The sequence below is a fragment of the Pelobates fuscus genome, chromosome 9 (assembly GCF_036172605.1).
Source record: "Pelobates fuscus isolate aPelFus1 chromosome 9, aPelFus1.pri, whole genome shotgun sequence".
NCBI lineage: Eukaryota > Metazoa > Chordata > Amphibia > Anura > Pelobatidae > Pelobates > Pelobates fuscus.
This window is the reverse complement of record NC_086325.1, coordinates 141,240,871-141,304,544: the sequence shown is the minus strand read 5'-3', so window position 1 is coordinate 141,304,544 and position 63,674 is coordinate 141,240,871. Positions and strand designations below refer to the sequence as shown.

Below are 63,674 nucleotides of genomic sequence, written 5' to 3'. Positions count from 1 at the left end.
AGTCAGTGTTTACATTCAAAAGCCTGCAGGGACAGGCTATAGACACCAGAACCACTACATTAAGCTGTGTGTGTGTGTGCGCCTGCTAGTGAGCGAGCTTGTGTTTTTATGTCAATGAGCTTATGCAGTGGCGTACTAAGGGGGGGGCGGGGGGGGCGGCCCGCCCCGGGTGCCACTGACTAGGGGGGTGCTATGACTTCCAGTGTCATGTGTCACCCCCCATCATTACGCTGCGCACAGCCGCAGCACCTTTGCGGCCAAACACCGGCGGGACTTCCTTCTTTATGAGGAGGAGGGGGAGGAGCGCTGCGGGCCGCGGCGTCGCGCAACGTGATGACGACGTGCGCAACGCCGTCAGTCCGCCTTCACGGATCTTCAGCGGAAGGATCCATTTCCGGGCGGTGAGGCACCCAGTGGTCGGACTCGGCGGGCAAGCAAGGCATCATCAAAATGTAAGTATAAAGTAGTTATTTTATGTCTGGGGCTGAATTAATTAAAGGGGGGGTGGATTAATTAGAGGGGGGGTGGATTAATTAAAGGGGGGTGTATTAGAGGGGGGTGGATTAATTAGAGGGGGGTGGATTAATTAAAGGGGGGTGTATTAATTAGAGGGGGGTGTATTAATTAGAGGGGGGTGTATTAATTAGAGGGGGTGTATTAATTATGGGGGTGTATTAATTAGAGGGGGGTTTATTAATTAGAGGGGGTGTATTAATTAGAGGGGGGTGTATTAATTAGAGGGGGTGTATTAATTAGAGGGGGGTGTATTAATTAGAGGGGGTGTATTAATTAGAGGGGGTGTATTAATTAGAGGGGGGTGTATTAATTAGAGGGGGGTGTATTAATTAGAGGGGGGTGGATTAATTAGAGGGGGTGGATTAATTAGAGGGGGTGTATAATGTATTAATTAGAGGGGGTGTATTAATTAGAGGGGGGTGTATTAATTAGAGGGGGTGTATTAATTAGATGGGGGTGTATTAATTAGAGGGGGGTGTATTAATTAGAGGGGGTGTATTAATTAGAGGGGGGTGTATTAATTAGAGGGGGTGTATTAATTAGAGGGAGGTGTATTAATTAGAGGGGGGTGTATTAATTAGAGGGGGTGTATTAATTAGAGGGAGGTGTATTAATTAGAGGGGGGTGTATTAATTAGAGGGGGTGGATTAATTAGAGGGGGTGTATAATGTATTAGAGGGGGGTGGATTAATTAGAGGGGGTGTATTAATTAGAGGGGGGTGTATTAATTAGAGGGGGTGTATTAATTAGAGGGGGGTGTATTAATTAGAGGGGGTGTATTAATTAGATGGGGGTGTATTAATTAGAGTGAGGTGTATTAATTAGAGGGGGTGTATTAATTAGAGGGAGGTGTATTAATTAGAGGGGGTATATTAATTAGCGGGGGTGGATTAATTAGAGGGGGTGGATTAATTAGAGGGGGTGTATTAATTAGAGGGGGTGTATTAATTAGAGGGGGTGGATTAATTAGAGGGGGTGGATTAATTAGAGGGGGTGGATTAATTAGAGGGGGTGTATTAATTAGAGGGGGTGTATTAATTAGATGGGGGTGTATTAATTAGAGGGAGGTGTATTAATTAGAGGGGGTGTATTAATTAGAGGGAGGTGTATTAATTAGAGGGGGTATATTAATTAGCGGGGGTGGATTAATTAGAGGGGGTGGATTAATTAGAGGGGGTGTATTAATTAGAGGGGGGTGTATTAATTAGAGGGGGTGTATTAATTAGAGGGGGTGGATTAATTAGAGGGGGGTGGATTAATTAGAGGGGGTGGATTAATTAGAGGGGGGTGGATTAATTAGAGGGGGTGGATTAATTAAAGGGTGGGTGGATTAATTAAAGGGGGGTGGATTAATTAGAGGGGGGGTGGATTAATTAGAGGGGGTGGATTAATTAGAGGGGTGTGTATTAATTAGAGGGGGGTGTATTAATTAGAGGGGGTGTATTAATTAGATGGGGGTGTATTAATTAGAGGGGGTGTATTAATTAGAGGGGGTGTATTAATTAGAGGGGGTGTATTAATTAGAGGGGGTGGATTAATTAGAGGGGGTGGATTAGTTAGGGGGGTGGATTAATTAGAGGGGGTGGATTAGTTAGGGGGGTGGATTAATTAGAGGGGGGTGGATTAATTAGAGGGGGTGTATAATGTATTAATTAGAGGGGGGTGTATTAATTAGAGGGGGTGGATTAATTAGAGGGGGTGGATTAATTAGAGGGGGGTGGATTAATTAGAGAGGGGGTGGATTAATTAAAGGGAGGGTGGATTAATTAGAGGGGGTGGATTAATTAGAGGGAGGGTGGATTAATTAGAGGGAGGTGGATTAATTAGAGGGGGTGGATTAATTAGAGGGGTGGATTAATTAGAGGGGGTGGATTAATTAAAGAGGGGTTGTGGATTCATTAAAGAGGGGTTGTGGATAAATTAAAGAGGGGGTGGATTAATTAAAGGGGGTGCAGCACGGGGGAAGTTTATTTAGAGGGGGTATGTTTAATTAAAGGGGGGGTGCAGGTTTTTTTTTTATTAAGGGGGTTGCAGTATTTTATTTATTAAGGGAGGATGTGCACTGCAGATTTTTGTTTTTTATTAAGGGGGTGTGCAGGGTTTTTATTAAGGGGTGTGTGCATGTTTTTTTGTTAGGGGGGTTGTGAAAGTTTTTGTTTTTTATTAAGGGGGTGTGCAGGGTTTTTATTAAGGGTTTGCAGGATTTTTTTTAATTAAGGGGGGTTGTGCAGGTTTTATTTTTTTTTTTTAAGGGGGTGTGCAGCTTTTTTTTTTTTTAATTAAGGGGGATGTGCAGGGTTTTTTATGTGTAGGGAGTGTATGAAATTTATGTGATCGGGGTGCAGGGTTTTTATGTGTAGCGAGTGTATGAAATTTATGTGATCAGTGTGCAGGGTTTTTATATGAAGGGCGAAGGGCAGGGGTTTTCTAGAAGGGGCGAGACCAGGGGCTTTGTAGAAAGGGGCGGGGGAGGAGTTTTCTAGAAGTTTCTCACCAGCCCCTTTCTACAAAAGTGGCGCATTTATACAAAATCCCTGCCCTGGCCCCCTTCTACAAAACCTCTGCCCTAGCCGCTACATCTTTTGAACTCAAATCCCTTTCCTATGCTATTTCTAAGGATCCGCTCAATAAAGTGGTATGGGTGCCAGGTCCCTCTAGTTTTAACCCTGCAGCTGAAAACATATATTTCACTGAGGGTTAATCCAGCCTCTAGTGGCTGTCTCACTGACAGCCGCTAGAGGCGCTTCCGCAATTCTCACTGTAAAACTCACAGTGAGAAGACGCTGGACGTCCATAGGAAAGCATTGAGTAATGCTTTCCTATGGGCAGTTTGAATGCACATGCGGCTCTTGCCGCGCATGCGCATTCGGATCTAACGTCGGCAGGGGGAGGAGAGGTCACCAGCGCCGAGGGAGCCCGACGTTGGAGAAAGGTAAGTGGCTGAATGGGTTTTAAGGGGTGACCTCTTCTCCCCCGCCGACATCAGCTCCCGAGTGGAGCCGAATGCACATGCGCGGCAAGAGCTGTGCGCACATTCAAACAGTCCATAGGAAAGCAAACAATTGTGGGTGTTTTCTTAAATTTTTATTATGGGGGGGGGGGGGGGGGGGTGCCACACTCAGGGTCCGCCCCGGGTGCCAAATGCTCTAGGTACGCCCCTGAGCTTATGTATCTTAGTGAAATTGTTTGTCTATGAGGCTGTGTATCAATGAGCTTGTGTGTGTCAGTGAGATTGTCTGTGTCTGCATGTGAGTATGCTTACTGTATAATTAAATGTTTTACTCTGAAAGGACCAATATATTATATTAGAAAAAGCAATATATATATATTACTCTATTATCTGGGGTGGCAAGACATAGCCTTACATATTACATGCGACAATATATGGCGCAATGACTTATGGGGCTGGCATAGATTTTTTTTTCCAGGGCTGCTTTGTATCCCCAGTCCGGCCCTGACTGTGACTACACTGGGGGAAGCGGCACCAAGGTACTTCTGGTACCATAACCACTAGAACATCTCTATACAATAGAACAGATGCCAAATGTCTTAATATGTGGTAGGTTTAGTGTGTGGTTATCACTTATCCGTTAAAGAACATTTAGAGAGAATGGATCAGATACTTGTGATCATATCTTTGAACGCTTTCAGCTTCCTAATAGTCTGATGTTCTATCCATTGCACCACAGAGCCTATAGCAGCCAAGCAAACTTGGTGGAAGGGTGCCACAACATTGAACTACCCTCAATTAATGGGCACTCCAGCCATCACAACCTCTTCACAAAGAGGAAGTGATTATAATGCCAGGATTGTTCCTTTAAGACCATTTCTGCTTTAGTGAAATCTCGAATGAGATACCTTAGGGGCCCAAGTAAGTGTCAAACAGTTTTAAAACAGATTGACTCATAATAGTGGAATGGCACTATAAATATAATAGGCACTATAACCACTACGATAATAGTTGTTAAAGTGCACCTTTTTATTAGTGCCGACATAGATGTTTGATGTATTTTCTGTGTAAAGTTATGGGTGTAGCAGGTTTGTCAGAGATCTTACTACCCATTTTGCAGCCTAGAGCGATCTCACAGCAGAAGCTGCAAAGCACTGGAATTTGGAGCAATTTCAAAATCTTTAAAGGAACACTATAGCGTTAGGAATACAAATATGCATTCCTAACGCTATAGAGCCCTATTCGCCATTTAGGTGACTAGTGCCCCATTGCGTGGCGAATAAATGGTTAAAGGGAATTTGTTCTGGTGAGTAGAATCACCCGTCCATAGGAAAGCAGTACTCAATGCTTTTTTATGGGGATCTTTTTTGACACTGGACTCCGCGAGGACATCCTGCGTCTCCGAAACTGCTGTTTTCAGCTGCAGGGTTAAAACTAAGGGGACCTGGCACCCAGACCACTTCTTCACTGAGTTGGTCCTTTAAAGATCAGTCGTGTTTTCTATTTTATATTGTTTGCATGTTTCAATACATTGCATGGGTGACTGGCGACAGTTGGCACTGTCATTTTAAATTCAGTTTTCCAACTTGACAGATGCCAATTGAACGTGCGGATGTACCAAGAATGAGTTGAATGATATCAGTTTTCCAGAAAGAAATGCAGAGATTAAATGAGTGTCACCAATGCAAAATGCGACTCTGGTGGGACTCGAACCCACAACCTTTGAATGCCTTCAGCTATCTAGAAGTCCAATGCGCTATCCATTGCGCCACAGAGCCTGAGTACAAAAAAGCAACACGTGGTCTTATCAGGAAAAATCAGGAAAATTCAGGAAAAATTATGAAAGGATTTTTAAAAAAAATATATTTATTTTTATAACACTATAATTTTTTTGATATTATTAGTTGGAATTATCAATTCAATATGTCTGAAATAGAAAAACTCTGTAACTTAGCTATGCTTTCTCATGCTGGATGGGGGTAAACTCAATTTAAGAGAGACAAGGGGATGCTATTTTTTGCATTTTTTAATAATTCTTTATTTTTGTTGGACATAGTAATAACAGACAGTGTAACATATGGTCATGACATTTAGAGGAACTGCACACTTTTTAGTAATAGTAAGATAGATGAAGTATGGCGCAGAGATGCTAAAGCTCATATGATAAAAACAGACAAGGCATATGACTGCATCCTCAAATACGTGAGACAAGAGTCCACTGGGTGGTAAGATGAGAGACAGGTATCTTAGTGTCGCCAGAATGAATAAAATTAAAGTAAATAATGCAAACATAGGTATAAATCATGTGGAAGAGGACGAAGAAAAGCAATTAACGAAGAAGGAAAATTTAGTTAAGAGCTTGAAATTTGCGAAGGAGACAAGAGCCTGGACAACCAGTCATAATGATCCATTCAAAAGAGATGCACACAGAAGTGGAGAGTGTATATATCCCACCACTGGTGTATAAATGGAGCGCTTAAGGTTTTAAACTTACCCCTATGGGTTAACACAATTTCTGATTTTAAACAATATGTTTCAATATGTAAATCTGGAACAATAAAGCTAACATAGTGCAATATTGTAGTGACACCGAATTTAGAAGTGGTTATAGTGGTACGGATTACAATGGTCTCACTCACATGGGACAGAGCCTCTTTGGATGGGCTCAAGTCACTTGGGCGTGTGTGTACTCTGGTGACACCAAACCCTTGATTTCTTCCTTATTCACAGGTACCTCATAGGTAAAGGAGAGAAGAGGGTAGGGTAATAGGGGAAGCAGTGCAGCTTCTAGTGTAATTACTCACACATAACAAGAATGTATAAAGAAAGATTGGCTTTAAAGGGACACTATAGTCTCCTGAACAACTACAGCTTAATGTAGTTGTTCAGGTATGATCTATAGCTCCCTGCAGGCAATCTAATGTAAACACTGTATTTTCAGAGAAAATACAGTGTTTACATTGATTGATAGGATAGGAATACCTCCAGTGGCCGTCACTCAGACGGCCACCAGAGGGACTTCCTATCATGCAGGGCCCTAAAAAGGCCCTGTACACGTCAGACGTATTAAAATACGTCTGACGTGTGCAGGAGAGAGAAGGCACTCTGTGCGCACCTTCTCTCTCCAGCCTGTCAGCAGAGATGGGGGGCGGGCAAAGACCGCGAGCTGAGCTGTCAGTCAGCTCAGCTCGCAGGCGCGCACATCGTGCTCATGCGCGGTAGTGCGCTCAGGACTTCAGAGGGCGGCATGAATGCCGCCCTCTGAAGTATGTGCGCATGTGTGGCGAAGCCGTGCATGCGCACAAGGGAGCAATGACGCTTCCAAATGGAAGCGTCTGATTGCTCCCTGCTCACCCCCGCCTATTTCGTCATTTTGACGAAATAGGGGGCGCGGCTTCACGAGGCTCCTGGCGCTGGAACCAGGTGAGTAAAGTCCTCTGCTTGGAGAGTCCCTTTAAAGGGACACTATAGTGTCAGGAAAACCGCGTGGTTTTATAGTACCCTCAGGGTCCCCCTTCAACTACTCACCCTTTTCCCCCGCCGGGCTCCCTTACCTCTCCTCCCCCGCCGACGTCAGCATCCTTGTCTGACGTCACCCGCGCCGAATGTGCATGAACATATTATTAAAGGGAAACTCCAGTGCCAGAAAAACGATCCGTTTTTCTGGCACTGGAGGGTCCCTCTCCCTCCCACCCACCAATCCCCGGTTACTGAAGGGGTGAAAACCCCTTCAGTCACTTACCTGGGACAGCGGCGATGTCCCTCGCCGCTGTCTCCGCCCCGCCCCATGCCGCGCATGCGCATTACATCTCCCCATAGGAAAGCATTGAAAAATCATTTCAATGCTTTCCTATGGGTTTTTGAGCGACGCTGGAGGTCCTCACACAGCGTGAGGACGTCCAGCGACGCTCTAGCACAGGAAACCTGTGCTAGAACCCAGGAAGTGACCTCTAGTGGCTGTCTAATAGACAGCCACTAGAGGTGGAGTTAACCCTGCAATGTAAATATTGCAGTTTATGAAAAACTGCAATAATTACACTTGCAGGGTTAAGGGTAGTGGGAGTTGGCACCCAGACCACTCCAATGGGCAGAAGTGGTCTGGGTGCCTGGAGTGTCCCTTTAAATGTCCCTATCAGTTTCCCAGTATGAGAGATGCCATTTGAATATGTGGACATCAGTTTTCCAGAAAGGAATGTAGAGTGTGAATGAGAGTCACCAATGCAAAAATACGACTCTGGTGGGACTCGAACCCACAACCTTTGAATGCCTTCAGCTTTCTAGAAGTCCAATGCGCTATCCATTGCGCCACAGAGCCCATGGAGAAAACATATTTGGGTGGTCTTTTCACAAACATTTATTGACAAAAAAAGTATTCTTTTTTATTATCTTTTTAGTATATTTATTATCACTCTAACATGCATTTTGAAAGCCTTTATCAATTTCCCAACATGATGACTACTCTCAGACTCTCATGAATTGTTAGCTAAAGCAGATGTGGTGGGGAGGTGTTGCAACAGTGAATTGAAGGATAACACCATGGTACGCCAGCCATCATAACTACTTTAAAGTGATGAAGTGGTTATGATGCCCAGACAGTTTGTTTAAAGAAGGCTGTAGAAGTATTTCTCAGTATTATTTATAAATTTTCAATTCAAACGGTACCATAACTACATAATTACTTTCTTAAAACCTAATGACATTAAGCAAAGTTTTAAGTAATTATTCCTTCCATGAATGAAGGGCATTATTAGACCTTTTCTAAGGAATAGTCGATAATAGGAGATTAAACAATAAGATGCATCAGAAGGAAGAGTTAGAGGATCACTATAGTGTCAGGAAAACAAACAAAGCGGTTTTCCTGTCACTATAGTGCCCTGAGGGTGCCCCCACCCTCAGGGTCCCACCTCCGTGGCGCTGAAGGGGTTAAAACACATTCAGCAACTTACCTTTATCCAGTGCCGGGCTTCCTCGGTGCTGGTGACCTCTCCTCCCCCGCCGACTTCAGCTCCTGACTGGAGCGGAATGCGCATGTGCGGCAAGTTTTAGAAATGCAGCACACTGTTGAGTGTACTGCTCCAACTGGCTGTGCGGGATAGGAGCTAAATTCATCATCTCTTAAAGGTGCACTCAAAGCTACACTCTGTAGTGTTAATGGTGCCAGGAGTCCACTGGCAATCTTCCAATATTTTCAAACAGTTTGAATCTTACATGGGTCCTCCAGGTGTCCATGCTCTGGCCCTCCTTTACAGATATGGCTAAGGCAGCATTTCCTATTTTGCATTAGCAATTTCAATTTCATCCAACTCTGTATATAATTCACTGGATGATCAGCTGACACTTTACAGCCAACGAACACCATCCATACTTGTGCAACATTGATAATGCAACTGGGGAACTTCTGCTTTAGCGATATCTTTAATGAGGTGCCTGGGGTAATCAAGTAAGTGTCAAACTTTTTAAAAACAGTTTGAGTTGTACTAGTGGATTGGCACCAGCGATGTGATTCCTGACACTATAACCACTACAGTGACCTTTAGTGATTATAGTGTTTAAGTACCCTTAAAAGGACACTATAGTCACCAGAATAACTGCAGCTTAATGTAGTAGTTCCGGTGAGTATAGTATGTTCCTGCAGGCATTTTCATGTAAACACTGCCTTTTTAGAGATAAAACGGCCACTAGAGGCCCTTCACAATGTAAAAGGTCAGGTGACTTGCTCCCATAATTTCTCATATAAAGTTATAGAAGTACCAGGACTGCCAGATAACTTGCTACCTTGATGGATCTCACTGCAGAAGCTGCAAATCACGGAAGTTTGCATAAATTTCAAACTCTTTCAAGATCAGTTATGCTATTTTTTACTTCTATTGTTTGCATATTTCAATGCATTGCATTGGAAGGGTGACTACCAACTGTTGGAATTGTCAGCTAAATGGTTTTAATTAGCATTTAAAGGGAAACTATAATGCCAGGAAGGTCAGTATCTCCATTGAAATAAAACATGGAAATGCGTAAATCCTGGGCTGTTGTTGGTCCACAAGGACTGGGTTGGGAAACACTGGTTTAGACGACCAAAAGTCATCTAAGAACCCCAGTGGAGGACTTAACCCTGGCAAATAATTATTGCAGTTTATAAAAACTGCAATAATTACACGCTCATTGTTAAGGGTGATGGGAGTTGGCACCCAAACCACTTTAAAAAGCCTTTATCCTTTTTACAGTGTGACAGATGCCAGGTGTCATAATTTGTATGTTGTTGAATTTGAGCATATCAGTTTTCCAGAAAGAAATGTAAAGCATGAATCAAGGGTCTCCAAAGCAAAATGCGACTCTGGTGGGACTCGAACCCACAACCTTTGAATGCCTTCAGCTTTACTAGAAGTCCAATGCGCTATCCATTGCGCCACAGAGCCTGTGGATGCAATGGTTATGGGTGGTTATTACATAAACATTCATGTGAACTCAGTGCTGACCAAGCTCCTCCAGTGTTTGTATCTGAGGCTGGACAGGAAGTGAAAGGGGTCACTTCCCACCAGGCCACTGACAGCCTCTCATACAGGAAGTGCATTGCAGGAAGAGCAGGCGAAGCTTTGAGTGATGCACACTGTATAACAGCTCCTGCAGCTCTAATATAATCAATCTGACTAGTTTACAGAAGACATAGGAGGGCAAGTACTCTTTGATAGAGTTCAGGTGTTTATGGAATTCTTCTGCCATATGCAATTTTATGTCCTTAAAGGGACACTATAGTTACCCAGACCACTTCAGCTCAATGAAGTAGTCTGGGTGACAGGTCCCTCAGGTTTTAACCCTTCAGATGCAAACATAGCAGTTTCAGCAGTCTTCCGGACAGCCACTAGAGGCACATTTTATGCCTCCATCGTGCACAGCGTCCATAGGAAAGCATTGAGAAATGCTTTCCTATGGAGACTTTGAATGCGCGCGCGGCACTTACCGCGCATGCGCATTCTGCTCCTGTGACGTCGGCCGAGGGAGCCTGGCGCTGGATTAAGGTAAGTGGCTGAAGGGGGACCCTGAGGGTGGGGGCACCGCTATGTTTTCCTGACACTATAGTGATCCTTTAAGAAAAGACTGTAAGCTTTATTTACTGAGGGCTCTGTCCGATAAGCAGCACAAGTCACTTGTTTCCAACTTTGATTTGGAGGGAGGCATCTCTTCAGAAGGCATTATGCCTTTGTCGGGACGGCTCTTGAAGATCAGGGTCACAGTGTAATGTATACAAATTCATATAGACACTGACACATACACACAAACATTGATACATGCCCACACCATGACACAGATACACACACTGACGTGTGCGCACAGACACACACATACACATACACACTCACTGAAACTCAACTTATTCTTTTAAATCTCCAGTGCTGCTTCGTGCTCCTCTCCCTCTCTGCATGATGGTGGGAGGAAGTGACAGGCGGCTGACATGGGCTCCGATAAATTTGCATTCCCTATTTGAAGGAACACTATATGGTCAGGAATACAATAGATCTCAATGCAGAGGATGAGAAATTTGCAACAACTTCAAGCTCTTTGAAGATCGGTTTATATTTTCTATTAAATGTATTTTTTGGAATAGTCAATTCAATGGTTCGAACTAACATTTTATATGACAAATATTACAAATAGAAATGTAAAGCATGAATCAATGCAAAATATGCGACTCTGGTGGGACTCGAACCCACAACCTTTGAATACCTTCATCCTTCTAGAAGTCCAATGCGCTATCCATTGCGCCACAGAGCCAGTATAAGACAAGCCATCACATGGTAATTTGGTAACGAAGATATATATTTTTTTCTTTTTTTAGATTTTCTTTTTATTAATATTTCTCATGAAAAGATTCTAATTTACTCGTTTTTATCTTTATTAATTATCTTTTCTATTTTATTTATTATTATTATTTTGTAATTGTCAATTCAATATGCCAAGATGGAAAAACTCTCTAACTCAGCTATGCTACCAGTACGACAATTTTTGTCTCTTCTTCACATGAAACGCAAGAAATAGATTTGTTTTTTACTTCTTTATTTTTGTTGTGCACAGACGTAACAAGAAGCTTTGGTGCGCCACAACAGCAACATCAGGATAAGATGGTAAACATTTGTAATACAGGTTGTAGCATTCGTTAGTCAGGCACATTTTTAGGTTAATGAGATCAATATTTCAACAGTTTAGGTTCTCGTTTGGATTAAATGATTTAGCAAGATGCACATGTCAGGGAAGAGTATTCAGAGGAGTGACAAATAAGGAACACCTGTAATGTACAATCCTAATATAAACACGATGTACAGTTAAATATATGCTAAATGTGTGACAGTAGTGTGACCTGATAGACAGTGCACATTTTATATTATTAGAGAAAAAACATAGTTGCACGAAGAGCCTATACGTCTCAGCTTTTAGTATTGTAGTATCTGGCTAATCCTGCAGCTCTCACAGTTAACATGCTTAGTGGGTATGGCTAGACCCTGTTGCTAAAGTGTGTCATTGTTGTCACATCTAGCGTTAATTAGCTGAGTGTACTATAGCAAGATTTAACAAATTATGAAACCACTGGTAACGATTATTTACAAAAACACTAATCAATTGAAAAAAAAACAGCTGTGAACACGCTGTGTAAAATGACACGGGGGGGGGCTACTGTCCTCCCCCCAGCCCCCACCCCTGCGCGGTGGGTGGGGGCCATAAATCACAATGAGGGGGGGAACCTATTGTCCACCCCCCCCTGGCCCCTCCCCCTTTGTCATTTAGGGCCCCCACCCGTCGCCCATGGGTGGGGGCCGGGGGGAGGACAGTAGGTCCCCCCCCCCCTTATTGTTATTTAGGGGGCACTCACCCGCCGCGCAGGGGGGGCGGTGAGTAGGTTGTTGTTTTTTGTTTTTTTACTGTAAGCAGCCAGAGGCTGCTCACTGTTTAATAGACATGCCCCTACTCGCAGTTTAGCGAGTAGGGGCATAATTTACTAATACTAAGTATAATACTAGTATAATTTACTAATACTAAGTAATATTTACTTAGTATTAGTACATTTGGCTGAAAATTTAGGTCTTTCAGCCTTTTAGTAGATAGCTCCTTGATACCGTGGGAATTAGGGAGTTATCTACTAAGCGGCTGCAAGATGCAGCCACAGCAATGAATAGGATCGGAGTTTCATTCATTTGAATGAAATTCCGAAACGAACAATGTCCCGAATTGCGTTCTAACACGAATGGAGAAACTGTTAGAACGCAATTCGGCAGTTTTGCTGGCGTCCTGTCTAAGTGACAGGAAGCATCGCGGGAACAGGGAGGAAAGGTAAGGATTGTGGAAAAATTGCTGTGACCAGCGCACACTTTGCTCCTCCGCTGGTCACCGCGTAGGAAACCTCCATAAGAGAAATAGTCCCTACTTTTTCTTAAGTTTTAAAGAAAACTAGAGCAGACAAGAAGAAATGAAGAACAAATCCTGAGAGAGGAAGAGAAGAGGAATCAATTGGGGAAAGGTAAGTTCGGCATGACAGTGCCGCTTTAAGGTTGACTGGAGTGTCCCTTTAATTTTTCTATTGTTTTTTCAGTATGACAGATGCCACTCAATTTTTCAGAAAGATATGTAGAGCACGAATCCAATACAAAATGCGACTCTGGTGGGACTCGAACCCACAACCTTTGAATGCCTTCAGCTTTCTAGAAGTCCAATGCGCTATCCATTGCGCCACAGAGCCTGTGGAAGAAAATGACTCACAAACATTCATTAAAGGCTTTACAATTTTTATTATATTTTTTTTAATTGGGCAATTCAGGCTTTCTTCTTTTAGTTCAGCTCCTTTGCCTTCAAAGGGACACTCCAGAACCTGAAACACTTCAGCTTGCTGAAATGCTTCTCGCATGAAGAGTGTGTCCTCTTTTTCATTTAAAAAAAAGTGCAGATACCAATAGAAATTGTCACTTTTATAAATAACTGGACCTTGTTAAAGCCCCCTGGCTTTCAATCAGGCTACAAGTTCTGTTACTTCCTGGTTTAGTTAGCTCAATAGAGCTAAATTCAACAGGCAGGTATTTGCTCAGAGCACCAGCCTTGCAAAGACTTCTCATTGAGCTGCATTGGGAAGCCTGTGATTGGACAGTCACAGAAAGTATGGGCGGCGTTAGAAGGGGTGGGCTTGCAAAGGCAGCAGACAAGAGAACAGTAGTTTTCTGAAGTTGTTTTTAGATATACCCCCAATGAAAAAATACATAACTAAATGCATGAAATGTTTAATTGGGGTTTTATATATTAAACAATGATTTTTATTTGAGCTGTGGCATGCCCCTTTAAATCTGAAATTCACATTGATCTCTAAGTTTAGTAAATAACCGTCACAAGTCTCACCATAAAAACTTCAGCTAAACAAAATTGTTATGGTGCTAGGAGGCCCCCAGGCGCACTCTTACCTTAAGTGGTTAAACCGTTATCAAATGGATTAATCCCAAAGTGTGCATCCAGCTTCGATCTGCAGGTCCTGCTTCTAAATCTCAGTTTCAGGAAGTGCAGAGTGCCTCCGGGCAAGGGCTCGACTGATTTGGCTTTAAACAGTCAGCTGACGCACAAAGCCAATCAGTAGCTCCTCATTGATAACAAAACAAAACAAAAATAAATGTACCGTTTTATCAATGGAGAGCTACTGATTGGCTTAGAGAGTCAGCTGACTGCTTTAAGCCAATCAAGGAAAAGGCAATACTGCCTAGGGACACCTCTAGTGGCTGTCACTCAGACTGCCACTAGAGGTGTTCCTGGGTGAGTGCTGTACACTGTGCAGCACTGACGTTCATGGAGATGCTGAAAAATCCCCATAAAGCATTCTATAAGGAGATGCTGATTGGCGATGGCCTCCCAATGCTTTCCTATAGGAAAGCATGGGATTGGGTGAGAACATCAAGTTTTATCATCTCCACCAAGGGGGAGGAGTGGGGGTGGGGACGGCCATGATGAGATCCGTGGGGCGCTGGAAAAAAGTGAGTAAAATCATCTATTTAACTGGGGGTAAGGGAGGGAGAACTACTGTGTCAGGAATACACGTTTGTATTACTATAGTGTTTCTTTAAGGGGACAATAGAGACAAACGTTGAAAAATTTTGACAAGAACAATAGGTTGCTGAGGACCCTGCTCAAACGAGTTTACAAACTAGAGGATCAGTTCGAATTGTGGAATGGAAACAAGGCAAAGAGGTGAAGTGGTTATGATGCCCAGATTGTTCCTTTTAAGAAAACTGTAGGAGTGAAGAGCTCCAAAATGTCTGATGGCAGCCATGAGCACACTATTGGTTGTACTACTCCAACCGGCTAAATGGAATAGATGTTCATAGTCATAAAAGTGCACTGAAAACTGCACACTGAAATGAATATTGTGCCAGGAGTCCCCAGGCAATGTCCCACCGTTTTAAATCAGTTTTACACTTATCTGGGTCCTCCAGCTGTCCATGCTCTGGCCCTCCTTTGCAGATATTCGCTAAAGCACAATTTAGTTATTGGCATTAGCAATTTCCTCAGACAAAGAACACCACCCATATTTGTACAAAACTAATATTACAAAAGAGGAATTTCTGCTTTAGCGATATCTGTAATGAAGTGTTTGCAGAGACTGCGTGTTCGAAAACAGTTTTGCTCTTAATAGTGGAATGGCACTAGGGATTCCTGGCACCATAACCAGTAAAGCAGACTGTAGTGATTAAGGTGGTTTACCCTAGGAGCCTTGATATTTGTGCTGATATGAAAGGAAGAAGTTTAGAAAACCACGTAGGAATGCTAGTTCCGTCTTGCTTTCTAGGATACAAATCACTCATTCATGTTGAGGAATAACACAAAAAGATACTGTTCTGGTGTATGTATTATTCATATGCTAATTCCCAATCTGCAGCATTTGAATTCTACATAGCACCAGGTAGCTCCTCATCAATATGTAAGCGATATTATGTGTATGAAAAGAGGATAGATCTGGCAACCCTAAGCCCAGTGCCAAGTGGTACCAGTCCATATGCATTCTCTGCCCATAGTACAAACAGCTCGAAGAATAGAATAGGAGATGGGCATAGGCATAGATGGGCAACGACTATTTCACACATTTAACTCTCTTCTTCACCCTATTGTTGCTCCTCCACCTACTAACTTGACCGCCTCAGTATTTGCAACTCACTTCACTGACAAGATCTCTACAATCAGGTAAGAGATCTCTCATCTTCCCCTTACAATACTTCCCCTAACCTCACTCCCTCTGCTGTTCTATGTTCATTCGCACCGGCTACAGCGGAAGAGGTTTCTGCTCTGCTACAGTCCTCCCGTCCCACAACCTGCTCCCTAGATCCAATTCCCTCGCATCTCATCCGTACTCTGTCTTCTCTTTCTCTACCTCTGACTAAAATTCTTAAACTCTCTCCTCTGGCATATTTCCATCACCCTTCAAACAAGCAACTGTAACCCCAATTCTAAAGGAGCCCAACCTTGACCCTAACTCCCTGTCCAACTATTGTCCTATCTCGCTATTGCCTTTTGCATCCAAGATCCTTAAAAGAGTTGTGTATGCGAGACAGACTTCCTCGAGTTCAATTTTCTGCTAGACCTGAGCACTCTGTGCAAACGGCACTGACCAAAGTATCCAATGATCTACTTGCTGCAAAATCTCGTGGTCAATATTCTCCTTGACTTTTCTGCGGCTTTTGACACTGTTGATCATCAACAGCTTCTTCTCATCCTCCGCAATATCGGTCTACAAGATATTGCTCTCTCCTGGTGTTCCTCCTGCCCTTTCAGTGTTTCTTTCTCTGGTTCTGCTTCTTCTCCCCAACTCCTCTCTGTTAGTGTCCCCCAAGGTTCAGTCCTTGGTCCCCTACTGTTCTCCGTCTATACTGCCTCCCTTGGTAAACTCATTAGCTCCTTTGGCTTCCAATATCATTTCTATGCAGATGACACACAAAGCTACCTGTCCTCTCCTGATCTCTCCCCGCCCCTCTTGACTAGTGTCTCTGACTGCCTCTCTGCTATTTCTAACTAGATGGCTGCCCACTTCCTTAAACTCAACTTAACCAAACTGAAATTCTGGTCTTTCCTCTCTCAAGTGTTGCTACTCCTGTGTCTGTCTCCCTCCAAGTCAACGGTGCTAACATCAGCTCCACCACGCACGCTCGCTGCCTAGGTGTTCTCTTTGACTCCGACCTCTCCTTCACGCCTCATGTTCAGTCTACTGTCAAATCCTGCCATTTCCATCTCAAAAACATTGCGCGCATCCGACCCTATTTAACACCAGATGCGACTAAGGTGTTGGTCCATTCCACTGTCCTTTCTCGCCTTGACTACTGTAATCCGCTTCTCAGTGGTTTTACGTGCTCCCAACTTGCGCCGTTACAGTCCATAATGAATGCGGGGGCGAGGCTCATCTTCGTGTCCGCCTGCACCGCCCACGCCTCACCCTTCTGTCAGTCCCTACATTGATATAAGGCTCAATTTAAAATTCTGGTTCTTGCTTTCAAATCTCTACATAATGCTGCTCCAACCTATCTATCCTCCCTAATACATAAGTATGTCCCGTCTAGGCCCTTATTCTCTGCTGAAGACTTACGTCTATCTTCTGTCCTTACTCCCACCTCTGAAGCTCGCCTTTAAGACTTCTCGAGGGCTGCACCGTTCCTTTGGAACTCACTATTCTCCACCGTTAGATGCTCACCCAGTCTCCACTCCTTCAAAAAATCATTAAAATCCCACTTCTTCATAAAAGCATATCAATTAAACTGTTAATAGCTCCCGACTGATCCCTCTCTTGCATCTGTCACTAGTCTAATACTATCCTTACATTTTATGTCACTTTACCCCACTCCCTTTAGCATGTAACCTCATTGAGCAGGGCCCTCAACCCATCTGTTCCTGTGTGTCCAACTTGTCTGGTTACAACTACATGTTTGTTCGTCCACCCACTGTAAAGCGCTGCGGAATTTGTTGGAGCTATATAAATAATAATAATAGGCTGCAGTTGGTATGGTGTCAGTTGTACTGTTGCCAAGAGTCAAACTACTTTCAAATGGTTTGACTTACCTGGGTTCTTTGGGTGCCTGCGTCCAGCTCCTTTTCATAGATGCTACAAAAGCGATAGTTTCCCTTCTGCCTTAGCAGAATAATCTTGTTCAATTCATTCATTGTCCTGATAGGGACACATTTATACATCTTATGTGGAAGGGGATATTCCTCTTTAGCAATATCTGTGAAGAGAGGCCAAACCGTGGTCATCTGGGAGACAGAGGTAAGTTTTAAAAACAGTTTAAATCTTACTGTGAGACAAATCCAAGTGGTACTATAACCACTGCAGAAGGCGGTATTATAATGTATTCTCATTGCTACCATCTTCATCTTTTTGGCTGTCAGGAACCACATCATGTTACTCTGAATGTGATGGAGTACTAAACTGGGTTGATGGAAAATCCTGCACCAACTTTCAGAGATGATTTAGTGACGTGTTGTTTTAGCGCAAATCTTTTTCATCTGGTTTTCAGTCCCATACACGTTTACATATAGAGAATAATCTGTATATCGTAAACAATCTCAGGGACATTTACTACAATTTACATTTATAGAATTATTCACAAAAGTGAGAATTCAAAGTGAATTTAAAATTTAAGGCCAGAGTAGGTGAGTTAGATATTTTAATTTTTTTCTTACATTTCGGTTATTATGATCTTAAATTTTAAACTCACTGTGAATTCACCTCGAATTCTGAATTTAGTGAAGAACACTGACACTTTTTGAATATAACAGGGACAATCTCAATTACTGCTGCAGCAACATTTATTAACATTATTTATAGGAGAAAGAATATATAAAACATACTGCATGACAGCATCTCTCATAACATGTAAAACATGTCATATTTTATAAGGACAGTCCCTATTGTGAGGGGGGGGGGGTTGCCCTGAGACTAGGGACTGTCCCTCTGAAACAGGGACACTTGGGAGGTAATGTGACTGCACCTACTGAGCTCCCAGCATCCTTTGCGCCAAACCACCTGAGAGACCCTTTCCTTGGTTGGATTAGCAATCCCATGATGCAACGCTCCAAAAAAAAAAAGACTGCGTTCTTAGAGCTGAACTACAGCTCCCGGCATGCTCCGGGCGGGGTTTGCTAGTTCCATGTGACAGGGCGCACCCGGTAGAAGGCAGAGAGAGAGCGGCCGCCTGCCGGCTGGGAAGGACAGGTTGTCAGCGTGTGGTGACCGGAGGTAAGTCGTGGGAGCCTGCTGGGTGGGAGTCGGTGATTACTGTGTCTTTAAATCTGGTTTTATTCGGTCATACCTCCTCTGGCTATCAGAGGCAGGCAGGATGTGGTTATGGTAGCGCAGTCCTGGGGGCTGCTGGTCTGCAGGATGCTATCTGGGTCTCCCATTAATTCCTGCATGGCTTCCCAGTTCCATTGTCTGTCCTACTGCTAAACCTGGCACTCCACATGTTACTGCATGCACATGGTGCATCATGGGGAATGTAGTCCTGGCACATCTGGAGAGCCAAGGTTATCCCTGTCTTACAGACATATCATGGATCATCACACCAATAGAATGAATGAATGAACAGACAACAGAGGGGGGGGGGTATTATATTTTTTGTTTTTTTAAGTGTGTGTGTGTGTGTGTGTGTGTGTGTGTGTGTGTGTGTGTGTGTGTGTGTACACTATGCAGATCTTCATCAGCCCTTCACACCAGCTTTAGAGAAGCTAATAATCCTTCCAGACCCATCTTCTTTTATCAGATGACTTCTCATGCCAAGTTGATGGATATGTAATCTATATTCCATGTTTACATATCCATGAATATTCTTACTTTTTTCTCCAGTGTGAGGACCCCCACAGATGTCCCCTCTCAGCCCCCTTGTTCTTCTTTCAGCAATATGTGTGGTTATTTGAAGCACCTTTACAGTGCAAACATTGAAACTGTTGCATTTAGAATGTTGCATTTCAAATTACCACTATTATTACAGTGTTTCTGAAATGACGTTGCTTCTATAAGAACATACAGTATAGGTGTAATTACAGAGCGATTAATGCTGCACGGGTTATAATACTGCCTTTTGGATTACGTTAATGTAAGGTTAGAGGAAGATTTAGCTTAGTGGCTCTTTTAAGTTGTTATAGTGTTATAGTGTTTAACTGCATGCTCCATGTGGCTTTTTTTTTTTTAATAAAAGTTGTGATTTAGGTAGAGGCATTGTTGGCGGATTGTTGCACTTTCTATGCATGGGCCCTGGGTCCTGATGCTGTCTTTTTGGGAAGCATCTGATTGGACACAAGTAATCAGTAAGGATGTCTTAACAGGAGGCTGATCAGAGCTATAGCTAGGTTGTCTTCTGGCGCTGGGAAAAAAAAGGGTGAGTTTATGTTGTTTAACAAATTGGAGGAGGCAATAATCTTACAGAGTAGGGACTAATTAAAAAATAATATATATATATATATGTAGAAAAAATACCGGCACTCTAGGTCTTCCAAATGGAGATATTTATTTTCAGATCATCCAAGGTCAACGTTTCAGCCCTGGTTCAGGGCTTTCATCAGGACACATAAGACTTTTCTTTTGTCTTACTATATATATATGAGAGAGAGTGTGTGTGTGTGCATCTCTCTATTAAAAAAATAAATAAATAAATCCCTTTGATTGTAATGTTCCTTTTATGGATATTTAGGGTTAGAGTTAGCCGTATTTACCCCTTAACCTATTGCACAGTGTGCAGCTATAAAGCTTTGTTCGTGTTATTACCGCACCAGCAATCCACGTGATGCTGTAATGACATTCATTACAAAGATCTCTATAATGAGGCAGCAGTTTTTTGTTTGTTTTTTAACTCCAAACTTCCAGCTTAACATTTTTGAAATGCTTCTGCTTTTGAAATGAAAGGACTACGAAATGCACCCAGACCACTTCATCTCAGTGAAGTGGTCTGAATGCAGCAACCCTGTAGTTTTAACCCTTGGATGGAAAACACTGTAGTTTTGTAGAAATTGCAATGTTTACATAGCAGGGCTAAATACCTCTAGTGATTTGTCTTCCAAGCAGCCACTAAACAACAGAGTGAAACTCTATCATGAGACCAAATGGTGCTCATAGGAAAGCACTGGATGTAATACCTATGGCAAGTGTTTGATTGCGTGGATTGGATGATTGCTGAGGAAGCAATGACATCACAGGAGGCAGAGCAAGCAGCAACATAGGCTGAGTTTCGGTGATGGAAAAAGGGCAGTTAAAACCTTTTATTTTTTTGTAAACAAATTTTTATTGAGGAGGGGGGTTTCTAAAGCTAATTATGGGCTAGGGCTTTATGGCATTAGGAATACAGGTTTCGTTGGCATTGCAAAATGTAAGCTGTGCCGTTTCTCTGAAAACAGCACTTGTTTTATTTGCAAGGTTGCCCTGACAAAATTCGTTCTGTAAAATCACTTCATTAAAAGCACATTCCTAAAGCACTTGATACCTAATATAATAGAAATGGGCAGGTTGTAATTTGAAAACCTGCCTTACAAAGACTTCTCATTGAGCTGCATTCGGAAGTCGGTGATTGAATAGACAGAGAAAGTGTGGACTGAGGAAGAAAGGTACTTAACTGCAGTTTTAAAGGGACACTATAGGCACCCAAACCACTTCATCTTATTGAAGTGGTCTTGGTACAATGTGCCTGTCATTTTAGCTTTGCAGCTGCAAACATTGCAGTTTCAGACGGACACTAGAGGCGCTTTCTGGCCTTTCATAGAGTTTGACTCCATGAAATTATACTGGATGTCCTCACGCTCCACATGAGAATGTCCAGCGTCTTCTAAATCTCTATAGGAATGCATTGACACAATGCTATCTTATGGGGACGGGCTAATGTGCGAGCAGTAAGTGTAAAAGGCTTTTTAATCCTCTATTTACTGCCGAAGAGGGCAGAGGGACACTATAGTCTTAAGAATTTTGTTTAATGTACCTTTAACTGCAGGTCCCAGTTTGCGTAGACTGGGATAAAACAATGAAGCTAAAGTCAAATTTCTTACTATGGGTTAATTCAATATTTGCTCTCCAGTAACCTGTCCTCGTGTGTCCTTTTGCCACAGACGTTCTTCCTTTTTTTTACTCCCTGATTCCTTTATAACTGCTTCATTGGTGTAGACAAGAAGTTCCAGAGTCTGTCCCCAGTATTATTACTATTAAAATATTTGCTGAATCGTTCTCCAAAGCAGCAAGACACATTTGACTTGCGCAAAAAAACGGTAGCTGGGGCCCTGCTCGGCTTATCATCTAATACCTTAAACGAATATAAAGAAAAATGCATAGAATAAATAGGGTTTTCCCACCTAGTATCCGGCTTTAGCGAACTATTTTTAAAATTATGTTTAAGGCTAAAATATACAAACTGGAAAGGTTCTCCAAGTCAGCTTTGCTTCTAGTTTGACCACTCTGGTCTTGAAATGACTCTGCTATTTTTTTTTTCTGTTTTGTTTTGGGGGTTGTTCTCCCCCTGAACACAGCTCTGTTTATTTTTTATTAATTTATTTTCCCCTCAAATTGTGATTTAAAAAAAAAAAAAATTCTTCATATTATACATAAGGGAAAGTAATGAATGTTTTTTGTTTTTTTGCGCATAACTTGCAGGCTGACAATGGGTGGAGCTTTAGTTAAGCTCTGTGGCCTTTTTCATTGGCTGACCCCTTAGTTCTCTTCCCTCCAGTGTCACGTCACTTCCTGGAGCATTACAACATCCGTTCTCTTTGTTGACTTTCACAGATGCTGTAAACCTCCATAGGTCCTTACGATGCATGTCTGTAATTTGAGTTGGGGGCGGATAGTAACTATAGTGGTAGAGCCTCTTTAGATTTGAAATTCACTTTAATTCCTGATAATTCTCTCAAGTTGGGGAGTAACCTTGTTGGTGCAGTAAAACAACAGATCTCTGGCCAAGCAGTAACCCTGAAACTGGTACTTCCAGTCAGGGAATTGTCCTTTGGAAAGCAAGAGATGGCATTTCATGATGGAACACATTGAAACGCATCTGTCATTACTTTGATTATTGCATCTAAAACTGGTTCTGATAGAGGTGTGCGTTCATGTAGTCAATCAGCCATCAGCCATACATTGTACAGACAACGATATCTGGCCTCCTCTTGGCCATATCACATTTTTATACTACTTTCCACTCAATTTCAAACACAAGAATAAAAAAAGTCGGTCTGTGTAACATCCACCATGACCCAGGGAACCTGGCGTAAAGATGCCTTTTCCCGTTAGCCGTTACGAATTAAACTGAATGGGAAATAATTGCAAGGCAGCCAAAAATGAATCAGTATTTTAGCTCTGCAAATTATGCATGTGAACATAAAACAAGTTATACACAGGAATGATAAGACGTTTCCAGAAAACTCTGCTACAATCTTTAAGTAGCCTTGAAAAATGTGCTTTGTGTGCTTGCTGGTTTTTCTTTCTTTTTTTTTTTTTTTTTTTATTATTGTCTTCTTAATATTGTATCATTATTTTTTTTTTTTTTTTGGTTCTGCCCAGCTTTTTGACAGTGTACAACCGGCAAAATATATCTGCTTTAACAGATCTTTTATTCACTTCTGAAAACTATGACCTCTTGCCTCTATTCCCACACATGCACACACACCCTAGTTCACAATAGACTAGACGATTGGGAGAATGTCTAACCCTTTGTTTGTGAGTCACATAGCTGCATCAGTGGATTTTGTCACTTGTCACACACAGCTAACCACTTTGAACCTTCACCTACTTTTAGAGAACATGATAATTTTTACTCTGAATGGCAAATTCTAAATATATACCAAAAATATGATTCTGAACTCTTTCATCTAGTTTTCAAACACAAGATCATGATTGTTCTGAGTCCCAAATTCACAAAATAATGCCAATCATCAGATTATTTTTTTTTTTTTTAATTTCTTTATTTTATTATGTGAAAGTTTATAACATTCGCGTATGGGGTACCCCAAAGGCAATCCTCCAACGCATTAAAACAATTAAACATAGAGGTATATGTTAAAACAAACACATTTTTTTTCAATTTATATAATTAACTTAAAGAGAACAGAAAAGAAAAGACAAAGCAAACCAAAAAAAATAAAAAATAAAACACATCAATATAACTGCTTTAAGCAAGGGCATACTGGCAATATATTATAACATAGGCACTGTATAGCTTTAAACACCGAAAGTTTCCACATAGAACACAACGTTCAGTGAAAACCATCGTACACACGGTGTATCGATCAATCACGCTACATTTGTCCAATGCCAACCGCTATCAAAATAATTCACACCAAAGATTTCCATGGTATAGCTGCCACATTGATAAACATAATAAAAAAAAAAAAAGAAGAATTATAATAAAAATAAATTAAATTTTTTTTAGATTTTTTTTTTAATCAGCTACTATTACTGATAACTGTTTGATTCAAGCAAATACGTTGCTTAATTCTTTCTAGGCAAATGTTTTGGTTGAAAGCCAGATATGTAGAAAACTCTTTGAAGTAACAAAGGAAATATAGTTCATAGTGATGTCCCAAACAGTTCGCCGGGAACTATTCGCCGGCGAACATAGCTTGTTCGTGGCGAGCGAACATATGCGATGTTCGGTCCGCCCCCTATTCGTCATCATTGAGTAAACCATGACCCTGTACCTCACAGTCAGCAGACACATTCCAGCCAATCAGCAGCAGACCCTCCCTCCCACCTCCATGACGAATAGGGGCGGACCGAACATCGCATATGTTCGCCCGCCGCATTCGCCACGAACAAGCTATGTTCGCCGACTAACAGTTCCCGGCGAACTGTTCGGGACATCACTAATAGTTCATTATGGTTCCTATTTAGATTCCTATTTAGATTCAGACCCCCTTTTGCAAAGTAAAAACATATCTTTATTTACTTTTCTCCACCACCGTCCACCGCGAAATCATGGAGGAGTCTCTTCCACGATATATGTCCAATCTGATTTCGCTCCTAGAGGAGCATGGGGATGAGACGCGAGGCCAGCGCCACACACGTTCTGTCAGTTTTAATTTGGTTGTTGCTGCGGAAGCACCTCTAATGGCTGCCTGGAGATTTCATTGAGATTTTAACATTTGGGCACTATTTGTATTTACAATTCCCAGTTAAAGGGACACTATAGGTACCCAGACCACTTCAGCTTCATCATCCCTTTACCCTGCAATTGTAATCATTGCAGTTTGTGATAAACTGCAATAATTACCTTTCGAGGGTTAACTCCACTTCTAGGGACTTTTGGTCACCTAACTGACGCTGGATGTCCTCACACTATGCACGAGGGCAATCAGCGGCACCCCACGCTAGGTATCGACCGATTATCGGTTTTGCCAATGTTATCGGCCGTTATTCCAATTTTTAAAATTGTATTTTTGAATTATTGGTATCAGCAATACCGATAATGAATGGCTGGGTCGGCACGTACATAAGGCGGCACAAGTGGCCGCCTTAGGGCGCACTGGCCCGGGGGGGGGGGGGGGGGGGGAGGTGCTAGATGGGAGTGACCTGCAGGAGGTAGGCGCACAGGGCTCCCTCATGCCAGGCACTCTGTGTAGCGTGGCCGAGCGCAGCAGTGCACACCGCGGTACAGGAACTTATGTTTCGTGTACCTGGCCGGACTGAAAGGAAGTACTCACTGAGAGATACACTACACAAACACACACACACTGAATCCACTACACAAACAAGCACACAGCATCCAATGCACAAACACACACACACACACTGCATTTACTAATCAAATACTCTCACTGTATCCACTAAACACACATATAAATATGCTTGAAAACACAAAAACAAATCTGACAGGCATGTATATTTTGTTCATTTACCACTTAATAAAAAAAAAGGATTTGCCAAAAAAAATTAATACAGTAAAGCTATCGACCTGACAGTTCACAGATTATCGTTATCGGCTCTAAAAAAAAATCAATATCGGTCGATCCCTACTCCGCGCCCTGGTGGAAAACATTATACAATGCTTTCCTATGGAGGAAGTCTTATTGCCGCACATGCACTTTAGGTCCCCACCCCTCCCTCCGTCGGCTAACGGCGGAGGAGGAGCATAGGCGGAGCCTAATCCAGCGCCGAGGGACATGTCTCTCAGCCCTGGAATCAGGTAAGTGACAGAAAAGGTCTTTAACCCCTTCTGCACCACAGGCGGGAAGGGGGCGACGGAGGGGTGCACTTTAGGGAGCCAGAGGGCTAGGAAAAGTAGCACTATAGTTTCCTTCTAACTGAATATGTCCCAGATCTGCAAAACCTGTTAGAATTGTTTTGGGCCACTGTTTTATGTTTATTTTATTTGCTAATTTGATAACTGGCTTTTTTTGCTAACAATAAATATAGTGAGTTGAAGACCAAAAATATGTTGATGTGAATTAGAAACATTTTACAAATCAATTCTGTTATCATTTTGACTTTTTTTTACCTTTAAATTTGAAATTCTCAGTTACTTATTGGCAATTCACACTTTAGAAAAACAATCTCTCCACAATATATTAATTTTATCTTAGCGAAAAGGCAATATAAATAAATCGAACTCTCTCTTAGCGGTGTCAAATTCCACAGTTTCACGCTAATAAAACAAGGAGAAAGATTCTAGATACATAGATCTTTTATAATCTAATCTAAATTATGCAGCTACAATTATCTAATTCGGGTATCAATATTCCACTTTGCTGTGCACCTGTGACAGACTTGTATGGACATTTTGCAGCGTGATCATAAAACACACAGTGCCAGATTGTGCAAGGACTATTTGCTCATTAACCAGGAATTTTCCCCACTCAAAGTGTACGACCTTATAATAAGGATCTGTTATCCATTGAGAAAAAAATGTCTTTCACTCGTTTTTGGCAGTTGCTTAGTACCGTAAGTTCAGATCCATATTTATTTATTTATTTCGATATCCCGTGTTAATAAAAATATTTGAATGGCTTCCCATAGTCTAAGGGGTTAAATATAGTAGCTGGAGTTTGTTCGTTAATCAAAACATTGTAGTGAACTGAAAACGGAATAAAAGGGCTACTCCATGCACCATAACCACCACAGCCCCTTACAGTGGTTATGGTGCCAAGAGTATCATGGATCTGTTTCCCGTTAATGGGACAAACTGTTTTGCAATGGTTTGCTCTCTAATCGGGTCTCCTTTATGGCTGTTTGTGCATTCGGTTTCTACAGGGCTGGATGTCAATCCTGCCGTCCATTCATTGGCTGCGAGCGTCAGCTGACCACTCTCAGCCAATGATTGCAATTTGGTGCATACAAATATGGCTGGCTGGCTGGCTGGCTGACTGACGCTCCAGTGATGCAGCCGGGGGTGGAGTTATATCTCCAGCAGCAGAGGGGTTAATCTCTGTATGTGCTATGTTTTATAGGAAAACCTTGCACATGCAGATTCCAGGCACTATAACCACTTCAACTCACTAAAGCGGTTATGATGCTCGGCGTAAACCTTTAAGGCTAAACTAGATGAGCTGCAATGGAGAATTTTCCCAAATCGGCTGTTTTGGTTCACTACAACTTAATATTCAGTGAATAAACCTCAACTTTGTTGAATTGACAACGGAATTACAAAATTTGGCTTTCGTCTAAAATGCTCAGTTCGGTTCTCAGTCACTGCATAAGTGAACCCCTAATTCAGAGGTGCCCAGGTTGTGTATAGGGCACAATTAGATAAAACTATTCCCCCCACCCCCCTTTTTGTCCAAAAAAAAAAGGTTCAAAACGTACAGTACTTGTTTCATTCTTACACCATAAAAATTAAGATAAGAACATTCGTTCCAAACTCTTGGACACTGATGTCAATGGACAAATAAGCCTGTTCCCCCCTCCATTTATTCATTTTATTTCAAGTTCCCAGTTTAAAATTAATAAACTACCCTTTTGTTGTTGTTGTTTGCTTGCTTTAGATAGATTGCTGGTTACCTTGTGCTTGTTTCATAGAATTTAATGTTAAACCTCATTCCAGAAATATAAACTTACTCTGATCTTGTGTCTAAGGCTGGTGCAGGCATAATAAAGTTCAATTTGTCTTGTTACACAAATATTGCTTTTTGTGCAGGGCTGGAGCCCGATCTGTGATGGCTAGCCTTAGGCACTAAAGCTGTTGTCAGCTCATGATGCTCAGCCAGCCAAACAGTTGGCCATGAGTTATGGGAGTCCACAACAGCTGGTCTTTATCCTAAACCAGATTTGCACCAAAAAAAAAACAGTGCAGTGTCATGTGACGATATCACACTTGATTCAATTAAGTGTTTTTTTATTTTCATTGGCATATGATATGAATATATTGCTGATCATCCCCTACCTCAGAAGTGGCAATAGCTATTATTACCACTCATGTGATTTTGTGTGTGCCTTTTGTTTGCCAAGCTTGTTCTACAAGCAATACCTACTAAGGATTGTATGAGAATGACCATTAATTATACAATTTTGCGTGTTTTTCCCATCTTCCATTTCTGTATTTTGTTGTAGCTGCGACAATATATATTCATGTAAAATTGCATGCGTTGGGTGCAAGCTATCGTCGAACGGCTGCAACAAAACAAAAAAATGGAAACAAATTTCTTCTTGTGCTTCAGCTGAAAAGACAAACCGGGTTATTAACTAACTGGAGAATTTAAAGTGAATTTCAGATTCAAGGCCAAAGTAGTCGAACGACTTTTAATTTTTGCAATTTACCGAAGGTCGTTCGAGTTACGAGGGTCCACTGTATTTATTTTGTTTGTATTACTTTAAAGTAGCCATTTAAAATTCCCATTATTCTCTGGCCATCTATTGCAAAGAATTCCGCGAGTTGTAGGTCCTCAACATCTGGGATGGGCAGAGTTTGAGGTTCCTGGTTGAAAAGGACACTCGAACCATCACTAAAGTTCATTATAGTGGATAATGGTGTAAGGAGTCGTTCAGCTCCATGACTTTTTTTAAACCTTTTGCAAGTGGTTTGACAAACAAAAACCAACAAGGCTCTACCAGCAGACAGGATCTGGCTGTCAACGCCAGCACATAGAGAGAATGAGTAGCATCCAAATTTCTGCTAATAATGTTGAGGTAAATCTCATCCTTTATCTCAGAAGCATCTGTGTTTTTTTTTTAAACTTATTTTTATTGCATCTTAACCACTATAATTAGCTGTAGTTGCGATGGTGCTTTGAATGTAATATTTAAAGTACTGTTAAAATGAGTAAGCTGACATTAATTCTGACTGGTTAATATGCATGTGCCTCTTTATTTCCTAGAAAATGGAGATACAGACATGGATTGCCTTTCTAATTGAGTAGGGACGCCTGTTTGGGTTGTGGTGAACACGTGTGTGGGCGAGACTCTGAGGGAGGGGGATGTTTGATCAGGTAAAGGTTGAAGTCCCATTTCGTTATCTGACATTTGCTGTTCCCCTGCCAGAAGGATGCTACGGGCCGCGAGCTGTGCTTCCCTGCTGCTGGTCCTCCGGGCAGTTGTGGGCCTACCTTGGTTCCAGACCATCGGAGCTGTACTAATATTTTACCTTGGGTCCGGAGGATGGAAATTCATGAAGATATTTTGCAAGACCATACGCCGAGACTTGCAGTGAGTTTAAACATTTTCCTTAACTGTTCAGCTTCAACATTCTTTTCAAACTAAGCAGATTATAATTGTCTTGAATTACAAATAATATAATTTTTTTTGATGTTATTTAAAAGCAAGCTTTTATTAAGTATTGCATAGCGAATAAATATTATTTGAAACTCTAGGGTGGGAATGGCTATGCTTGGAACCACAGATTTCCTTTAACTGCATTTCCCATGATCCTTTGACAGCCTCGAAGTTGGCTGAACATCATGAGAAACGTAGTTCAAGCATTTTGAATGTCCGATTTAGTCATTGCTGCCAGAGGCATTTATTTGCTACATGATGAGTTGTGTTGCGTTGAAATAATATTAACTGTAGGTTAAAGAGGAACTGTCACCATCGGCGCACTTTGCAGAATTTGCAAAGACCCCAACGGTGGCATCAACGCTGGAGGTCCGCGGGGAGGTGAGTGAGGGGGCAGGGAAAGGTGAGCTCTGCTTACCTGAACCTGTCCCTCACGGTTGCCGCCATCTTCTTCCTGCAGGGCCTGTTCAAGTGGCAGGAGCAAAAGTCACTGCTGAAATGTCGCGCATGTGCGAGAGTACAGCATTGAGATCTAAATATGATCCTGCAAGATAAAGCCAGTTACCTGCAGCCGTCACTGGTGATGGCTGGGGGGAGATTGACACTTCTGCACGGCGAAGCTCCACCCAGTGTCCAGAAGTGTCAGGCGCAGGAAATGTATACCTAGACAAAGTAGTCCCTATTTCGTCTCAGTATATCTCTTGACTGTTTTGAAGTTTCAATGAAATGCCAATCATAATGAGTATTTTCTAAAGATTCTATCTTTATGAAATACTCTTTTTCTAATAGAATTAGTTTTTTTTTTTTTACAAAAGCAACGTTTATGATTTCAATCTATTTTAATTAAAATTTTAGCAACTGTGTTGATGCCGACGAAAACTGGATAAATGCCCTAAATGACTGACAAGAATATATTCAGTGGGGGGATAAAGATAGATTTGCAGCTGTTGTAGAACTTCAATACAGTTGATGCTTTGACAACATTAAAGCAGAGCATTGTGGGAGCTTTCGAACAGCTGGCCATCTCTCTTTGACCAATTCTAGTTTCGTTCGTTGTCAGGATTGTTCACAAAAGTTAGAATTGCCAGGAGTTCAAAGTGAATTACAAAATTTAGGCTAACCTCGGTAAATTATCAGTTCGACTTTTTTGGCCTTAAATTTGAAATTCACTTTTAAATCTCGGCTCTTTAGTAAATTAACCTGCCTTTGATGCATTGAACATTGAGGGTTGTGGGATTTTTGGGGTAGGTTGCTGCTTATGCGTGTGCTCACCGCACATGCATGTACAGTCTTTACTGCAGTAAAACCAAGCACGGTCTTGTTGTATAGAATATGAACTAATCTTGACAATTACAATCCTTTATATAGCACCAACATATTCTGCTACGCTGTACAAAAGGTAAACAAGACAAATGTTTAATTCTTACAAAACAGGAATGCTGGAACATGGCGAAGAAGGCCCTGGCCAAAAGAGCTTACAATCTAAAGATTCGCTTATATGTTTGCAAGCATAACGAACAGATGATTATATCTTTTTTTTTTTTTTTTTAAGATTTCAGGTTTTCAGTTCCTTTGACATACATCCCCAATGCAGGTTCTTAAGCGCTAACTTCACATGCACTTGCTCGGCAGTGTGTCTGAAAGGGTTAAAACATGCAGCAGTCTCACAAGTGACCTTATCATAGCCAGTCATTGTACCCTCTGGTTGTATGAATAGAATGCCTGCTTGGCTGTGCATTATTCCACCCCTTCTCTGCAACACGAGAGCCAGCCTCCCCGTTTTGAGCATCCGTAATTTGCTGGAGCGGCTCCAAGGCAGGGCTCGGATGAAAAAAACCTGTTCTGCTGTTTTCGGAAATCGGAGGTGGAGAGAATTGTTTGTACTCTGCAGGGAAGATGCAGGAAACCATTGTGATGCAGGGGAATTTGAAATTTTGCAGAAACCCAGTACATTGTTGGCTTGTCAGGAGAAATCTCTCCAGCTGTCCTCGACGGAAATCTCTTTTTATCAGTGAAATTCAACGAGGGCGGCCCAATTCTCTTTTAATGTAATCTCATTGCTAGGGTTGGTCTTACCCATCCGGTTTTTCTGGATACACATCACTTTTAGATACTGGCAGATCGAAGGGGAAAAGGACTGCCCTGCAGCCTTTAAAGCATGAGTGCCCAAACTATACATCCTCAGATTCTGTAGCTCCCATGATGCTTTGCCATCCTTTAGAACAGGGGTGCCCAAAAGGTAGATTCCCAGATGTTCTAAAACTACAGCTTCCATGATGCTTTATCATTCTGAAGCATTCTAAAGGCATGCAAAGCATCATGGGAGTTGTAGTTCTACAACATCGGGGGCCCTAACTTTTGGGCATCCCTGCTTTAGAATGTCAGAGCATCATGGACATTGTAGTTTTTAAAAGGTCTGGAGATCTGCCTTTCTGTCACCCCTACTTTGGAATTTATAAACCAAATGCGGTTTGTTTGTTTTTTCAGCGAAGGAGAGATCGAATATAAATTGTCATGATTTAGGTTTTCTGCTTGCAGCAATCAGAATGCTACATACCCAATGCAGCACTTGTCTTTTAGCATAGAGACGTGTCCTTGAAAACCTGCTCAATCTCTCCTCCCTGTTCATCACCCTCTCACCGTTTTATTATGATCCTCAGCTGGCTATTTGGTAGGACCATATGTTGGGATTGCCAGTCCATGTTTAGCTGGACGCTGAATAATCAATTCTGCATTCTGCTGTGTGAGCCTTAAATACGGGTTACTCCTTACTTCCATTTTTGGTCCGAGTAACCCTTCCTATAATGACCCCTTCCCCCCTTTAAAAAACCCGAAAATAAGCAAGCTGCTAAAACGTACCTCCTTTCCAGTGCCAAGGCCAAGTACTCCCTGCAGCCCAATCCTTTGCCAGAGGGCATGGTGGGGGTCATGCCTCCATTGGCTATCTGGCACCTGCATGTTTTGCGTGCTGCCGTCAGATGCCAAATTTGCACAGAATTCACATTAGCCAGCCCGGCTAACATTTACACCTTAAATCCCCGTGTACATTTAAACAAAATGGAGGCTCTTTAGTTTTATTCCAATGGCCATTTGAATATATAAGCTCACCAGCCACATCAATAGGTGAGTTCCTACACTAGCCATTAGATATGCTGATATCATCCAAGAATCTCCGGTAAGACAGGAAGGGGTATTTTATAAACCCTTTCACATTTAACCCTTTATAGGGCTTCTACACATACAATAAACTTTGCTGGTATCAGACAAAGTGTAAACATCTGAAGGGGTGTTTTATAACCCCCTACATACTTATTAACCCTAACTAGGGCTATAAAACATACAAATCACCTTGCTGGTATCAGCTAAAAGGTAAATTTCTCTGATGAGACAGGAAGGGGTGCTGCCCCTACATACTTATAAAGTCTTAATAAGACAATCGTGGGGAGCCTGGCAGCAATGTAACATAGCTGTGTGATACAAAATTCATATACAAACACAAAGATAAAGCACCGCGCTTACAGCAGCAGTAGCTTAGTATCCAACAGCTTAAAATCCATAGTAAAAACAAAGAGAACGTTACCTGCGCTCTGGCCTAAATCCCCATGTGCATTTAAACAAAATGGAGGCTCTTTAGTTTTATTCCAATGGCCATTTGAATATATAAGCTCACCAGCCACGTGAAGGCAATTGGGGATTAAGGCTTGTTTTTACTATGTATTTTAAGCTGTTGGATACTAAGCTACTGCTGCTGTAAGCGCGGTGCTTTTTCTTTGTGTTAACATATACAGCTACCAGTTTGTTCCAACTCAATCTGGGTGATTCATAAACCTGCAAATTTTAAGAATTTGGTCTCAAATTTGCAATTTTCTTGTCCATTCTCTGCAGTTTCAACCTTTGGAAATAAACCCAACCCTTTGTATATCGGTCTGTGTATATTGTATTGTCTTTTCCCCCAATTGTACAGCGCTGTGGGATATGTTGGAACTTTGTAAATGCCAGTAATAATAATAATTAAAGACTTTATAAAGTGTTTCTGTGACAAACATTGTGCACTTGCAACACAATTAATGTGTGCTTTTACATATAAAAACATTCCTTTTCAAATACATCCCTGTGTGATAAAAGTAAAGACGTCATCTCATTTTTTTTTTTTTTTTTTTTTTTTTTTTATGTCGCATATTATCTATCAAATTAGGAGCAAATATGCAGAATGTTTTGGTTCCATTTATTAAACTACACTTGGCTACCATCTTGTATCTCGCATCATCTGCCATATGAGGAAAAAAAGTCTTTAAAAGAGAATTAAAAACTCATCATTTTGAGTACATAATTGACAAATGCAATCCATTTTGTTCACGTAAAAAAAAAAAGACCATTTAGATGTCTTTATACAAATCGTAACCCCCCACCTCCCAGTGCTGATGATGACAGAAGATATTGGAAATTAATGTTGCCTCTGATCTCTAAAACTGTTTTATTTCAGAGAGCTGTCATTGCACCTGAGTCTTAGAACTTTCAGATCATTGCCCTCTTTCGTACCTTGCAGTTATAATACACCAGTTGTTGTTATTCTATGTTCCTGGTTCTAATAGCTGATAAAAGCTGAACTCTGTCCAAGGCTGTATAGAAATGAAAGACCAAGAATCCAGATAGTTTATAGATAATCTCACACAGTGCACTCCAAGCCAGACCTCTCTCTCAATAAAATCAGATCAACGTTGGCAACTCTTTTAAAGTCTGCTTCCTTCCAGGGTTTATTATTATTATTTTATTTATTTATATAGCGCCAGCAGATTCCGTAGCGCTGTACAATGGGTATTCACTAAACACCAGATTGTAGTTAATTGGAATTTTTTTTGCATAATTTAAGATAAAATAGTCAAACTATTTTCCAAATAAGCACTTTTTGCTTACATTTCTGTGTTCAGTTCTCTACAATTAGGTGTTTACATGAATATATGCCTTAAAATTAAAAATAAATGTGCCTTTTTTTTGTTTGTCAAATTAGCCAACTTATTCACCCCCCCCCCCCCAACCCCCTCCGCTTGCGTATTGCAGTGTACTTGTCTCAAATAAAAACATTTTTAATCACAAACTGACCAGATGTGGAACTCTTGTCATGAAAATATGTGGGGAGGAAATTTAAATTGCGGTTAAAGCTGTTTTTTGGCTAGATATGCACCTTTTTCGTTTGATCATGTTTTTTTTTTTTTTTTAATTTTAAGCCTTTGTGTATTAGCAGCTGAAGGAACTAGATGTTAAATATGCACACTTGTTTTATTGCAGTGGTGCCATGACGCTGTTAAGGGTGAAATTGCAAGTCAAAAAGCACCTGCGAGAGAAGAGCACAATCCCCAGGATATTCAAGGAATGCGTGAAACGCCACCCAAACAAAACCGCGCTCATCTTCGAAGGCTCGGATGCAACGTGGACATTCAAAGAGCTTGATGACTTCTCCAATGCGGTGGCTAACTTCCTTCATGCTGAAGGGTATCGCTCTGGGGATGTGATAGGGCTGTTTATGGAAAACTGCAACGAGTACGTGGGTCTGTGGCTGGGCATGGCAAAAATCGGAGTGGAGGCCGCTCTCATCAACTTCAACTTGCGTCTCGATGCCCTGGAGCACTGCTTCAGCGTTTCAAACTCCAAAGCTGTGGTGTTCGGGAAGGAGATGTCCCAAGGTGAGGAGGTGATCGGTCAAATTCTGGTCACTTATGCTTAACCTTTTGAGAGCGTGTGTTTTTTTTTTTTTTTTTTTTTTTTTTGCCATTAAACAAGTGAATTTTTTTTTCTTCACTATTTATATATGATGCCCTTCACTAAATTGCTCAAGCAATGTAAAGTGAGTTTGTTGGATCAACTGCCCTTACTGAATTGGTTTCAAGGATAAACTTAATGGACTTTAGGCTTTTTTCAACCTGGACAACTATGTACTATGTTAAGTTTTTCAGTTGCTTATTAATTAATTTTTTTCCATTTAGGCTATTTTGACCTTAAATTTGAAATTCTCACTTTAGTGAATGACCCTGATTATGATGTCGGGGATTCTCTCAATAGCATTGGCATGTCTAACGGCACCATTATTACTATTAAGTATTTATATAGCGCCTACATAATCCATAGCTCTGTACAGTTGCAGGAATGCAAACAAATGATGAGCGCATACTAATCCAAAAGCAACAGACGGCTATGGTTGTTGTGTTACTTTACATGGTAATAAGTCTTGATAAAGTCCCTGAAAAGGCCGAAATGCGTAGACTGGCTGTTTGAAACCAGATTATTTGACAACGCTCCATTAAGGCAGCCGCAGCCTTTTTTGAAGATACCGGCCGGGGCACACCACGATATCTCAGCTGTTTGTGCTCCCCAGACATACACCTCCTGTATGGTACAGTGTTTTTTATATTTTTTTCATCAGTGTTATATACCATATACTGGGTAGAGCTCGCTAAGATCTCCAATTCTGACAACCTCCTTTTGTATTTTTATCTGCTACATCAGCATCCCTTGGATTGGTGGAGGGGGCTCCCACGGGCACAGGACACCTATGTGATCCACTGCTGACTTTGTCTGATATATGCTAGTTTTAGTATGGTATTGTTTTTCTGTGATATTTTGTATAGATTTTTCTGTCGTTTTTTTTCAAACAGTTTTATTATAGTTTTATTTATTTCCTGTTCACTGTTTAGTGAACATTCCCTTTTTATATATATTTATATATAAAACATTTTTACATTGTATTTTTTGTTTTTATGGTGTATAATCTGATTTTATATTACACCTACATTTGATACATCTAGTTACACCGGCTTTGATGGAGTTGTCCTTATGGCATTGCAACTTAGCCACTGTGCAGATTTGTATCTATGTATGACTGACAATTTTTACTGCTTTGAGTTGATGTGTCTTTTATCTGGTGGTACTATTAGATGTTATCTTTATCATGTGTAAGATTATTTTACTCATTCATTCCCCTATAGGAGTGCTCACACTATATTTGTTTTTTAATCATTACCTGTGTTTACCTTTAGGCCCTCTGGTTTAGTATATAGCTGCCCATAGGTATTTCATACAATTTTAGATACTGTTACCTGTTTATTTAGTTTTATACATTTTACTTTACATGGTATGCTCTGGTTGTGCCAGGACGGCTAGATATACGATGTAAATTAAATAATCGAAACAATTATTTTTATTTTATTTATATCTCAAATGTGAGCGTTCCATTCTAAATTATTCACTTTTATTGATTGGCAAGTGCCATTCTGGTCTTTTTCAGGACAGGAAGACACATGAGATAATTACGTTTTATTTATACCTACCATGTAGGAGTAGCATGGCATCAGCAGAAAGGGGCTTGCTTATTTACTAAATCAGAAATTGTGGATTTGACAGGTCATTTTCAAAAGTTAGGTGAAAATAGCTGAACTGGAGATTTTTATTTTAAATTTTTTCCCTAATGTTTATATTTTTTTTATTTTTTATTGGAATTGTGCACGGTTCCCACTTTAAATGAGAAACACCCAAACGTACTCTAAATATTATGTATTCTTAGGAAGTACATAGAACATATGTAAAATACAAACAATACTCTTTTTCCACAATACTAAGTGTGGACTTTCATATACTTAGTTTTTGTCTGCCTGATGACCCTTCTGCACCAGGGGATGTGTACAACCCTTTACTATATATTTATTGGGCATACACATATTTTTTTCTTTGTGGCTTTGTATTGTGTTTGGTTTTTTGATTTAGTGTTAATTGTATAAACATTCTGTGTTCCCAGCAATGTCTGACGTCTCCTCCATGATGGGGAAATCCGTGCGTCTCTACTGCTATGGCGAATGTGACCCAGCAATTGTTCCCTCCAGGACAGAGTTCCTGGCGCCCCTACTGCAGAGTGCATCACGGCTTCCACCCAAGGACCCTGGAAGGGGATTTACAGGTACAGTGTTCCAGTTGAAAAGGGTCACACGCTGTGAGACCGTAAGTCTGCCACTTTGATTAACAAAATAAATAAATAAACGTTACCATTATTGCGTCGACTAAGTGGTTAGTCCCCATCATGCTCAAGACAGGCTAACGTCAAAATCTGATCTCAAGACTCAATAATTTTTAATCTCTAGAAAATGTGAACATTGGCTTAAGGGCATATTCACAAAGGTCGCGCTGGTTTTCATGCCATGCATTCTATTGTAATGATGTCAGCTGTGTTGTCTTGGGTCAGGTAAGGGCATTCTTCTGATAGGGTTAAACTTATTCCATCCCATAGGTGGAGAACGGCAGGGAAGTAGACCGTGTTCCTTTAAACTACTTAGAAGACGAAAGTGGGGAAAAAAAGCAGAAATTCGCTGCATACAGAAATGTGTTATCGTATGATTTTATTATCTGCTCATCTAATAGACGAAAACAAATTAATAAAGATACCACCTACATGGTTGAAAACATGTGTGCATCTTGAGATTTACTTTGCTGCATTCAGTCCAGCCTAAGCGATATTTAAACTGGAGGCACACATGAACCCTATCCATGCACACCCCAGCAAATGATCAGTGATCTTACTTCTTTTACCAAAGAAGCAAAATATATAAGGTTCTGTGGTGCTCCTATTAAAATCTTTCAGCTCTTTAAAGGAATGCCGCAAGCATCATAAGAACAGCAGTTTTCTGTAGTGGTATGGTACCGTCCTACAGTAATTAGTCAAGCCATTTGAAGAATGGTTTGGCAATTTACCTGACTCCCAGGAGGTGTCTGTCGCTCCATCTACTGCTGGAATCCCGACCACTGAACTAAGCTCGGCTGTGTAAGGCTGGGCCAATTAGCCAGCCTTGCACATCATGACTTTACTGAGTGCAGCTAACAAGAGTTCCTTGCAGGAGATTCAGCAGACTGCAAGGTATTAAACAGTTTGACTACTTCCTCAGGGAGCCCACCATGGCACTCTTGGCACCATAACCAAGACAGTGGGCTGTAGTGGTTATGGTGCTTAGAGTCTTCCTTTAAGGTACACCAAACTGACCCACCAGTTTTATGGAAAACAGATCATGCTTTAAAAGATTTCTTCTAAATTTGCACTAATATTTGAGACTTTATTTTCATTTAATTGTTATCCTAAATTCCTCCTTTCCAGATAAATTATTTTATATTTACACATCCGGTACAACTGGACTACCAAAAGCGGCTATCGTCGTGCACAGTAGGTGAGTACCATCAGGCCCACATCTTCCCCCGACCTTGTTGTTTGAGCACATGGAGCCCCCCTGGTGACATGCACTTTCCTTGCAGATATTTCAGAATGGCAGCACTGGTGTTTTATGGTTTTGGAATGCGGTCTGATGACGTGATGTATGACTGTCTTCCTCTTTACCACTCCGCAGGTAGAGAGATCACATTCACAATTTTTTGGTATTGAGATGTACACAGTTAGAATTATGGCATCCCCACTGAAAGCACTATCATCACAGCAAACGCTGCAAATCTTATCTATGTATGACAACTGGTTGATTTAATACCTTTTGTCATTCTACTGTAAATACTGCTTAATGGATGGCTCTATAACCGTATAGTGAAAACACTATCCATCAATACATTGTGCTATCAAAACTGGAAGCACATGCATATCTTAACCCTTTCACTGTCAGCGGCATGCCTAGTGCTTTGCTTTGCAGTGAGCTTGCCGCATCCCTAACACTTTGATTGGTGATGGGTTACAAGTAAAAGGTTTATATCTCCTGCCTGTTGCCATTCTATGGCCGCACTATGCTCAATAGCTGTTATAGGGTGGTGCATACGTACATATTTTAAGCATTTTGACATTAAGTCTTGGAATTCCAGAGTTACTTGGAGACCTTAAAAGAGTGAAGAAGATTCATTTAAATATATATATATATATATATATATATTTGTTTTATTCGCTTGCTGTCATTTGCTTCAGATTTTGCTATTACATTCGTTTGAAGTGACTTTCTTTTTTCTCTTTCTTGAGGGGGGAAAATCTGAATGCCTATTCTAAGCACATTTGTATAGATTAGCAATATGTATATAATAAGTCATTGTGTGTGCTGGCTGCTGGGCTGAGTGTGCTAGTGGGGTCGCCAAAACCCTGCAATCTCCCCCTCCCACTCACCCAAGTACAATGTAAAATAATAAAACCGGCTTCCCCAAACTCCGGCCCTCCAGATGTTGCTGAACTACAATACTCCCATGATTCTATTAATGAAATAGGCTGAGAATCATGGGAGTTGTAGTTCAGCAACATCTGGAGGGCCGGAGTTTTTGGAAGCCTGTAATAAAATAATGAAGGGGTTAGCCAATGTGCAGCTATATAGCTGCTACTAAATTCAACTTCCATAATCCTCCACGAAGCATTGCAAAGTGGGAGTTTTTAACATATCTGGTGTTTAGTTTGCAATTAGTCCAGAGTTCCTGGGTGTGTGTACTTCAGCAGATGGAGAGCTGCCCCTTGGCTACCCTGATGTAGTTCTCATTTATCTCGGGGGGGGGGGGGTTTCGTAGAAGTATGCGTTTCAGAAACTCTCCTCTAAGTGTTTTTGTTTACCCCGCAGGTAATATAGTTGGGATGGGTCAGTGTATTCTGAACGGTATGACCGTGGTTATAAAGAGGAAATTCTCTGCCTCCCGTTTCTGGGATGATTGTGTAAAATACAACTGCACGGTAAGTGTATTGGAAACTGACATCCCTGGACCATGAAACTGTCTGACTCGATTTCCCATAACACACTGCTGGCATTTTGTTTGGTTGAACATATTAAAAAACATAGTATCAAAACAGCCCTAAGTAGCTATGGCCTGTCTATAGCTTAGCTGCTCTATTGGGGGTTTATTGGCAAAATCGGTAATCATGGAGGACTTACAAGGATACTGCAGTTTTGTTGGCCAGAATAATGTAACTGGAAAAAATCTTCAATTTGAGTGTTTTACCTAAAATTTGCATTTATTTTGTCTCTATAATACAATTCCTTATTTAGCGATTAAACCCCAGTTCGCTTTAAAACTTGTAATGCTTTCATTTATGAACTACTTCCCCACTTTTGTAGATTGTTCAGTATATCGGAGAAATCTGCCGCTATCTCCTGAACCAGCCAGTGCGAGAGGCAGAAGGAAAGCATCGTGTACGCATGGCGCTTGGAAACGGTTTGCGTCCCGCCATCTGGACGGAGTTTACTTCTCGCTTCCATATCCCACAGATAGCAGAGTTTTATGGAGCCACAGAGTGTAACTGTAGCCTGGGAAACTTCGACAATAATGTAATTGCTTCCTGCATCACATTTACTATTTCGATCTGGTCTAATCTGTCAAAATAAAGATGTCATTCAATTCCGAAGTAGAATAATGAGGCTATTTGTGCTGCTCCTCTAAATAAGGTTGCTTGTAATGAGCCATTGAGGTGGGTACCATGATTTTAATACAGCCCCAAAGTCTGCTGCATATCTGTCTTTGACACCTGGTCTCTCAGTCCCTTAAATACCTAACCTTTGACCCTGCAGCTAGCTATACTGGAACACATGTATCATGACGTACTAGTGAATGATGGGTAATCTGCCATTTCATGTATGTTGTGATGGCAGACGTAGTTGTGGGCCATGTATCCCACGAAGTATCATGCGAAACTTGATTCACAATAACTTCTGTTCTAGACATTGGCCATACATGCTGTGTAAACCAGGGTTTATCTCTGTGTAACATTATTCTGAAATCTGCTCTATGCAGGTGGGATCCTGTGGGTTCAACAGTCGTATTCTTCCCTTTGTGTATCCAATCCGGTTAATGAAGGTCAATGAGGAGACGATGGAACTGATCCGAACCCCTGAGGGCATCTGTATACCCTGCAAGCCAGGTGAGTTGATGCCGTTATAGGAAACAAAAATCAGTTTTAAATATGATATTGCAAACTTGTATCATGCAGAGGCCGGTCTGCCTCTAGAATCATGCCATGGGGGTGCATTCTATATTTTCTGAAAACCGAGGGACTGTGAATTCTTGCTTTGGCTGCATTCTATGATTGCAAATTCGATGCAGTGCAATTTTATCTTCCCATTACAGGAAACAAAGGAAACTTATTCAGCAGTACATTTATGGACATTAAGAAAACTCTCACCTGTACATTGTTTGTGGTCACTGAGTCATGCAATTTTAATAGAATGTCTTAAAGGAACACTATAGTGTTAGAAATGCAAAACTCTGTTTCTAACACTAAAGTGTCCCTCCGCTCCTCCCCACCACCATTTAAACACTTACCTGGTTCCTGGGTCAGGGCAACCTATTACGCATGAGCGCCACGCACATTAGGCCTTCTCCCTAGGAAAGGATTGACCCAATGCTTTTCTATGGGGATTTAGAAGATGCTGGACGTCCTCATGCAGAGCGTGGAAATGCAGGAAGCACTCTACTGGCTGTTTGAGAGGCAGTCTTAACCCTGTAATATAATCATTGCAGTTTCTCTGAAAGTGCAATGTTTTTACATTGCAGGCCTAAGTAGGACAGATTACTGCACCCTGACCACTTCAATGAGATAAAGTGGTTAAGTGCCTCTAATGTCCCTTTAATAAATATGATTGTGAGCAAAAGAGGTTTGAACCTGCCATTCGTGGGTGCATGTTATTAAATACATCACTCAAATGAGCACTTCAGCTTGCTGTGTCTGGAGCCTGTTATATTTGTGGCAGTTTATAAAAGTGCGGATTTCAATACAAATTCTTAGAACTTGATGCAGAAACCCCTCCCTGACTGTCACTCAGAGAGCAAAGGGGGTTTTCACCCGCTTTTGTTAGCTCCAACGGCTAATGGATGTGGCATGCATGTGCCTGCTTTCCTTCGTCTTACTTAAAACCTATTGAAATGCATAAAAAAGTCCTATTCACGTGCTCTGAAAGTCTGTGCTGGGGAAACAGAGGAGGGCTTGCAAAGGTTGTCTTCACATAACCTCAAAGAAAATATGCAGTAAAAATACATGCATGTTTTATTTGGGTATATTTACTATATCGTTCACTTAAAATACATGCATGTTTTATTTGGGGTATATTTACTATATCGTTCACTTAAAATACATGCATGTTTTATTTGGGGTATATTTACTATATCGTTCACTTAAAATACATGCATGTTTTATTTGGGGTATATTTACTATATCGTTCACTTAAAATACATGCATGTTTTATTTGGGGCATATTTACTATATCGTTCACTTAAAATACATGCATGTTTTATTTGGGTATATTTACTATATCGTTCACTTAAAATACATGCATGTTTTATTTGGGTATATTTACTATATCGTTCACTTAAAATACATGCATGTTTTATTTGGGTATATTTACTATATCGTTCACTTAAAATACATGCATGTTTTATTTGGGGTATATTTACTATATCGTTCACTTAAAATACATGCATGTTTTATTTGGGGTATATTTACTATATCGTTCACTTAAAATACATGCATGTTTTATTTGGGTATATTTACTATATCGTTCACTTAAAATACATGCATGTTTTATTTGGGTATATTTACTATATCGTTCACTTAAAATACATGCATGTTTTATTTGGGGCATATTTACTATATCGTTCACTTAAAATACATGCATGTTTTATTTGGGTATATTTACTATATCGTTCACTTAAAATACATGCATGTTTTATTTGGGTATATTTACTATATCGTTCACTTAAAATACATGCATGTTTTATTTGGGGTATATTTACTATATCGTTCACTTAAAATACATGCATGTTTTATTTGGGGCATATTTACTATATCGTTCACTTAAAATACATGCATGTTTTATTTGGGGCATATTTACTATATCGTTCACTTAAAATACATGCATGTTTTATTTGGGGTATATTTACTATATCGTTCACTTAAAATACATGCATGTTTTATTTGGGTATATTTACTATATCGTTCACTTAAAATACATGCATGTTTTATTTGGGGTATATTTACTATATCGTTCACTTAAAATACATGCATGTTTTATTTGGGTATATTTACTATATCGTTCACTTAAAATACATGCATGTTTTATTTGGGTATATTTACTATATCGTTCACTTAAAATACATGCATGTTTTATTTGGGTATATTTACTATATCGTTCACTTAAAATACATGCATGTTTTATTTGGGTATATTTACTATATCGTTCACTTAAAATACATGCATGTTTTATTTGGGTATATTTACTATATCGTTCACTTAAAATACATGCATGTTTTATTTGGGTATATTTACTATATCGTTCACTTAAAATAAACAGCGGAGTGTTCCTTTTAAGGTATATTCTATGAAATTTGAAATTGACTTTAAATTCCTGATAATTTGAGTGAATAATTGCGATAATGTTCATAATGGTATAGGACATGTTTGTAATAGCAGAATGTCAATCCAGTGTATTGGTTCCCTCTTTGCATCAGCAAGTGTAATCTATATAATGTGCTTTTATCGTCAGTTCTAAACTTCTAATATAGGGGCTCCTTAGGCAAGTATTTCAAGATAAGGGGAGAGAAATGCTTAACACAAATACAGAATCCTGTCTCTTGTTTTTGAGGTTTTTTTTGCTTTCAATTTTTTTTATTTTTAAATATATTTTTCTGAGAATCAACCTATACAAACAAAAGCAATGACGTGCAACTTCTCAACGGCAAAAAGACCGATTTTCAAGATCTGTGCATCACAGCCTTCTGTGGCATTTATATTTCCGTTATTTAAACTGATCTTTATCTGCTTTACAGTCTTGCCTTAAGTAAAAAAATAAAAAAACATTTAAAAAAAAAATACGTATTGTTTAAATAAAACTTGTATGTGTTTGACCACTAGGGGAGCCAGGGCAGCTGGTTGGACGCATCATACAGTCAGATCCGCTGCGCAGGTTTGATGGTTACGTCAACGAGAACGCAACCAATAAGAAGATCGCAAATAATGTCTTCAAACGTGGGGACATGGCTTATCTCACAGGTGAGTCTGCAGTAGAGTGACTGAAGAGTAACTTTAGCTGGATGGCTTATACACAGCTGACCAGGGCCGCCATCAGGGGGTGACAACCATAACGGGCCGGCGGCGGAACTGCACGCTGATGGGGCCCATCGGGTGGCCCATGCACTTAGGGCCACCCGATGGGCCCCATATCTTCAGGGGCCCGGTCAGCGCTGTGGACGAGGTATAGCGCGACCGGGCCCCTTTAAAAAAAAAATAATAAATGCCGCCGCAGCGCAAGTGCTGCTGGGAGGAAGTGACCACTTCCTCCCAGCTCACTCCGCGCGGGAGGAGCACCTGCCCGACATTGAAGAGGGAGAGCCAGCCGGCTACCAGTCCCATCAGCCCCAGCCAGCCACCCTCCTGCAAAGACAAGGTAAGAAACAGGAGGGTGGCTGGGAAATGAGCTGTGTGTGAATGTCTGTGTGTCTGTCTATGTGTGCGTCTGCCTGTCTGTGTGTGTGTGTATGTCAGTGTATGTATGTCTGCATGTCATTATGAATGTGTGTGTCAGTATGCATGTCTGTCTGTATGTCCTTATGCATGTGTGTCTGTATGTTAGTATGTGTCTGTCACTATGTACGCCTGTGTCTGTATGTGTGTATGTCTCAGTATGTGTGTGTGTGTGTATGTGTATCTGTGTCCTTTTGTATCAGTGAATGTGTTTGTGTCTGTGCGTGTATTCCTGTGGGCGGGATTTGGAGGCAGTCTCTGCGGGTGGTTTTGGAGGCGGGCCCCCAGGGGCCCAGATCCTGAGCTCAGTTAGGGGCCCCAAAATTTCTGGTGGCGGCCCTGCAGCTGACAAACAGGTTGTTCATTAAAAAATGTAATGAATTAAAATCTGAATGGCAAATGTAACACTTAAATAGCATGCTGTGACTATAGACCATGTGGTGACTATAGATCCTTATTGGTCTAAATTTTGCAATTCTGAAGTTAGGGAATAAACCCCAGTGCATAGCCTAAGAGGGTACTCGGAAAGCTGATAGCCTGAGAAAAGTCTCTGTTCTTATCTTCAACTTTTTTATCCTAATCCCCACAGGAGATGTCCTGGTGATGGATGAGTTGGGTTACATGTACTTCCGGGATCGTACTGGGGACACATTCCGGTGGAAAGGAGAAAATGTCTCCACTACTGAAGTGGAAGGAACATTAAGTCGGCTTCTCGGACAAGCAGATGTGGTAGTCTATGGAGTGGAGGTGCCAGGTAATATAGAAGTGTTTTTATGAGACCTAGTGAATCAGCCCTGGTTCACGAAATCTATATTGTTTTGAATTTCTTTTGTTTAATGATTGTTATTGTTTATAATGTGGCAACACATTCAGCAGAGCTGCAAAATAGGCGGACTGACAAACAAGAAGTTGTAACAAGCCAAGTTAAACGTACGGTGAACAATGACCTCACATTCTTTTGTATAGCTACTAGCAAAGACCATGAAATGCTTTGCTTAGTGCTACTTTCAATGTGCAAGGTAATCACCAGGTGGCAGTATTTCCCATCTTATAAAAAACAATAGAAAAAAAAAGTACTTTAGTTTAGTGAAGTGCTTTATGCGTGAAGAGTTCATCTTCATTTTTTCCCATTTTCTGGCATTGCAAAATGTAAGCCGTGGTGTTTCTCAGACAGCTGCAATCCATTCTCCAAAATCAATCCAAACCCCTAAAGCAGTCTGGTTTGCTTAAGTACTTTATGCGTGAAGAATGTGTCCTCTTAATTTTTTTTAAATTCTTTATTGTTGAAGTGCCGAGGTACACATAAGTATTGGCAATGACATTTGATGTAATAACAAACTAGGAGAAAACCGGTTTAAAACTTATGCAGGAAATGTCATGAGAAGCTGCACATTTTTTGTGGGGCAGGAAGTAAAACAAGATGTATAGACAGGCTAGTTAAAGTAGTATAAAAGATAATACAAGTTATGCCAGACAATGGGTAAGAAAATAAATCCACTGGGTCCCTACTTAATAAACTCCCATGCACATAGGGATGGTACTAGGTGACTGCTGCATGCAACAGTGAGCAATGAAATGCCTATTATTAAAATGTCAAGATTACTGTCCTTTTACATTAATACAAAAAAATAGTGAAGCATACATGTCTAATCCGTGGGTAGCTGTAGGGAAAATCCTGAAGAGCTCTGAGATACTTGCTGAACTAGACTCTGTGAGGATCGGCTAATTCTGACTTTGATAGGCAAATGAGCATCTTGTAACCCACAGTGGAAACTAAAACCGTAAACTCTCGGTCAATTAGGCTGGGCTATTAGAAATACACAGTGGACACATATACTAGTGAAAAGGCTAACTGCCTGCGCTACCCCATAGTGAGATAGCAAAGATAATCAGCGAGGTGTTAATAGACATGTGAGTATCTGTTAGTGGAAAACACCACTGTACGTTGGGGCACACTAAGGTTGCAAGGTTGGTCAGCACCATAATAAAGCTGTCAAGTTACAGACAGTCAGTAAATGCCCAAAAAAGATAAATCCCAGCTACACATTACTGTACTGCTTACAGTGTTATTAATAACCTTACCACTAGAGAAAAAGAAAATAAACCATAGCTCACCCAAATAACTCGGGGTACACAAGGAAGTGTAGACAGGCCTGCTGAAGGGGCTTTAAGGAGATGTCATAGGCAAATTAGATTTGTGTCCCAGATAGCAGGTCCCAGTTCAACTGATGCCCAGGTTTGGAAAGGGAGAGTGGTCACAATACTTTGCGGCTGGTTCTTCTCCCCAGCCCTGATCCCGGAACCACGGGCTTGGGTGCTTTTAGTGTCCATGTTCTTCCCTTTTGGGACTTGGCTGGAGATCCTGGTGGTCTGTCGCTGCCGGTGTCAACAGGGCTTCTGCTTGTGTGGTTGTAGTAACGGTGTGATGCCCTGAGTGGCTTTCAGCCTGGGCCGGCCAGTGTCAAGAGGCACAGGTGCATATGGGCTAGCTTCACCCAAAGGAGGCCCAGATGCCCCTGTCTCGCTATTATGTTCTCCCTCCTGGTGTTGAGGCACTGTTGCTTTCAGTCGGGCTTCCACTCTTGCTTAAAAGTGGTCAAAGGGGGGCGGAGCCGGCGCCCAAACGAGCTAGACGCGTCTCGGAGCTGCTCCGCTACTCAGCCCGAGAAAAAGTCAGCAAACCCCGAGTATACCCCGCAACTAGACCTCCACTGGAAGCAGTCTGGTTCCCGACGACATGGGGAAAAAAAGCAAGAAGCTGCGTCCAGACCCGGGCTCGGGTACTCAGGATATCGGCACTTACATGCTGACTGCAGCGAGGCCGACACACACCAAGATGGCGCCCGCAGCGGCCCACACGCATCTGTCCTCGGACGAGGACAGCAACACGGCTGATGACCTCTCCCCTCCGCCGAGGAGACGAACGGAGCCGAGGGCGACCACAGCGCTGGGGGACTCTGCTCCGGCCACGAGGGCAGAGATCCAAGCCATGTTCAAGGCGGTCTTGGCGCCGATACGGGAGGAGGTATCCACGCTCAGCACCCGCATGCACAAGATGGAGGAAGGTATGGCAGGCCACGCGCTCGCTCAGACAGCCACAGATGCTGCCATAGAAGCACTGCAGAAACAAAGCGCTGCTCAGCAAGCCCAACTGGCTAACCTAGAGGACAAGGCCAGGGCACGCAACCTACGTATAAAAGGCATCCCAGAGACTGTAACTGACACAGAACTCCCCCACTACTGCAGGAGACTCCTTGCCACCCTCCTAATGCCCAAGCACTCTAAACAGATAATAGTGGACTCCTGCTACAGACTTAATAAACCTGCTGCTGCACCCCAGGAGACGCCTAAGGAAGTTCTGCTTAAACTGGTACGTGACGCTGACCGTGGCATTATTATGGGGGCTGTACGAGGTACACCCACGGTGCCCTTTGAGGGCGACCAGCTGGCATTTTATCGGGACTTCTCCAGATATACCCTGTCCTGGAGGCGCTCTCTCAAGCCCATAACCCAAGTGCTTCAGGAGAAATCCATTACCTACAAGTGGGGTCCCCGCAGACTACTTGCTCATAAGGCAGGGAAAACACACGCTATCTCACACCCGGCCGAAGCCTCTACTTTCCTGCATGCCCTCGGCCTACCGACAGCACAGCCACAGGTCACAGCCCACCCAGCCTGGAATGTGGCGGACATTACTCCATTCGTGCCAAGAGGGGGAGCACCCACGACAGCAGCACAGCCACCCTGAACCTAGGGACTGAGTTTTGCCTTTCACAAAACCCTATACCTGTTACCTTTTTCCTTCTCTAACTTAACAGGGAAAGGAAGTGGACTATGTTTATGTTACTATTTGTATACGTTCTATATTTTATATCTGTTATTTTATGTTGCCGGCTCCGAAAGCCTTAGACCTAGCTCAACCCCATAGCACCCCCCAAGCGACACCATGCGACATGCTAGCTTAAAAATAGCAGCCCTCCGGGTGCCCAGAGCATAACTCCCACCCTCAGATATAGCAAAACAAAATGGGAACCCACACCCGGACCCAAGGGCTCCCCTACCCAATAAAACCATAACGTGCCTCCATCTGGCCTTGGAATCAAGGCGTACGGTACACTAGCCACAAGGCACATACGGCCCAAGTTTATCGCCCCACCCTGCTGCAAGCTTTAGGAACGCCGCTAGGGCCGCCTGGGTGAACCCGCATATACCAAAAATAAAACTGAGTAGACTACGCTAAGTGGCGAAAGAATTTTTTGTACTGTAAAACTGTTTTACCTGCTGATCACAAAATATGTTGTATTGTTTGCCGATACTCGCAAAAATAAAGAATTAAAAAAAAAAAAAAAAAAAGTGGTCAAAGTGCATGTCCAATCTCTGCATCACTCGGTCTGCCGCAGTGTGTTGGGCCTGTACAGGCTGTGTGTACCTCTGTGGTAGTATCTTGTGTATCGGCTTTTGACAGGGTACGTTAAGCCTGCCAGTGGGGACCAGGATAACCCCTGCGCCGCCGATATGCAGGGTCGAAGTTTAGCTGTCACTGGTCACAGAAATGCTCCAACTGGTGACCAGAGTGACCCAGATAGGACTAAATATAGTCAGGATTCGTTAGCAGCTCAGAGGTAGCAGTAATTTTACGATTAGGGCAATTTCAGCTAGGAGCCCTTGTTACATGCGACTGTTTTAAATGGCGTTCAAGCCCCCCTCCCGCCCCCCATAATTTTATTTTACAAAGTGCAGATTTCAATAGAAAGTCACACTCTTCATAAATTAACCTTGTTACGCCCCCCGACTGTCAATCAGACTACTTGTCCTGTTACTTCCTGGTTTGGCTAGCTCAGTGAAGCTAATTTCAAGAGGTGGGTAATTGCGTAGATCACCTGCTTTGCAAAAACTTCTCAGTGAGCTGCTTTGGGAAATCTGTGATTGGACAGTCACAGACAACAAATCTGCAGCTTTTTCAAGCGGTTTTCAAATATACCCCAATGAAAAAATGCATAATTAAATGCATGCATGTATGTTTTCATTGGGGTATATCTCCTAAACTGTGATTGTTTACTTTTCTGTATTTGCAGTGAGTGGCATTTTTCAGACGACTGCACTCTTCATTTGCAAGATTCCCGGGATTCAGATCAGTGTCTCAAGCAGTTTTGATGCTCACTGAACTCTCTCTCTATCATGCATTGTAGTCCACTTCAATGGTTATAAAGGATCTTGGGTGTCCCATCTGTCATAGTACCTTAGAGAGATCACTGCTAGTGGGACGTACTATTTTTTTGCCTTTATCCATTGCTGCCATGTCTCTGCTCTTTGTGTTTCAAAGCCACCATAATCTTGGCACTATGCCTCTGGGCTGAGCAAGCATCAAGGCATCACAATTCATTTTATGGGGGGGGGACTGGGAGCCCTGGTAGGTGGCTTTCTGTTTCTATTATCTTGAGAAAAGTGCATATTTGTTGTGAGGTTTGCAAAGGACCTCTGTTATCTGTTATAAAAAAATTATTATTATTATTATTTTTTTGCTTTTTTTAAAGTGCGCTACTTCTGTTAGCTAAGAACTTTTCACTGGTTTCCAAGTCCCAAGGGTAGACTACTGTTGGCAATCTATATGTTGAGGACTACATCTCCCATAATGCTCGTGCAGGCCTAGTGCTGCCAAAGCATCAGGGGAGTTGTAGTCCTCAACATCCTGAATGTTACCTACCCTGTACTCAAGAAATAGATGTTGTAAGTAATCTTAATAGTAGTAGATGTGTATTAAAATGGAAACTGTATATCTAAAATCCTGCCACTGGTGCCCATACTACTGAGCGGTCTCACAGCTGTTAAGATATGATTGTTTGCTTTGTCCTGAATAATCTTGTATGTACTGACCAGTTAGAAAAAAAACTCCTGTCTGTGAATCTTCGAAATTCAGCCATGCTGGTCTGAAATTCCCTTTCCAATTCTCCATATTTACTGATTTAATAAATAAACCCACATATACGTTAGATCGGTTAGGGTTTAGGGTGACCCCAGAGTATTTGGAGAAGTGAAATAGAAAGTGTGGGTGCAATGGTAGTTATGGCTAGAAAGTCAGTGTTATGTGGATCTTAATTGTAAAATGCTCAATTTCCTCTTCTATTCTTTCACCCAGGAACGGAGGGCAGGGCTGGAATGGCTTCCGTTGCTGACCCCAACCATCAGTGTGACCTTGACAAATTTGCTAAAGACCTCAAACAGGCATTGCCAGGGTATGCACACCCAGTCTTCCTGAGGCTATTGCCAGAAGTAAACAAAACTGGTGAGTACTGGATAAAATACTGTAAAATAAAATAAGATATATGTGAGCTCCAGATTCAATGGGCCTTTTCTTATTGAGGCTCCTAGCTCATCACCCCAGGTTTGTTCGCCTCTCCCCAGTAGATTAACACTGAGCATCCAGCCCTTGAAATACTTTGAACAGCATTCTCTGCAAAGACTGCCACGAGGGGGGCTGACCAGACCTTCCTGGATATCTCAGCTCCCCTTATTCGATAACCGTACCCCCTCTTGGCTCACATAACACCATGTCCACTGTTGGAAGGAATGAGTACTATTTATTGTGATCCAATGTCCAGTTATGCCAGATATTCATTAACCTTTTCATTTATAATCAAAACTTAACGTGTGGGTATTAATTAAACATAAAATAAATGGAATCATTGCTATTTAACACATTTTATAGTTTTATGAAAACGAAAAGGTTACATTGTATATTTGCTGTTTTCGTATTTTGTAAAACCTACGCCTGAGGCTCTAACACGTGTCAAAATGGTTTCCGTTCTGTTTACAAGGGACATACAAATTCCAGAAAACTGATATGCGGAAGGAAGGTTTCAATCCACAGCTGGTGAAAGATCCGTTGTACGTTTTGGACTCTCAGCAAGGAAAGTACATCCCATTGGATGAAGAGGTGTATAATAAGATCCAATCAGGGAAGTTTAAGCTGTAACCTTTCTCTCCATTGGTGGACTGCTGGTCACATGATGTCAGTTTAAAGGTTAAATGCCGTAAACATGGTGGGAATCACTGAACAATCCTGGAGCATATATCATTCAAGAATATTCACATACCAAAGTATTACAGTTCTGCTCTATATCGGGAAGAAAAGACTTGGGGTCCGGAACCTGCTGTTTAAAGGGAGATTTCTATTTTAATTTTTTCTTCTAATTTATTTTTAGTTCACCTGGTTAAAAAAACAAAACAGAAAATGGAACTACGAACTTACGATAAGCTGCACACATTTTTTTAATTTTTTTCTGTTAAGTGACTAAAAACACTCCATCGTTCTCATTTACCTCCACATTCCTGTGAAAACAAACACTAGATGATAGATCAAAAAAAATGCATGATTTTTATTAATTTAAGAACAACGTGATCTGATCATAACGATCCAGAACATGTATTATGCAGACCCCGTTTTAAATCTGCCTACACAATGGAACAAAAAAAAATAATGAAGGGAATTACAACTAATATTCATTAATAAATCATTTTAATTATTGCCAGAAAGTTAACTTACAACTGTGAGTATGTACATAGTATGTGGGGAAAAAAGATTATGTATTCACATCTAATGTCACGATGTATCCACTGCACTATATTCTGGGGTACTGTGTTTTCCCCATATATTTCATGTAATCTAAAATTCCTTGAATGGAAAATACATAGGCATACCAGGGTGTTCAATTTTAAATTTTGGGTTGTTGAAGAATCTCTTCTTTCTAAAGGGGGCAAGTCTTACACAACAGTTGGTGGGCAGAATGTACAGAGCTAGCCTAAAAAGTGGCTAGTTTTACCCATGTGTGGCCCGAGTGGGGATAACATTACTCCCATCCCACGTAAACCCACTCGAAGGGCACCCCGTGGTAGATTTACCCACTTTTATTTTATATACATTCAACAGTATACATTAACAAATGCCTCTGCTGTGTATTTTGATCAATGCCAGTGATGAATGATCTCTCTGCTACAGTTTCTGTAGAAGTACTTATGGTGCATGTATGCATGCTTAGGAACGTCTCATTCAAATGGATAAGGAAAAGCTTGCACATGTGCAGTGGCTGTTCACAACTTTTCATTACTTAGAGGGACACTGTAGGCACTGCAACTGCTTCATCTTATTGAAGTGGTTATAGTATTGGGAGTTCCCTGGCCACTGTCCATCCATTCAATGTTAAATTGTTTTAATGCTAAATGAGAGTGCCCAGGAGCCCATCCCTCTATGCTCCTTATAACAGGGCATTAGACTGAGCAACAGTGGGCAGTGTGAGTATCAGATGACCGCTTTGAACCTATCACAGCTATCATTGTTGGTATTAATTGGTATGGCCAAAAGAAAGTGTAGCAATGGTAGAAATGGGCTACCAGGAAGTTGGGACCCTCATTCAGTATTAAACTGCTTGAAAATGGTTTAACTCTGGATGGAGGACAGCACAAGGAGACTCCAGGTACTTCAAACAATTTGTTGAGATTATAATAGTGGTTATAGGGCCTACAATGTCCCTTTAAAATTATATACCTATGTTTGTCTTCTCTTCCTCTTGGGAAGTGGAAGTGGGAGCTATAGTGCCAGAGGTGGTGTTTGTTGGGGGATGGGGGGTTATTTTTTTGTCCCTTTAAAAAACAACGTGTTTGGCATCACACAAACAAAATAATCTGCATGATGCTCTAGTAGACATTTTGCGAGGCAGTTAAATACCAAGGCCTGCAAAGTCGAACAACGTGTGAAATTTTAGTTCAATGTACCCGAACTGAAAACATTCGAAGAATATTGTCCATTCCCCTGTTTTGGTGTAAAATGTTAAATATACGTTGAGTTCCCGCTTTAGTAAATTGCATTGGGTACATGTATGTGCACACGTACTCATATTGAAATGCATTTCTAATCGTTCCCCATTCAGGAGAGTAATCACTCTTATGTGTCAAATTGAGCACTTCTTACCGAAACCTAACATTTCAATTGGTTTGAGGGTTTGTTTGTTTTTTTGTTTGTTTTTTTTAGTGGATTTTTTATGTTGAATTATGTGTAATGGTTAAATATCTTGGATTGATGTTAAAGGGAAAGACTCAAGTGATGATTTTAAAACCTCCTAAAGGAGAACTGTCCTCTCAACACTACCTTTCATCACCTTTTGATCAGTGTTTGAAAACATCTATATAGTCTCTATGGCAGGGGTGCCCAAAAGGTAGATCCCCAGATGTTTTAGAACTACAACTTCCATGATGCTTTGCCATTCTGAAGGCATGGAAATCATCATCGGAGTTGTAGTTCTACAACATCTGGGTAGATCCACCTTTCCTGCTTCACTCCCTGCACAATGCATGGACATCATCAGACCCACTAACTGTCACATCCAACCACTGTGTCCGACCCAAGATGTATATACATGTGGCTGAATGATCCTGTAACATTCTAAAGGCAGGGGTGAGCTTTTCCTATTTTATTTTATTTTACATATACTTAATTTAACACAGAATCTATTTGCGTTCAAATCTTGATGAAAAAATCATTATATTAAATAATAGTGTTGATGTGTCAGTTCTTCTTTAAGTGGATGACCAGAATTTGGTATTTCTTGTGTATTGTACAGATTTTTCGCTACAGTAAAATACTCTCTCCTTTCTCTCTGTCAATCAGTCTGTGACTTAATATTCAGTTAATAATAGTGAAGGCTACATAGTTATTCTATGTGTAAGTTGGCAGGGATACAAAGTGAATCTCACATTTAAGGCCAGAGTAGCTGACCTAAAAACGTAGATAATATGGAGAAATTTTCATGTTTGGCTGTTTTGGCCTGATCATTTAAATCACTTTGAATTCCTCACAATCCAAACTGTGTGGAGGAATGGCTCATCCTGGCTTATGTTTATGAACTATTATTTTGAACGGTGCTTAGTCGTCCTTATCAGTGTCATGGGAAGCGCAGGTCACAGATCTCTTCAGTGCCACAGTTGGTAGTCATTGGCTAGCTGGCTTGTTGAATTTAACAGTGGCGAATTGACTGCTTCATTGTACATTTGTATTTTTTATTTTTTTTTTCGAAAGAGCTGTTGGGGAAAAATTCTGTAATTTTGGCCGGAATTCTCAATTCTATCTCCAGTGAGTTTCTCGTAACATAATAACTTTTTCAGTTCTGTTATAAACGGGTAAGTTGAGTGTCTGTTCTCGGGGGGTTATTTTTGTAAAATTTTATTTTCTAATACTTACAAAGGGACTCTGTCATACGCAAATTGTGAGTATGACCGCTTTATATAGGTGGATGCATAATCTGTACATTCTGTTGGTGACACTGTCGGTATGTTAAGGAGAGCAGTGATTGAAAGGACTGATTTAGTATTGGTATAAACTAATATAAATGTTAATATATTTAATTTCCAGTGCCGTGTGAACAGCCACGTTCTTTACTTACTGTAAAATATACTCCGGATCCTGGGTTCTCCAGCGGAACATTTATCCCATATCCATAACTAATTCTTCTTTAACAAAGCTAAACTATTTAATGCTTGTATCTTAAATAGAACCAGAATTTCAAATGACTGTGTCGCTGGCAATGTATAACCTCTCCATGACTATTTCTGTACAGGTACCTGTGGCTCCAAGCTGATCAGACTTTTGGACCATGTAGAATTCATTCACGTGTGTCCCAACCAACCAGCATTTTTTGTGGGTTCAATCAGGCTGTAGGGATCTGTCAGTGGCTAAGTGGTTCTTTGCACAAGTAACAGGGTTTATTCGCTAATGGGAAAATTGTCAGAAATTCAAAGTAAATTTCAAATTTAAGGGAGAAATTTTCCAATTTGACTGTCTTGGCCTTAAATTTGAAACTCGTTTTAAATTCCTGATAATTTTTTTTTTTTTTTTTTTTTTAGTGACTAATGCTGTAAGACAGGGATAGGCAACCTTCGCCTCTCCAGATGTTGTGGACTACATCCCCCCCATAATGCTGGCAAAGCATCATGGGAGGTGTAGTCCAAAACGTCTGGAGTGCCAAAGGTTGCCTATGCCTGCTGTAAGAGATCCCTAACTGTATTTGTAATTCACAGGAGTATTTGCTTTCCGAGGTCTTATCACCACAGCGAGTGACCGTGAAAGCCTAGATGCTAAATATGGAAGTAGACTCCATGTATGGGGGGGGGAAGTAAACTCAACTTTAAAAAGTACATGATATCTGATCATCATACAAAGGGCTATGCATTATTCTGTGTCTCTTTTAAAGGAACACTATAGCGTTAGGAATACTAACATGTATTTTTAACGCTATAGTGCCCTGGTGGCCATTAAGGTTGCCAGCCTCCCCAACTGCAGAGAGAAAGAAATAAGTTTTACTTGCCCTTTCTCCCTCACCGAACCAGCTGATTCCGCCTCATTTGCCGAACTCATTGAAATTGATGATTGGAAAATTAGACCATCTAATAGAATTAGCAGCGTTTTCTTCTGCCATTTCCTCGGAAATGCCTCTAGAGGCACATAAACCCTGCAATGTAAACATTACTGACCTGCAGAACGGCAATGTTTACAGCTGCAGGGTTTGGACATGGCATTGAGATAAAGTGGTCCGGGTGCCTATAATGTCTCTTTAATTCCACCCCAGCCATAGAGCAGGTGGAGTAATTATTGGATTTGTAAGGGTAATTCAGAGTTGTTTGTAAATATTATGTCTTTGATAATCTCTAATCGGTCATTGTTTGATAGTTATAAGACTGCATTGCTGCTTAAATTCAGCACGTTGAATAGTGTGTGTGAATTATAAGAAATTCAGACTCAGGGAGTAGAATGCAATTCACACGCCCTCTAGTGGTAGCTTTTGGTGCTGTGAAACAGCTTTTTTTGCTGGTATTCTGTAGCATATTTGTTGCAAGAGTTCCATCGTTTGTGTTCGCTTCATAAATGTACATAGATTTAATCACAGTAGCTGCATGTCTCCCGGAATATTACCAGAGCCGATCTTTATTTCTGAGAGTTAAGCATCTCTGGTAATTTTTCAGTTAAGCGTACCAGCCATATAGTTTATTAACCTTTACATTAGATTGTGTCCACTAGGTTTGCTGCTAGCATGGCCTGTCTATTCCACATGAATGTCCAACTCACCCATCTGTCCTATTGAACGTATTGTACATAACCTATTATATGCCCACCGTGGCTAGTTTTTTAAGGGCCGAATGTGCTTGAGAGATTAAAAATAACCAGTGTCGACCAATGGTTCCTTGAATGTGAGCAATCTAATGATTACATTTGATGAAAAAGACTCTTAAACCCCTCTGGGACCAAAGTCCTATAAGGACTCTAAAAAAAAAATAAAAAAACCTTTTGTTCCGAAGGGGTTTAGAGAATGATATACGCTTACGTTGCAGGATGTGAAATAAATATTTACCCAACTAAGGTGCGCTTTTAATTTATTTATTTTCACATTGTGTTCTTATAAAGGACACTCTAGCTCACTGACGTTTGTAGAAGCTATAGAACATTAATGGCCAATTCAGGTTGCCAATGTCATAGCGTTTTTATCATGGACAGCATACGAAAAGTACATATAGAATGCACGCGCTGCAGGAAGGAAATCGTTTAATTCGTAACAGATGGATTAGGATTTATGTGGTTGAGTGATTTTGCCCCGTAGCATATGAATGATGTATACCTCGTGGCAGCACATTTCAGCATTGAAGTGGATCTGTCCGTTTTCAGTATTTCATAAAGCTATATTCTTTGTAAAATACTGATCAAGACTGCGCTGGAATTTAATTCAAATTCCAAAGAAATTCCAACCAATCCAAAAATGTATTAAAGCCAGAGGTTGACAACACCGTCAACATTTGTCTAATCCCAGCAGCCACCACAAATGACGGCTGTGGGATTAAGGCTCAGTCTATGGAGAATAAACGTTAAAAGCAAAAACAAGGAGTATACTAACTAATTACAAATACAAAATCTATATGGTAGAAGGGGTCCTAGGTGAACCTCACTGATCACCCAAATAGTGAAACAAAAAACAACAAAGTGGAACCCACATCTAATGAGCATACAATATATGTATACAACCTGGGAATTGGACCAGAGTGAAATATTCTATATACAATGATGATAGAATCTAGAAAAACACAAATTGAGAATCATAGCATAACACTGTGATGTGTAATGAGTGAATACGTGGTAGTGATGTTAAACTCACAAACGAAGGTAGAAATCAGGCCTCTCACCCCCTTGGGGTATACATGGAGTATAAACCTTGGTAGCCGCTTCCGATGCACAATTGGGGAAGGTATGTATCTTAAGAAGTGGATAAGAGAAAACCATACATGGTGAAGTATGTAATAAAAATTATAAAAAGGATTTATTGGATACACTTACAAACAGAAGGCAATTCTGAGCATATCTCCACTCTTTGTGGAACTCCAGAGCAGCATGGAACAAACAGCACGATTCCAAAGAGGAGTAACACGACCAAGGGAGATCAAAATACAGTATAAAATAAAAATTAAGAACAACTTGAGTCCATATATCCAACACGTTTCGTCCAGATAAACTGTCAGGGACTTCTTCAGGGATATGTAAAGGATCGTATGAAGGAGAATCTTCTTATACCCGTTGCAATTCTTCATAATGCCGATCACCGGCGGCGTGCGTTTCAGTGTGGAACGCACCAACATATTTCCTGTGACGTACATCCGTTTGTTGAGCGCATGCGCGCTAGGAATCTAAGAATAAAACGCTCGAGACTCGAGCATGTATAGACACAAAAAGGTGGAGATCAAAACACCAGAGATCTAAAAAACCCATGAATATGTCGTAAGTTACCACAACGTAATTAGAACTATACAGGACCCCAAAATTGGAATACATGGATAAACAACATGTCTACTAAACAGACATACAATGAATCCAGCGTCAATTCAAATGTGTACATGGATGCGCAGGCAGGTTAACAGAACACCCAATATACGCATCCGTGTACAAAATGGTGACGAACTGGAACAAACTGGATAATAGAATTACAAAACAACCGTCTGAGTATGCATATATACCTCATAATACAAATAAAGCAGAAAATAATATAAATATTATATACATGCATGTATCAATGAATGGACAAGAAATGAGGAAGTATAAGAGGAAAAACAGTCTATACCAATGACCAGCAATCAAAATATCTATATAAGACCTTGAAGATCTATTTCAGCATTCAAGCCAAAATGTAGCGTCTTTAATGTATAAATCCAAAAAGCTTCTTGTCGGATTAATAGTTGGAGCTTATCTCCTCCTCTGCAACCCAGTGTGATATGTTCAATGCCAAAAGCCTGGAAATTTTCCCAACGAAAGAGGGGACATGAATTACAATGTTTAGGAACACTGTGATCCAAAATACCCCTCTTAATGTTGTTAAAATGCTCCAAAATTCTGATGTGGAGTTTTCTGGTGGTACGACCCACATACTGGGCTCCGCATCCACACTGGAGTATATAGATAACAAAAGTGGTAGAACATTGTATATGTTTTTTGATTACATATGTTTTTTTAGTCTGAGTACTGACAAAGCTAGTGATTTTTCTTTTTTGATGTTTACACGTGGAACAATGTCCACAGCAATAAAAACCTTTAAGGGGTTGAAGAAAAGAACCAGAAGTAGATGAAGGAAGTGCAGGAAGAAGACTAGGAGCCAATTTATTTTTTAAATTGGCCGCTCTTTTGTATATAATCATGGGCTTATCAGGAATAATCTCTTTGAGTACGCTGTCACGTTGTAAAATGTACCAATACTTATTTAGAATCTTTTTAATTTTATTGGCGTGTGGGTTGTATTGGGTAATAAATGCAAATTGAAATTTATTATTATTTTTAGTATGTTGTTTTTTATGATGATTTTTCAAGAATGTATTTCTATCTGTAGTCAATATATTTTGTATATCTGTGTTGATTTGGTCCTGATTATAGCCCTTTTCCAGATACCGTGCCTTTATTACTTGAGCTTGTTCTACAAATGTGGCATTATCTGAACAATTCCTCCTGAGTCGAACTAACTGGCTTCTTGGCACATTAGAAAGCCAGGGGGGGTAATGGGCACTCGACAAGTCTATGGCATTATTACAATCAGTTGGTTTAAAAAATGTCTTGGTTTGAAGCTGATTTTGATCTATATAGATAGTAAGATCTAAGAAATCCAAGGACACTAGACTAGTGTTAAGTGAATTTAAGATTATAATCATTTGAATTGACATGATTAAAGAAAAGATCTAGACTTTCCATGGAGCCCTCCCAAATAATGAGCACATCATCTATGTAGCGCCGCCATAGGACCAGATTGCCCCCCAGCTGAGGGCCTAGATGGATATGACGCTGTTCCCAATGGGAAACATATAATTCGAATTCTAATTATTCTTATTCGAATTCTAATTCGTATTCTAAATCTAATTCTAAGACACAAAGTCCCCCTCGTTCCCCCACCCATTCACACCTTCAGAATGGTAATCAAGATATTTTTTTAGACAGGGGGCGAGACCAAAAATCAGATCGAATATACACATTCCCTACTCAGAACAGGTTTCAAACACTCAGATCCCCAATAAAGAAAAGACCCCACTCAGAGGTAGAGGAGGATCAGACTACATCAATACATATCCCATACAGACAAATTAAATCAGGTTGAAGGCATTTTCAATCTTTCACAGGTTGAATTTTCATCAGATGAACTAACCCTCTTAAAGAGGGGACTGAAATTTGCCCCTACAACTAACATTAACAGTTTCAATTTATATTTAGACAACCAAAATTTTTTAAAAAAACTAACCGTAAAAAGATTTTTTCAGAATAAAAATAGCGGTAACTCACAACTTAACACAACAGTTCAGGAAGAACTAAACCAGACATCTAATGAGGATTCTAAGTCTATACCAGATATTATGCATACCCCTTTCAAATCCACTTCTCATTTCTATCCCTGGTCTGCCAAAAGCAAATATTTGGATATTTTTAATGAATTAGTTCAAGCAGACCTTGATAAACTAACTAATAATAAATACCATCTTAATTTGAATAAAAAGGAAAGAGATGCCTTGAGAAGGTTAACTGAAAATTCGAATATAATCATTAAGGAGGCCGATAAGGGAGGTGGTACAGTAATAATGGATCGATCATACTATATGGAATAGGCATATAACATTCTAAGCGACACTAATACGTATGAAATTTTATCACAGAATCCAACCCTGAGGTTCTTACAGTCTTTGAAACAACTATTAGACTTGGGTATTGAAAAATAAATTCTAACTAAGAAAGAACATGATTTCATTTATAATTCTAATTGCAAACTAGCTACCTTTTATTTTTTTTACCCAAGATTCATAAGAACCTACAAAGACCTCCCGGCCGCCCTATAGTCAGTGGCATCAATTCCCTCTCCTGTAACCTGTCGGAGTATGTTGACTTTTTTCTTCAACCATACGTTTCCCGTATTGATTCATATATCAGGGATACCAAACATATTTTACAGGATATTTCCTCAATCCATTGGAAATCTACATATGTTTTGGCCACTACAGACATCACAGCCCTATATTCAAACATTCCACACGATAAGGGCATTCAGGCCATTAAAGATGTACTCATTAAACATCAATGTCTTTCACCTATTCAAATCGAATTTTTAATACAGTGCATGGCCTTTGTATTGACTAAGAATTTTTTTTGGTTTAATGGTCAGTACTTTTTGCAGAAATGTGGCGTCGCCATGGGTACCAAATTTGCCCCCAGCTTTGCCAATATATATGTTTCCCATTGGGAACAGCGTCATATCCATCTAGGCCCTCAGCTGGGGGGCAATCTGGTCCTATGGCGGCGCTACATAGATGATGTGCTCATTATTTGGGAGGGCTCCATGGAAAGTCTAGATCTTTTCTTTAATCATGTCAATTCAAATGATTATAATCTTAAATTCACTTATAACACTAGTCTAGTGTCCTTGGATTTCTTAGATCTTACTATCTATATAGATCAAAATCAGCTTCAAACCAAGACATTTTTTAAACCAACTGATTGTAATAATGCCATAGACTTGTCGAGTGCCCATTACCCCCCCTGGCTTTCTAATGTGCCAAGAAGCCAGTTAGTTCGACTCAGGAGGAATTGTTCAGATAATGCCACATTTGTAGAACAAGCTCAAGTAATAAAGGCACGGTATCTGGAAAAGGGCTATAATCAGGACCAAATCAACACAGATATACAAAATATATTGACTACAGATAGAAATACATTCTTGAAAAATCATCATAAAAAACAACATACTAAAAATAATAATAAATTTCAATTTGCATTTATTACCCAATACAACCCACACGCCAATAAAATTAAAAAGATTCTAAATAAGTATTGGTACATTTTACAACGTGACAGCGTACTCAAAGAGATTATTCCTGATAAGCCCATGATTATATACAAAAGAGCGGCCAATAAAAATAAATAAATAAATAAATTGGCTCCTAGTCTTCTTCCTGCACTTCCTTCATCTACTTCTGGTTCTTTTCTTCAACCCCTTAAAGGTTTTTATTGCTGTGGACATTGTTCCACGTGTAAACATCAAAAAAGAAAAATCACTAGCTTTGTCAGTACTCAGACTAAAAAAACATATGTAATCAAAAAACATATACAATGTTCTACCACTTTTGTTATCTATATACTCCAGTGAGGATGCGGAGCCCAGTATGTGGGTCGTACCACCAGAAAACTCCACATCAGAATTTTGGAGCATTTTAACAACATTAAGAGGGGTATTTTGGATCACAGTGTTCCTAAACATTGTAATTCATGTCCCCTCTTTCGTTGGGAAAATTTCCAGGCTTTTGGCATTGAACATATCACACTGGGTTGCAGAGGAGGAGATAAGCTCCAACTATTAATCCGACAAGAAGCTTTTTGGATTTATACATTAAAGACGCTACATTTTGGCTTGAATGCTGAAATAGATCTTCAAGGTCTTATATAGATATTTTGATTGCTGGTCATTGGTATAGACTGTTTTTCCTCTTATACTTCCTCATTTCTTGTCCATTCATTGATACATGCATGTATATAATATTTATATTATTTTCTGCTTTATTTGTATTATGAGGTATATATGCATACTCAGACGGTTGTTTTGTAATTCTATTATCCAGTTTGTTCCAGTTCGTCACCATTTTGTACACGGATGCGTATATTGGGTGTTCTGTTAACCTGCCTGCGCATCCATGTACACATTTGAATTGACGCTGGATTCATTGTATGTCTGTTTAGTAGACATGTTGTTTATCCATGTATTCCAATTTTGGGGTCCTGTATAGTTCTAATTACGTTGTGGTAACTTACAACATATTCATGGGTTTTTTAGATCTCTGGTGTTTTGATCTCCACCTTTTTGTGTCTATACATGCTCGAGTCTCGAGCATTTTATTCTTAGATTCCTAGCGCGCATGCGCTCAACAAACGGATGTACGTCACAGGAAATATGTTGGTGCGTTCCACACTGAAACGCACGCCGCCGGTGATCGGCATTATGAAGAATTGCAACGGGTATAAGAAGATTCTCCTTCATACGATCCTTTACATATCCCTGAAGAAGTCCCTGACAGTTTATCTGGACGAAACGCGTTGGATATATGGACTCAAGTTGTTCTTAATTTTTATTTTATACTGTATTTTGATCTCCCTTGGTCGTGTTACTCCTCTTTGGAATCGTGCTGTTTGTTCCATGCTGCTCTGGAGTTCCACAAAGAGTGGAGATATGCTCAGAATTGCCTTCTGTTTGTAAGTGTATCCAATAAATCCTTTTTATAATTTTTATTACATACTTCACCATGTATGGTTTTCTCTTATCCACTTCTTAAGATACATACCTTCCCCAATTGTGCATCGGAAGCGGCTACCAAGGTTTATACTCCATATATACCCCAAGGGGGTGAGAGGCCTGATTTCTACCTTCGTTTGTGAGTTTAACATCACTACCACGTATTCACTCATTACACATCACAGTGTTATGCTATGATTCTCAATTTGTGTTTTTCTAGATTCTATCATCATTGTATATAGAATATTTCACTCT

The 63,674-nt window shown here is 40.7% G+C and overlaps 1 protein-coding gene and 5 non-coding genes across 6 annotated transcripts; 1 reads left to right on the top strand and 5 right to left on the bottom strand.

Annotated features, from left to right (window-relative positions):
* Window positions 1-5,158: 5,158 nt before the first annotated feature.
* TRNAR-UCU (transfer RNA arginine (anticodon UCU)) lies at window positions 5,159-5,244 on the bottom strand. The gene is given in 2 exon segments: window positions 5,159-5,194; window positions 5,208-5,244. It is a non-coding gene; the product is annotated as a tRNA-Arg (tRNA).
* Window positions 5,245-7,695: 2,451 nt separating this feature from the next.
* TRNAR-UCU (transfer RNA arginine (anticodon UCU)) lies at window positions 7,696-7,781 on the bottom strand. Its single transcript is given in 2 exon segments — window positions 7,696-7,731; window positions 7,745-7,781. It is a non-coding gene; the product is annotated as a tRNA-Arg (tRNA).
* A 2,011-nt stretch (window positions 7,782-9,792) lies between these two features.
* Window positions 9,793-9,879, bottom strand: TRNAR-UCU (transfer RNA arginine (anticodon UCU)). The gene is given in 2 exon segments: window positions 9,793-9,828; window positions 9,843-9,879. It is a non-coding gene; the product is annotated as a tRNA-Arg (tRNA).
* A 1,268-nt stretch (window positions 9,880-11,147) lies between these two features.
* Window positions 11,148-11,233, bottom strand: TRNAR-UCU (transfer RNA arginine (anticodon UCU)). Its single transcript is given in 2 exon segments — window positions 11,148-11,183; window positions 11,197-11,233. It is a non-coding gene; the product is annotated as a tRNA-Arg (tRNA).
* Window positions 11,234-13,104: 1,871 nt separating this feature from the next.
* Window positions 13,105-13,190, bottom strand: TRNAR-UCU (transfer RNA arginine (anticodon UCU)). Its single transcript is given in 2 exon segments — window positions 13,105-13,140; window positions 13,154-13,190. It is a non-coding gene; the product is annotated as a tRNA-Arg (tRNA).
* A 5,432-nt stretch (window positions 13,191-18,622) lies between these two features.
* Window positions 18,623-52,153, top strand: LOC134573109 (long-chain fatty acid transport protein 4-like). Its single transcript, XM_063432587.1, has 13 exons — window positions 18,623-18,704; window positions 28,905-29,069; window positions 34,422-34,816; window positions 36,922-37,080; window positions 38,266-38,335; window positions 38,421-38,512; window positions 39,701-39,810; window positions 40,193-40,402; window positions 40,866-40,992; window positions 43,978-44,115; window positions 45,176-45,340; window positions 50,723-50,869; window positions 51,402-52,153. Exons 2-13 carry the CDS (start codon window positions 28,909-28,911, stop codon window positions 51,557-51,559), a joined length of 1,932 nt encoding a protein of 643 aa, XP_063288657.1. The 5' UTR covers window positions 18,623-18,704; window positions 28,905-28,908; the 3' UTR covers window positions 51,560-52,153.
* Window positions 52,154-63,674: the final 11,521 nt, after the last annotated feature.

Excerpts from the sequence above, each read along its gene's own strand:
- LOC134573109 (XM_063432587.1), top strand. The coding sequence starts at position 28,909 with ATGCTACGGGCCGCGAGCTGTGCTTCCCTGCTGCTGGTCCTCCGGGCA. Across the intron at positions 39,811-40,192 it reads GTGTAAAATACAACTGCACG|ATTGTTCAGTATATCGGAGA; the intron begins GTAAGTGTATTG and ends CCACTTTTGTAG. Across the intron at positions 45,341-50,722 it reads CTATGGAGTGGAGGTGCCAG|GAACGGAGGGCAGGGCTGGA; the intron begins GTAATATAGAAG and ends TCTTTCACCCAG.